Source organism: Physcomitrium patens, chromosome 12 (genome assembly GCF_059467195.1).
Source record: "Physcomitrium patens ecotype Gransden chromosome 12, ASM5946719v1, whole genome shotgun sequence".
Taxonomy (NCBI): domain Eukaryota; kingdom Viridiplantae; phylum Streptophyta; class Bryopsida; order Funariales; family Funariaceae; genus Physcomitrium; species Physcomitrium patens.
In genome coordinates, this window is record NC_143421.1 from 4,562,966 (window position 1) to 4,634,132 (window position 71,167).

Genomic DNA, 71,167 nt, shown 5'->3' on the forward strand with positions numbered 1-71,167 from the left:
TTTTTAGATTGTAAGTACAACTTCAAGATAAAATAAAATTATTTCACAATTAAATGTCTACTACAAAACTTGTCATGTTATGTGAAAATTAGCTTATTAAATGTCTACTATAAAACTTTATATATAGAAGCTAAGATATTTATATAAGCCATATAATATAAGATTTATTTTTTATTTATACAATATCAAGTATTAATTCAAATTAAGGTTGTAATAGAATTCTAAATCAATTTAATAAATATTAAAATATATTAAAAAAAAAATGGTAACATATTGCCAAAATACTAGCCATATGACTACATAATTGACCTTTAATAAGAAGCACAACTACCTTTTGGACCAATTTACAACTTATTAAAGTATAAACTTGTTAATTTAAAAGATTATATTTAAAAAATAATTACAAAGAAACTCATTCTAAATTAAGAAATTTCTATGAATGCATAAATCTTCTCTATGAAGAAAAAAATAGATTCTTACAAATGTGTGTAGATTATTATAGAGTCAACAAATTGACCATCAAAAATTATAATTTCCTGCATTTGAAAGTTTTTTTTTTTAATTTTAATAAATCTTATTTAGATCTTAAGACCAATGTAGAAAATGGTCTTCTATTCATATATATTACTCATTATAAACTTATAATTATTAATTAGTATGCAAAAGAAGTTTAAAAAAGATTATGAGTTTTTATTAATTTATATAGAAAATAGGATTTTCATAGAAATTTACTTTTATTATTTATTTTTATTATTTATTAAGTAAAAATCTAATAAATATATTATTTTTAGTTTTATATTGTGAATTTCAAAAAAAACTTCTTTTTATTTTTTAATTTTTATTTTTTTCTTTTTATTTTATCTTTTATTTTATACCATCAATCAAAAAAAATTATCTTAAGATTTCATATCGCAACATGCAATACTAAGAGTTTTATAGTAATTATTATTATAGATATTTTTGGCAATGGTGGTTATATGTTTCAATGGCAAATGGTGGTTATAAGTCTCAATTCTTATTTATTTTACTTTTTAATCATATATCATCTTATTCTTTAGTTGTAATATTATCTTTTATAATAAAATAAATAATTAAATAATTAAATAATACTTAACTTCTTATTTTTTAACAATTCAATTCTTATTGCTCTAATAAGATAAATCTTTAATCTCTTGATTTAATACCAAGTCCACTAAGACATATATTAAAGATTCTTTATAGACAAAAAATTATGGTATTGGTCATATTCAACTTCTATCTTAGAGATAGAAGCCAATCTTTTGTAGTGATATATTACTTGCTTATCTTTCATGTTTATAAGGTAATATCAAATACTACAAGTTTAGATAATGTTGATATTTATGTAATTTTTTTAATAAGAAGTATGTCTTTGATTAACTATTGGTACCTTCTACTTATCCTATGAAGATTGATATTAATCTCTCTAAGAAAAAAATATCTTTCTTTAAGGATGTTAGATTCTACTTATAGCAAGGAAAGACTTTTCTACCATATCATCTTTTTATGACATTTTTCTAATCTTTTCAATCTATAGTTATAATTTTAAATTGTATCCTATATCAAAATTCAAGCCTCGATCCACTATTCTAAAAATGTCTATTACAATCTAAATGCACTAATTTTAGTGCTTAAAAATATGTAAAAGAGTGTTATACTTAAAATAGCTATTATATTATTATAATCACAATAACTTTATATTTGATTTCTATCAATGTGTTATTTAAAATTCTTGGAAAGAAGAGATGGTAGGTGTGTTGCTGACACATCAACTATATACTCAAATACTTTTGCAAAGTGAACTATGCAATGATTATGATCATTCATGCATCCAACTGCAATTATAACAAGGTTATTCATATTTTTGAATTAGCTAGTATTATACAGTCAAAGATTTTGTTTGACAAAATTCTTAACAAGTTTAAGACTTTTGCTCATATCATAGGTAAATACTAAACAAGGTGCAATTATAATTGTTACACACTCTCTTAATCCTTCCACTATATGAACATATCTAGCTTTAATCCTAGACTTTTCTATACTTGAACATGACTGTTTTACTACAGGAACTGCCTAATGTCAACAAGGCAAAGCCAAGGCCGCTGAGTGCATCGCGGGAGCAGCCGCCATGGTGACAGTAGGAAGAGATCGGAAAGGACCTTTCAGCGGCATGCGGATCCAGCCGTCGTCGACAGTCATCGCGAGAGTTGCATGGACTACACGGCATTATTCGAAAACCGTTCTAACCTAACTTCTACGAGAGGTCTTGCGCTGAGCAACACGTTCCCAGCCCAGACTGAAGACCATTCACAGTTTATGCAAACGACAAATCGTGGTTGCATGCTGGGTGCGAGTGCAGGAAGGCAAAGCATGTCACCTTCACTGTCGTGCGGTAGAGAATTGCAATGAAATCCTTGCATTTACACGAAAGCTATTCCATTTTCGATTTATGTTGATAAAACGGATTTCGTTGTGCAGGATTGTTTGTATGCTCTCTGTCGAACAGTTAATTATCATGGCAATATGGCAGTGGAAACTGGTTGGAGTTGACACAGTTCTATTGCTATGTTTGGGATCGCGGGAATCTACTCTTTCAGCCAAGGGGTCATGTGTTGGTCCCATTGGATTAGCTCATCGTCGTCAAACCATAGCCCTGCAGTGCCCACGCAGCTTTTTACTGAAACCATTAAACTATCATACAAGGGAATATGAGATTTTCAAAGAAATTGCTTAAAGGAACTAGCCGTGGATTGAATGAGGACATAATTATTTCACAGCGAGAATAGATTCAATGCAAGGAGTCATTCGAGTTATCGCAGTTGATATGAAACTTACCAAGTTCGCGGAGGCCATTCTCAGGACTATCACTACCGTGGACAACATTCCTCCCCACGTCGATACCCAAGTCACCACGGATGGTGCCTGGCTCAGCGTTTAATGGATTGGTTGCCCCGATCAACTTCCTTGCAGATGCTACAATCCCAGGTCCTTCCAAAGCCTGCAATTTCCTTGCAGGACATCATATGAGCTGATTCCAGGGGTACAAAGTAAAGCAAGTTTCACGATGAGAACTCTTAAGCTGCTGAGAGGGTATGCTTAGAGCCCACACTATACAATTGAACCTTTATTCACCACCCGAGTGAGCATTAAGATCAAGTGTTTGCCAATCAAAGCTCAACAAGTGGGGAAAGATATTGATTTAATGAAAGACGGGATCGTACAATGCACACGACAGGGCCTGATATGATGTAGGCAACGAGCTTTCCGTAAAATGGTTTCTCCTTTAATTCCCCGTAGTGCTCCTGCAAAGTGTTTGAGAAACTTAAGTAAGGTTTCTCCTCACTTCAACCGAAGGACATGCCTATCAATCTCCATCAAGACCAGCACGCATCCACGAAACTACCAGTTGCACCAGCGGTAATGTGATAAAACGCTCACCTCTGCAAGCTCTTTAGGGGTTTTGAACAGCTTCAATCCTATGAGCTGAAAGCCTTTCCGCTCAAACCTAGAGATTATCTCACCTACCTGCGAAAGACAATATCCAAAGCAAATCAGCAGATTCCTGGCACATTGTTAGCATTTGAGAAAGTTTCTAACGTACGCTTATCTTAACAACCATACGTGGACAATTCTCCACGTTTGGTTGCAAAGAGTATACAAAATTTCCAACATTCCTTACCAGCTTTCCCACTCCTCAGGCACTATTCGTCGTAAAGAGAAGCCAGTAACCCTACTCACAACACTAATTCCCGGGTAGTTTCATCGTGATTGACTCCAATGAAAACCCTTTCACATACAATCTAATTTATTGGATTACTTTGCAACATTATAAAACGACGACAGCGACACAGTAAGGGGAAATTACAAGGCCACGCTGAACGCCGTCTGGTTTCACCATCACGTAGCTCCTCTCGCTTTCACCCTGAATCATTGGCGAGTAACAACAACGAGCTATCTGAAAGACGCCCTTCCCACTGTATTCCAAATCCAACTCAAAACTAGAGCTGTAGCAATAGATTGTAAGACAAAAAAAGACAGAGTCTATGTAAAATGCAAGCAATGCCATAGAATTGAGGTAGATCTCACTGTGCACACCCTCCAAGGAGCAACCAGATTACGTCACATTACAAGCGTCAACAAACACCGTGGGAATCCACACCCGAAACGAACCTGCGCAGCGTAGACGCGGAGAGACGGAGCCACGGGTCGACGAAATGAAAGGGCTGCAGTGCGAGTCACGGAAAGCTGGCACCGGCCGGCGTTCAGAAAACTGGACCCCCGCAGAGATGAGACCTTGCAGCATTGCGTAAAAGAGTGAGTGGGAACAACCCCAACAGTGGACGCGGCGGCCATAGCGGTTGACATGATAGATAGATTCTCCCCCCTAACCTGCCCCTCCTCGATCACTCCCTCCTCTCAAGCTGCAAGCTGGGTTGTGGTGCCGACTGAGGATTACGAAAGAAGAACAAAAACAAGACCGCTAATGGTGATGGCGCAAGCACTGATCCGGCACCCACGTCGAGATTCCTCCTCCTCCTCCTCGCAAAGCTTCTGTGAGCACACTCTCGCTCTATTTCACAACACACACAAACTGGGCTGGCTCATCCTTCTCATTCCCGCTCCTTCCGTTGCCATGTCAGATTCTTCTCGGGTGTTCTTCAATGGGTGCGTGCCACGTGGTGTTTGATTTTGTGCATCCCTGTTCTCGGTGATTTTGTCAAAGTCGATTCACTCTTCAGAGAGTGGGATTTCAAAGTGAAGGGGAAAAAGCAAATCTTGTCGTGCTTTTACATGGCCTTTTTTATATGTTAGCACCCCAAGATTTTCTCTTTAGTGCATCTGAAAGGAGAAAACAAAAAAAACAAAAAAAAACCAGTGTTAATCTTGTAGCTACTTTTATTTGTTTCTCAATTTTGGTTTAAGAATCTTGAAGTTTTTTGTATTTGGGAATGTATTTTTTTTCTTTATTTATTTTAAGGGTATGCTATATAGATCCAGGTTTTTACTAAATTAACCTACCCATGATGAAGAATATAGTAATCATTATGAATGTGATTGGTTTTCATTGATTTTTGGATCCAATAGTGGAGAAATGATTTAGATGTTATTCTGTTTTTTTCATGTTGGTTAGGATGGGTGGGTCAATTTAGTAAAAGCTTGAGTCTATTTAACATTCCCCTATATTTTTTCTTGATTTTTTTTTTTTTTTGATTTTTTTGATTTTTTTGTTTGTTGTTGTTGTTGTTGTTGTTGTTTTTTATTTTATTTTATTTTTTTTTCCTGTTCTTGATTACAAGTGTATTAATTCGTTTTTGACAAGTTTGTATAGAATTACATATTGTATGCAATACAAAAGCAAAATTAACTATTAATTTATTTTTTCTGAATTTTAAAAAAATTATGATGATTTTATTATCTTTTTATAAAAATTTAATAGAAATACTAAAAAATCAGTCTTAATTGAGAAGTTTTTCTAATAAATGTTTTTAGCTCTTTCATTAGCAAATCTTTTAAAGAAATGTATTCAACATATTATTTAGAATCATAGCCAATAACTTTTGTAAAGAATCTTCTTCAACTAATTTAGATAGCAAGAGTTAGTCTCATCCATTTTGATAGTAGATTTAGTTTTTTCTTGTGGTTTCTTATTCTTCTTGGATATTAACAAAAACCAGTTGTGTAATATACTATTCTTAATTAAAAATAAAATTAAGAAATCTTATATATTTTGATCTTCGTTGCAAGAAGTTGTTTTTTAAAATTTAAATCTTTAATTTTTTTTCCTTTAAATTTTCAAAAATTATGACCAAAACTATAGTAAAGAGGTAAAAACAATAAAACCATAAAAAAGTGTAAAACAATAGAAGCATCATAATATAGCCAGAAGCTTTTCAAAACAAAATATAAAAATCACGTAGAAAATACTCCTCAAAGTCTTTTAAGGGAACCAAAATTTTATTTTCATTTTTATTTTTAATTACTAAAAAAAGATACTTAATATGTCATCTTTCTAAATTATCTTATATATCATCAATTTGATGTAGAAGTTTTAAATTATTAGATTTAATGTAGAAATTCTTTAAAAAAAGATTGATACAAATTTAAGACAATTTTGTTTCTTTTGTTTTGTTTCCCAAGCCATGATGAAAAATAATAACTGTATATTATCTTACAAGAAAAAAAAAACAAAACAAAAATAAGTAAAAATCAATAATCAATCATTTTAAAAATCATGTATATATATATATATATATATATACACACATATACATATGTAATACTTAGAAAAATCAACATATTCTAGATCCATCTTCCCTTTCTTCTTTGGACAACTCAAATCTTAAACCTCTTCCCTCTCTTTTTTGTCTCGATGCAAATCCCAATTCTCTCCTCCCCTTCTTCTTTGGCCGTGAATGGGTCCCAAAACTCTCCCATCTCTTCCTTATCCTAGAGTGAGTCTTGGACCTCCTTCCTCACTTGTCTTGATTCGGATCCTAGTTCTATCATTCGATGACACAAGGAAGAAGGAGAAAAGAGAATGGGAACTTACGTTGGGCCAAAAAAGAAGCGGAATTCGTAGTCAGTTCTAATAGAGGGCCTGCAGGTGGCGCATGATAACATAAGAAAGAAGAGGATGTTTTGAGGTACTGGATAACTTGCTGCATGTGGTCATAGGAATATTTCTTTTGAACATGTTTTGTAGAAAGTGATCGCACCACATTTTAACACACTTATTAAAAACTTGTTGGATTGTTAAACCAACTCTTTTCACCAAAAGCAGAGTGTATTAGTCCCTTACTTAGCAAGAAGAGGTTTTGATGTGGGGTTCTTGTACAGTTCTGTGCAGCACAAAAGAACCCCTGAGGAGCACAAAAAATAATGCTCAAAATTGACGTCAAATACGCATGAAGTTGGGTTGTAATAACTACATCACTGGAGAGAATGTAAATCACCTCTCTTAATCAGGCGAAGATGGATCACTGCCACTCAGAAATGTTAACAGCGGTCTGTGGGCATAAATCTGAAGGGAACTACCGCGCGATAAACAGATTTGATGGAGTCAAAGTGCTGGAAGATCTCTATTCTGAATAATTTCACCTGCTGGTTTAGCTTCTAGATGCCGCACAAATATGCTCGATTCAGAGAGCACCAAACAATTACATGAATTGTACCACGTATCAAGGTAATACGCTCTAGGATACTGTGCAGATCTCACTTGAAAAGTGGCCTTATTGAACACTAGCGACGCAGGTAAATCAGGTTGGTTTTTTCTGTTGAACATCATGGACATGGAAGATAGTTCGAGATTGTCTACAAAATAGCTAACCACGATGACACAGGAAACTCAGTCAGTCCTGCAACGTAACCTAGAGCACTCTCTCGCTAAAAGCTGTGGATAGATGTTGTACCCTGAACAAAGTTCGTGCCCTGCTAAAATCAAGGGCCCCGTTTTTATAGTGAGAAGTCGAATCGCAAGGTGGGTGATTTTAGCAGGGCACGAAGTTTGTTTGTTCGATTTTGGTGGATTAGATCGGCAAAGATTGCATTAAACCCTTCATAAATCTAAATTCATTCGCAACGATGATTTCAGTGAATCACAACGGGATCATGATTTGAAATTAGAAAGACGTCGTCCGACTCAATCTTAATGAGCCACGCCACGACTATAAACATATATATATATATATATATATACATTACATAGCAATCAAATTACAGTTTATTCTGAGGAATGGCGCTCCGTAACACTTGGTTGATGATTAACAAGACTTGTCAGGGAGCTAACAAGCGGTTGAAATATACAAATTCTGCTGTAAGAATCCCCCTCTAAGCTACCTCCTCAACGTCCGAATCTGGTGCATGAGGAAGAGATGGATGGTTTATTGCTCGTCACATTACATCATCGAAACGTCAAGCAGTTCCTAATTTTAAACTTGAACATGATTCGTAGTGTTGAAGTTCAATCGCTTGAACAAATGAAGAAATGTGTCGGAAAACTCCAGGTCTATATTCTACAGCATCGCAAGTACTATACAGATGAAAGTTGGAAATATGATCTCATCTTCCGGGCGCGAGCGGCGGAGTAGCAGTAGTACAAAGGCAGAATATTATGCCCAGCTCTACGGCTTCAAATGGAACATGAAATCGCCAAGCTGATGATGTACCCTCCTCTAGAATCACATTTCAGATCATTATGCATGGACGACTGTTAGCAGAAAATGAGGACTGTCTGTGACCTCCGATGAGCAGGAAGGTTTCATACCGTAGCGCAAATTGAAGTAGATTCCTGGGCTGAAAACTGAATCATTTCCTGAGGACAATGTGTCTCCTTACTTTCCAGCCACCTCAGAAAATGCTCAAAAACATCAGGATGGCATGCAATACGCAACCCGCCTTCGCAACTCAAACCATACTCTTCCTCAGACTTGGACAACAGCAATTGGAAGATGTCGTTCCTAAGGTGCGATGTTTGAATAAGAAAGCGTCTCCGCTCGAGGCCCACGTAAACGGGGAAACAGCCTTCAGGAACACCTGACGGCGGACCCCAACAGCAGCTGTCCTCGCAGTCGCAACTAGCGACAGTTTTGACCCAATTGCGAGAACGGCGGCGAGATCCAGAGGATAAGTTGGGGCAAGAAATTTCGCAACTGTCCAAAGCCTCCGAAGATGAGAAACTCGTCTGTCTGGAACTCGACAAAGATCTAGCATAGAAGCGAAAATTCGGATGAAACAATGTCCTCAAGAAATTACTGAGTTTCTTAGATATCGCCATAACCAATTCAGAAAATGAGTAGAAATATCTTCTGCCGAATTCTAATGCAAACTTCAAGGAGCCAGTCTCCAGATTGCAGTCCCGAGTGATGACCAGAGTCTCTGATCTAGTTCAAAACAGATGCACAGCCAGGTGAACACTGTAGTCATGCACAAGCAAGGTGATGCCAACACCACGGTCCAAGAAGCTTCAGTGGGAAGGTTGTGTGACATCTGACTGCAACGATGCACACAGGTTCCTTGCACAAGTCGCAAGAAGAAGAAGAAGAAGACTCAACTTAGATCACTCTCGGATCATGCATGCAATCTTCGGCAATTTCGCGGCTCAGAACATATATATATCTGCTGGAGGCCACAAGAAATACCTTCTGAGTCGGCAATGTTCAGACTCTCTTCTCGGATCCGACCGAACGACGGTCTAGTGTGACCGTAACTGTTTCCACAGTTGCCGAATGCGCAGATGACACTTGTCATTAGAATCTCCAAGAACATTTTGTTTCGCAAATTTCGGCAGTTTCACCCACCGTTCACAGAGATTTCGCCAATGTTCTGTTCAGTCAAAATTCGGTTCAACTTCTACTACTACGGTCTCAATCAATATCAATTCCCACCGCGCCAAACGGAATCTGAACTTCACAAATGTCCAGGAAATAAATCCTCAAAGCTTTCACCCAAATGGATGATGAAAACGTTAGAATTCTCTCTGCATAAATCTCTGTGGCTGCTCAACAGAAAAAAGGTCTAAAGTGCATGTTCGACCCTTTTCCGGCTGCAGATCGGCGGGTGCAGACGCTGCAGAACAACAACACCAACTTCTCATAAATCCAAGTAGATAGCAGTGACGACGACGACGACGGTGACCCCGTTAAACCAACCCCCTAAGAACCAAATCAATACAGCACTTCCAACACAGTTTGCAACTTCTCTCGAAAGGGACTTTTAGTCTTGAAAGCCGTTCATGGCCATTGTTGGCTGCATTTCGAGCTAGGAACCAGAAGAAACTGCGACACAACCACACAATCTCCTTCACTGTCCACAACCAACCGCCAGTCTGCTGCTTCGTTCAGGTCATGCTCACTAGTCTAATTGCTCGTGTAGCTCAACTGGTTTAGCGGGAGATGGGGGTGCAGCCAGGCGAGGGGCTGTAGCTCAGATGGTAGAGCGAGTTGGTGAAGCGAGAGCGGAGAGAGCAAGCTATGGCGGCGTCCTGTTTTCGAATAGGTTTAGCGACGTTGTTACAGAATGCTTAGCTTCGAGGATCTCACTTGCACCATCAGTATATGCAGTCGGTTATGGAAGCACAGTTTTTAGGACTAGTACTTGTCTAACACACAGGGTAACACATCGGGTACAGTATCTTCTGGAGCCATGACCCTCACATCGTTCTAAATATTGGCTCATATTCAGTTTCTAAGTCAAAGTTATTTGAGAATCATAGCCAATATCTCCGTCACAAAAGTTATTTGAGAATCATAGCCTCTCGCATAGGCAATGTCTTGTTAGTGGAGGAAACATTGTCCTCCGCAAGTAAGACAGCAAGATCCATGGACAAACTCCAAGTCCAAGATGCTACCAAGATCCCAGAGAAAATCAGCCTCTTTAATCCAACTCCGGATATCCCACTAGTACATAAGATCATAGTTTTTGGTCACCCAAGCCGATACTCTATATGCGAAGGTTTTGGACATGCCAACAACGAATGCAAGCAGTGGACTCAAAACCAATACACATCTCAGAGTACACTCTACAAGGGCCTGAATGCGAGACACCGGATCCGCACCAAACAGACTAGAAGCAACATCAAGGAACAATCTCGCCTACAACAGTCTCTGGGGATCTTGGGAGACAGGCCAAAACCCTCCCAATTGACGTCAACTAGAGAACACACGTAACTTGCTGCCTCCGCCTCCCCTCTTCCACTATCATGTTGTAACACAACTATATAGTGAAACATAAAAAGATGGATTGTATTATAGAAGAGCATAGTGGAAAAATATAGTAGCAAAATAAAGATAAAAGATAAAGAGGTAATAAAAACATTTAGTATTAATGCTATTTTTTTTGTAAAAAAAGTTTCTACTTACTTTGGAAGACCATAAATAAGGCAAAATAAAATAGATTAAAAACATAAATGATATAGACATCTTAAAGAAGGAGATAAGAATATTTTGTAGAAAAAATTACCTAAAGATATTACTAATTGATATCCAAGTTTTTTTTGTTGATTAAAAAGTTGAATCTTAAAAAAAAAACTTTTAAAAAGTTGTTTTAGAATTTATTTTGAGAGATTTGGATGCATATTAAGTTTTTGAGAGCTTATCAAAGTAAGAGATGTATTCAAAGGTTTTGAATTTTGAAAAATAAAATGAGGTTTATATATTTGAAATACTTGTAGGTATTGTATCAAATTTATAGATAAATATTTGTGAGATTATTATTTGTTTGTCTTTATTGTATTTTGTAAATTTGAAGTTAATTAAATAATTCCATCAAAGGATATGGGAGTTTTATTGGATTAGTATCTTGGATATTTGAATTTTAGGATCAATAATTATTTTTGTGATCTTGAAAAATATGCTAGTTCAATTGAAGCAAAATTTGTGAAAGTATTTTTGGACTTAAGTATCTATATTCTTGCCATTATATAAAGCAATTGAAAAATTCAACAAAGAAAAATTATTGCTGTCACATTATATATATTTTTTCTTGAGAATGCATCAAGCACTTAGTTATGGAAGGTAAATAAAAATGCAACAATAATTCTACCAAGTCTAATAGAGCCTTAAATAAACTTCAAGTAATCTTTAATAAATCCAATCAAACTTTAATCCATTGAAATAAATTTAAAAGAAGTCACAAAAAAAAAAAAAAAAAAAAAAAAAAAAAAAAATCCTTCAAAAATATTTAAAATAGAAATTCTAATATAACCTTAATTGAAATTCTAATTGAATATTAACCAAATTCTAAGTCAAATCCTAATTAAAGTCCTAATTAAATCTTAATCAAATCCTAGATTAAATCCTATAGAAACCTTAATGAAATTCTAAACCCTAAAAAAATCCTAGATAAGTTCTAAATAAAACCTTAAGCAAATCGTAATTCTAATTAAATCCTAATCAAATCCTAGATCTTAAACAAATTCTTAATAAATCCTATAGCAAAATAGAATTTTTAACAACTAATAATCAAATTGTTGATATCAACTCAAAATTTGTATGCTTTTTAATGTTTGAGTTAGAAACAAGTACAAGAAAGATGAAATTGATTATACTTACTAATTGAGAGAAATGCAAGATAATCCAATCAAGTGTTAGGCAACCTTCTACTCCAATCTAAATGCTGAACTTCCAATGCCAATATCTCCTTTTTGAATTATTGAATTTCTTTTAAATTTTACCCAAACATTGGGAATCAAGTCTAGTATTCATATAAAATTTTTTCACTTCAATCCAATTGAAAAATAGTTGAAGATCTTAAAAACATTGACTGGTCCTCAAATTCCAGTTTTTGAGATCTCAACCCACAAAAATCTTTATATACTTCAATCTAACTATTTTTTTGACTACAAAATTTATAAACATATTCACAACTAGCACACCAATACATTACTTAAATTTTACTCGTATACTCTTCACAAAATTCAAGATACCATCAAATTTGTAAACATATTTTTATTTGTCAAATCCTAATTCTACTAAGAACATTACTAACTTTGAAAATCTCTCAAAATCTAAATATTGATTTAAATGAAATGAAATCAATGCTTAAAAATCTCTCTTTAAGTTTTCTCTTAAACTTTATTCTTCAATCTACCAAAGCACTTAGGAGTCACAATAGGTATGTAATTTTGTGCCTTAGGATATGATTTCGACCTAAGTTGACAACTAGTCCTCTCCAAGTATCAATTCTTAGCTTCTTAAGATAAAATTTATTAAAACTTATTCTCAACTCTTTCCTATATATATCTATATCATTTAATTTCCTACTTTACTTAATTTTGCTTTATTTATGGTCCTGCAAAATAAGTAGAAGCCTATTTTATAAAAAGGAAGCATTAGCTTTTTTTTTAATTTTACTATCTTTTGACTATTATCTTTATTTTTAAGATAATTTTTTATAATATTTTAAAATAAGATCTTCTATAATATAATATTTTCTTCTCTCTTTTTCTTATTAGCTATGTTACATCATGATATCCCTAAAAGATTAATATTTAAATTAAAGAAGAAAAATGATTGACCTCTAAGAATTTTAAGAGCTTTTTTTTTTCAATTTGTAATCTTGGTTTTCTTCAAAACATTTATACTTATTAGTTGCTTAAAAGTTGATATATAAGTAATTTTTTCGTTAAAATAAATGATTTAATTAATAGCTAAAAGAATTTTTAAATAATTATAAGAATTAATCAGGATTTATTTATGAAAAAAAAACAAGAATAATCTCAAATCAAAGATTATATCAATTACACTACAAAGATATCAGCTTGACAAAGGAATTTTTGACTTACAAATTTTTATATCATGTCCCTTCTCCCTCCTTCTTTCCTTCCTTCTCTCCTATAACTATAGAAACCTAAGTCATAGCCTTCTTGAATATCAAATCTTTTGGCCAAGGCATCAAAAATATATATAAAAAAATAAAATACAAAATATATTTTATAAAAAAAATCTAAATTTGGAAGTAATTTTTATCCAAAAATACCACTATAGCTACAAAGATTGCTTCAAATATATTAGTCAATTCTAATTCAAAGACAAAAAAAAATAAAAAATAAATAAATAAATCTTTGGCATTATCATAGATGCAAGAATACAGTTTGTGAGCTTAGAGATTAATAATAACCTCATGGATATCCTCAGCATTTATACTTTGAACATCATAGATCAATAAGCTTAACTTTGGAATATCTTTCTTTAATATTCTTTCTACATGACCCTCTGAATTGCCACAAGAGACTTAAATATGATAAAAGTTTATAATAACAAAAGCTTTGGATTTAACATTCTAAGTATAAGGTATGTTGAATAAAAAATGTGGTTAAATTTCTCCCTTTAGCTTGACATCATAGAAACCTTCTATATGGATTTCTATTAACAAATTGGTTAAAAGAAGTTCACTTGGCTTTGTCAAATTTCCACATCCAACTAGTCACAAATTGATTGATTTACATTAGCAAAGTGTTCCACTACTTTGAAGAAAAACAAGTCATTTGGCCACAAGTGTTATATTTATTCAACCACTTAGCTACTTTTTTTATAATATGATTTGAAATCCTATGCTACAAGAAACAACCACAATTTGACAAAAGACTTGTATGTAATCTACAAGCCAAAGCTCAATTCAATTGTGCTTGACAAGATGTACTCTCTAATATAGCACTCAAATCTCAAGGCAAAAAAATTGTAATAGTATTCAAATAAGTCTATTAATAAAATAATTTGATTGATAAAGAATAAAAAAATAATAAAAAATTACTAGAAAGATTTTAGAAAAATCAAAGACCTCAAGAAGGCAACTTAGGTCAACTTTTTGGATCTCCAAGCTTGAACAAGATTCAACTAGGTACAACAAATTTGGAAGGAGATTTGCATTACAAAATTGGAAGCTACTAAGAATGCCATACTAGTGATAAAAATAGAAATATATTATGCAACAAAAGACTTATCAAAATATAAAGTAATGTCAAAATAGTAAGCGTCCTCAAGAGAATACAAAGTCTTTGATTGCAAGTGAGTTATAAGAAGCACTATGTTGTCTAAATGAACTCAAATATAAAAGGGTAGCTCAAACGTCCAGTATAAATTTTAGATGAATTTCTTTCTTGTGCTAAGATGCATCCAATTTCTAATTTTAATTTCAAATCTAAATTCTTTTTATTAAAATATCTATAATTTATTTTATTATTAATATAATCTATATAAATTTGAGTTCATTGAGCTTAAATTAAGCTAAAAAATTCAAATTATTAAATTCAACAACCAAAGTTTTGAAAAAATGAAAGCCAAATTAAAAAATAAAAATAAAAAATAAAAATAAAAAAAAATGGCCACCTTGTATAGTTGCTATCTTCAAAATCTCCATCTACAAATCAACTTAAATCTCTATCATTATAGTTTTTCTTTTTTCATACTAAATCTTATTGGAAAGCTAACAACAAGATGTAGTTTTATTTTAAATTTCAATACAAAAAGATGAAAATTCAATTGGTAGCATTGAAAATTCTAAATTAGTCTTGAAACTTGCTACCTCAAAATTCTAGTGATTCTCCTCCTACATACACATATCTAAGCAAAAAGAGAAAAAATTCCTATTTTTTGTCAAAACTCTTATCATAATCTTCTCTTAATATCTATCTTAAACCACTATAGAGTTGGATATCTATTCTAAAAGATAGTACCTTCAAAGCTTGAATAATCAATTCAAGTCAAGAATATCCTATTCTAAATTCTATTCTAATTTATAAACATATTATCATTATATTCCTTCCTTTCTACAAGTAAAATTAATTATCTTTCAAATATGTTTGATGCAGTTAAATTAAATGCATAACAACAACTGTGAAAGAAGATATTGTGTCAATAGAATTCTTCTCAGAAATGTAAAATACAATTGGATAAGACCTCATCAATAGTCTCAATAAGGCCTTTTAAAATGGATTTCTCTGCAATACCTTCAATTAAGCTCTTATAATCTTGATTTTCAAAAGAATCATACTAACAAAAATTCAAAACTATTATTTTATTATGATGCTTTCAATAAAATATAAATTAATAATAAAAATATTTATCAATTGATTTGAGCATGCTTTGTTGAGTTGTATCCATCCCATCCAAATAAGCTTTATCAAAGATAGATACATCATCAACAATATACTCTTAGCCCATGAATTAATACATTAGGCTAGAGAAAGCAACTAAGATTTGGTGATATTCTTCTTCGACTTTGATAAAGCATACGACAAGATTAATTGAATATTTCTATAACAAATCATATAGAAGTTAGGATTTTTTGAAGAATAGATAAAATAGACCATAATACTACATCAAAATGCATAATCTATAATTTTGATTAATAGACACAATAGTAGCAAGTTCATCGTCAAACATTTTGTAAAACATAGATGCTTTCTTATATCTACTTATTCTACTTATTCTACTTATTCTACTTATATCTATTCATCTGAAATGTTTTATCTAATATGATTCATAATTAAAGGTATGATATAGAAGACTTATAATTCTCAAATGGCACCATGGTATAAGATCAATGCTTTGCAAATAATATTGTATTATATCTCCATAGCATCTAAAGAATTTTTAGTATACCTTAGAGGTCTTAGAACCTTTTTCCTCTATCTGGAACATCCTTATCAATTAGAACAAAATAAGGGCCCTATACATCAATATCAACTGAAGACCTTGGCAATGGGCCAAAGACAAATATTTAATCTAGCTACTTATAAGCTGTTAGGGACATGAATCTCAAAGAAAGATAATCTTCAATATACTCTTGTGTCATTGAAGAGAATTAAAAATCACATGTATGGGCCACATAGTTAGCTTGCTCTACAAGCTACCAACACGTGGTTAACTTGTTGGTCAAGTTTCCAACCTACAAACACATCTAAAGTCAAAACCGCATCTATGAAGCTTCTAAGCACCTTCATTAAAAGACTTTATGAAATAATCTATATTTATTTACTTCTACCTAATCATATAAGTAAATATTGAGATAAATATATATGTTCATGACACAAGCACATTAACAAAATACTTGTATTTTATACTTAGAAATACACTTTTTCAATAAGCCAAAGATAAACCACTCATACGACAAATCAAGAAAAAACTTATTAAATAGACAAATCTTAATTTTTTTTATCTACCAATGTATTTATTTTCAACCAAGTAATCATTAAAAGTATATAATATCTAGCATCATGCATTAGCATCTAACAAAGAGTATTCTTTCAAATTAGAACCTTTATCCTCAATTTTGCATATAAAGGGAATTCAAACAAATAATCTTGTATTCAAGTAATGTAAGACATAAAAATTATCTCAAACATCAAAAGTAAATTGAATATTTTTTATCCTATAGACCAAATTTTGGTCTTATTTTTCAAGATAATTCTTTGTGCATTAGTATCATGGTTATAACCATAGAAGATCTTTATCTTACATCAAATCCACAATCTACAACTATAAGAAAATAAAGTTTAAAATAAAGATATAGGTTAGATTTTTATAACATCCAAAATCAAACTACAAGAATTTGGCTTATGGAAAGCCATATCGATGGTATGGATGGTGGTACAAGATGGCCTCATAAAAACTCTAGCTTCATTTTTAGTAAAAAAACTCTACCAATCTTTGTATTTAAAGAATAAAATTTAGAACATAGACTATCAAAGTCTTGGTATCAAAAACAATTCAAGGTACAAAAACTAGTCAATCAAAGGCATCACCAAAGTTGGTGATCTAAGAAAAAAAATGTAACATTAATTTGTCTTTTATCACAAACTTTGGCACAAGAATAAATCTAGGCCAATTGAGCCTCTATCCACTTAAATCTAATAAACCATTTAGTAGACCCTTGTTAACTACACCAACTAAATATTGGTAAATAAACTACAATAGAGATGAATATCTTAGTTTTTCAACTCTCTTAATATTCTCCTAATATAAAGACATGTATACAATATCAACCTATATAGAAATCTTACCTCATCACCGAAATAGCTCTCTATATAAACATTTTTTCATGAATATTATAGAAAGTCTAAGTGATAACAAAGTACTTAAAAAAAAACGTAGTCAAATTTAATTCTATAGAAGCCTTGTAGCATCTTAACACTATTTAGACATAAATAAAAAGAAATACCTAAATATTAAAAAATTGTCAAAAGAAATGTAATTAAAAATAATATGGTTTGATGGCACACACTATTATTTACAATTACACTACCAAAAGAGGATACCCAATCATCCAATAATATCAATGCCAACAATTGTACTTCAAAAAAATCCTACAAGCTTGAAGGTTCTTACACATCTAGCATAAACAATTCTTTGCATGTCTTTGATACCTTTGGTTCCCTCAAAAGATATCAGCCGTGATATAGCTTTTGATAGTGGAAGGCCTCTCCATGTAGATATGGAGGAAAAAAGGCAACTATACAAGACATTGCAATTTATGCCTAAGCTAGTAATTAAAAACAATAAAGTACACATTTTTCAGTTGCTTTGAAGTCATTATCACATGGAACAAATATGTAACAATGAAAAAATTGATAGAACCTGCAATGACCATATTTACCTTAAATAAGATCTTATATAAAAAAAACTTCCAATATCAAATGCTACTAAGACAATTTTATATTATAATATGCATAAAGATTATATTTAATATTCAAAAACACACCATGAGACATCTTTCACTAAGTTATTATGTAATATATATGATATCAAAATTGCAAGCATGATCTAAGAAAATGCCATTTTTACATTAAAATGGCCTTTATACAAAACATGACAAACTACCATATATGTAGACATTGAAAGGTGGAAAATTTTATAGAAATTCAAAAACTAGTAAGTACCAAAGAACCATGCTACAATAAAAAATAAAAAATAAATAAATATAATAAAAAATAAATAAATAAAATAAAAAATTATAATCTAGACATAAATAAATATATTCTACATGGGATACTCACATCTCAATTAGTAGCCTCTTCTTTATCAATGTTAGTGGAATACCCTTCTATCTAGGTTTTTTACTTGTCACATTAGATATGCACTTATAGGTTGGATATCAATCAACCTTCAGCAATCTCATTTTATATAAGAAACTTGGTCTCTTATCTCTTGTAATAATAAAATAAAGTCTCCTTTATTTGAAGTGTTAAGTTATTGTAGAATACATATTATTTTCTCTTTGATCTTCTTGTGTCACCATGGAGTCTTGTTGTGTTATGATTCTTATATTATTCAATATGCTTAATATCATATCAAAGCAAACAACACAATAGAAAGAGCATCACAACATCATTAACTTCTACAAATAGAAATAGAAACAATGGATCTTATGATAGCACAATCAAAAATGTTAGCTAGATTAAAGAATTACAAATTATAGAGGAACATAATTCAAAGTATATTAGATAGAAAAGACTTGTAGAAAGCAGTAGCTCTAATTGATACAACATCACAAGGACAAAGCACATAGAGAATTAGTTTTGACAATCAAATTTCATTAAGCACAACAAAAATTGAGTAAGAAATAGAAAAAATGGACATACTCAAAGGTATCAACAATAATACCACATGATAGGCACCTCAAGAATAAGAGCATCTCAAAAGAAGAAAAAAAAAATGATAGATTTCCTCAAGCTATCGCTAATTGACTATTAAGAACATAAATCTTACACAAATAAAAATTCAATACACTCTTATTTTACTTAAAAGAATATATATTCATTCAAAATTAATTTAATATTAAAATTATAATGACTATTGTTAAAGAAAAAAGATTAAAAAGTCTTGAAATAAGACCAAAGACTAAACAACATTGATAAGAATGAAAAAAACTTTACTCTTACTTCCATATATACTATCTAACTAAGAGCTATGTAGCAATGTTTTATAGGACCTCTAATACATGTTTAAGTTATAAGACAAGTTTTCTATTTGTATGCTATATAATTAGCTTGTCTTACAAGCTATTAACTTGTACAACATGTGACTAACTTGTTAGCGAAGTTTTTAACCTAGTAATCATCTAAAAATAGTTCTAAAGCCAAATATGTGTCTATAAAGCTTCTAAAAAGCTTTATCACAAGATAATATCAAATCTACCTACATTTATCTTCTATCTAATAATTCTTATTTATATATATATATCTGCAACATTGACATAGTAAAGCCATACATCATAATTACAACTAATCTTGTAATTGTATCAAAAATTCTTTCTAATATTTAGTCAATGTAGACCATTGTGGATGTTATGAAAATTCTTGATAAATGAAAAAACCTTAGAATGATAAATAAAATGACAATATTTATTTTTATGCAATAAGTATACATCTTCTTGAACAATTTAAGACAGATTAATGAACTTTTATTGGATGTAGTGGTAGTTCACAAAGTATTAAAAAATCTACTTACAAAGCTTTTATAAGAGTATTATGATCCGAGAATGATACATCGACATTAGCAAATTTGGCAAGCCGATTATATATAGAAGAAATAGTAATAGACTTAGGCAAAGAATAGAATGAAGAAATATTTATATTAAAATTTAAAAATAATATTGGTGAAAAGTATCAAACAATATTTGGAGATAAAACTTTGAGCATATCTAACAATACATTTTGTAAGATAGTATCATAGAATTAATCATAATACAAGCATTTTGTAGAGCAACAAGAATTACAGTTGTGCCATTGGTGTGGCAAATTGGAGCATATAGCTTGGTTTTGTAGAGCATAAGAACCAAATTAGTATCAATTTGGAATAAACAATACAAAGAAAATATCAAGTAGTAACTTTCCAATGCCTGTAGAAATCCAAAAGGCCTTACAAGTACTTTCTATAGTATCATTGCATAACAAATATTAGATTATTAATAATGGCACATCAAGGCATGTTTTGAAAATCAAAATGTCATCTCAAATTTAAAAATATTCTTTCAATATAATATAGTGACTACTATGGATGACAAATTACACAATATAAGAGGACAAATAAATGTAGATAATATTATTCAAAATAAAGAATAAATTGTCTATGAAATATCTTTACATAATGGATTTAAAATAGAATCTATTGTCAATAAGAAAATATATGCAAAACACAAACTAGTTGCTCATATTTAAAAAAGAACAATGTCTAGTACTTCTTCAATCAAATATACCAAAAGTAATGATATTAGACTACTAAGATAAGAGATTCCAATTATATAAGCTTAATATCAATAAGAATCTAGAATCAGCAACAATAAGATAAGAGATTCCAATTATATAAGCTTAATATCAACAAGAATCTAGAATCAATAACAATAAGACAAGAGATTTCAATTATATAAGCTTAATATCAACAAGAATCTAGAATTAGCAACAATGGCAAACATTATGAATCCAATGAGCATAGAAAATCCAACACCAAATCCAAAGCAGTTCAAGCATCATATCTTGTATGCATTATAGACTTCAGATCAACTCACTTACCTATGGTATTATTGCCTCGACTACATGGAACAATCAACATTAATGATAATTAATTTAAAATAAGTACTAGCATTTACAATAATATCAATTGTATCTGACTATTATCTTGAAGAAAAACAATATTCAAATATAAAGCCATTAAATCAAAAAAAATCTTAGAATTAATATATGCAAATTTATATGGCCCACTGCCAATTGCATCATTATTAAGTACAAAATATTTTCAACTCATTGTTGATGATTATTTTAAGAAAATATAGATTTACTTTTTTAAAAGTAAAAATTAGACTCTTAATAAATTAATAGAATTCAAAACCATTATTAAAAAGTAAATAGAAAAACAAACCAAGCAGATAAAGATGGATAACAAAGAAGAATTTACCTCACAAGAATTCTTGGATTATTATTTGAAATATCATATTACACAATAATATATGCAGCTATACACATCCCAACAAAATGAAGTAGTAGAAAGAAGAAATTGCACTATTGTAGAAAAGATTCAATACAAGCTATTATATGGAAAAATACCCACTTATTTATGGCTTAAAGTAGCAATCAAAAAAAATTATTAGAGGAGATTTTTTCAAGTAACAAACTTCATCTCAATCATTTGAAGGTTTTTGGCTACTTATCTCACATACATATAAGTTGTCAATTTAGAAATAAACCACAACCACAATCAATATTTGGTAGTTTTGTGGACTATGAAAAATAAATAAAGATATATAAGATGTATTTGCATCATTTACAAAAAATTTATATTATTTAAAGATGTTATTTTTGAAGAATCAAATTTTTTGAATTTTGAAAGAACCAAGTCGAGCAATGAGCTAAGATACCCTTCACTAAAGCACCTCAAATCTAAAAACCACAATAACGCAATATCAAAAATTGATATTGTATTAGACTTATCAAAAAATTCATCTTGTGATTATATCATTGTTGAACATATAGAGGACAACCAATGCATTGTCACGTCATCAACCTCTGTGTTGCGTTGATCCTGCACTACTAATGACAATAAAAACAAATTCCATAGTTTACAAGATCTAGCAAAGAAAAAGACCTCAACATCTCAAGATGAACAGTTTATTGTAGAAAATTAACTATACCTCAACCTTCAAATCTACACATTGAAATAAAAAATTCTAAAAAAATTAACTATATCTTGAGCCAAGAGATTGATGAATGGCTAATTTCTAAAATAAGCAATGATATGTCATCCTCCAAAGAATTTGAAGTGCCCAATTTTAACAAAATTTTGCTAATCCTAGCATGGATAGCACCAACTATGACAAGGATTGACCAATTAACTTGCCACTTAAGTTGTTATGCAATCATTTTACTAGATTTATGTAGATACTAAATTAAGAACCAATATCATATTACAAAGCATCAATACATCAAAGTTAGATGCAAGCAATGATAGAAGAAACGAATTCAATATATATGAATGAAACGTGGTATCTTACAAATCTTCTACTAGGTATATCTTATCTCTATTAAATGGATTTATAAAGCAAAACTAAATACAAATGAATCATTACAAAACACAAAGCCAAATTAATAGCCCAGAGCTTTGAACAAAAGGAAGGGATTGATTATAAAGAAACATTTGCACTTATAGTAAAATGAACAACAATTGGAACCATGATCTCAATTGTAGCTCAAATAAATTAGAAACTATGTCATATAGATATCATAGCTATATTTCTTTATTATGAATTAAAAGAAGTTTATATTACTCAATCTTAAGGTTTTGAAATATCAAGAAAGGAATAAATGGTTTGTATATTATAAAAGGCACTATGTGGATTAACACCAGCACATTGAGCATGATATGAAAAAATAGATCCTTATCTAAAAAAAAGTAGGCTTTTAACAAGGTATTTTATAATTATAAATAATATCTTTTTTAGTATATATATATATATATATATATATATATATTATGATTATTATTTTTTAATTCTAAAATAATTTATATCTTTTAGTTATGATTTAGTATTTTTAAGATACCAAAATAATATTTACATTAATATTTTAAAGAATATTACATGATTTTAAATCATCTAATCTATACTATTTTCCATAAATATATATAATTCTTTTATACATAACAACTTTTATAATTTTAATAAGTAAATATGACAACAAAATCTGTAATTTTTTAAAAATATGACTATGTTTTCTATTTATTTAAGCATAATAGTTTAATCATCTTTTGATGGAAAATATATTAAAAATAAATAGTAATAATAATAATAAAATAATGAAGTATAAAGTTAGTTGGAATCTTATAAAAGCCACTTCAAGGATGATAATAAATAAAATCTATCATTCTTTAAACCATATAGCTAATGCTTATATTTCTAAAAAAATTGAAAATAGTTATTACAAATAAAACTAATTTTTATACAAAATTATATATATATATATATATATATATATCATTGTGCATCAATTAGACCTCAAAACAACAAAGTTTATTATTAGAATTTATATAATTTAAGAAATTTTCTTTTCTTTTTTAAAAAAAAATTCCATCTTCCTCCCACTTTTCTTCATTACCAAGTCCAAATCTAATTTATCTATAAAAGAAAACAAGTAAAATAAATAAATAAATAAATAAATTGGCTAAGCTCCAAGTCAACCATTACAACCCCACCACACCATAGAATGAACCATCCTAGGCTTCATGCCACACAAACCCAAGAGCACACACACCCATTCCTCTCAACATCACAAATTGAACTATTCAAAAGCACAATTTCTAACAAAGACCAAAAGTCCAAAAGAGAGAGAGAGAAAAAGCAACAACAGCAACAGCAGTAACAACATTCACACCCCAATTTCTAAACCCGTACTCACAACAACAAATCCAACAAAACCAATACCTTCACACTCCCATCCCCCCCCCCCCTCCCAGAAACAAAAAACACAAAAACAATCAAACACTCCCCCACCGACAAACCCCGCCCTATTCATCTGCATGAGAAAATTGCAATCTTGGATACAAAGCCCGATCACCGAAGTAGAAGTAGAAGGGGTAATCAAGCGGGACAGTGTGTTACGGATTCACGGTAGTGGTTGCGTCGACGGGGGGGGGGGGGGGGGGGGGGGGGGGGGGGGGGTTGTTGCAGGGCTCGCGTGGCCATATCCATGCATGCGAGCTCCGGCGAGGGGAGGGAAGTGGCAGGGAAGCGTCTTCGTCTTATGGAGTGACGAACTGACTGACTGCCTGCCTGTGTGTGGACACCGTATCGGCGAACGAGTGGCAACTGAGTCCGGCAAATTCTTAGCTTAGCTAGCTACATCCTCTCTCCCGCACACACTGGGTCCCGATCTGGAATCCCCCTTCCACGCGTTGCGTCCACGCGTTCTCCATCCCTCACTTTCCCATGCTTGGCTCCTCTTTGGGTCCTTGTGCTCATGAGGAATGGCTCTCTCAGGTGTGTTGAGCTTTCCATCGTTTTGCGGTTTCGGGGATTGATGGGACCTGCATTGCTGCGTTCGTGGTGAGATTGAATGGTTTTTGAATTAGGTTTAGGACACGGGTGTGACAATTTGCAGGCTCATGGGTGTGTGTGTATATATATAATATATATATGGCTTGATGGGTGGTGTGGTAAGTAATGTTTCTTTACTGGGGAGGTTAATTGAGTTTTTAGTAACTCGTGTCGTTGTCGAAGGGGATGAAATTTAGCACGTTGGATTGTTGGCCTACGCGAAGGTCCATGCAATGGTTGAAGAGGGGGTGTTGGTTTAGTTGGTGAGTAGCAGGAAGGATTGCAGTAATGGCAGCGAGTTCTTTCAGTTTGGGCCAATGGTTTCAATAGCTGGGGTTTTCCGTCAGCATGATTGGAGTGTAGCTTTTGAAACATATCTAAGCCTGCTTTTTAACGCATGAAAAAAGTTTTAACATGTCTAGGACAAGTGAGTCCACAAACTTGAATTGATCTCACCGCCTGAGGTTGGTGATCTGTGAAAAGCGTCACGAAAATAGTATATTAACTCAAGAGTAACTCAAATTGCTGAAGTGTTTATCGTTACGATGTCGGTATTGTATTACGGTGCAATTCATGGGACCATCGATTTCGATTTCCTTCGGCGCTGTTGTTCATTGATAATAGTTTATGTTAGTTCCCAGTCTTTCCGAGAGCCTTAGTGTTGTTTGAGCAGGAGGGTTACAATAATTAGCTTGCGGAAAACTTATTTGAAGGCATTGAAGCTCTTGAAACTTCAAATCAACAGGTTTGCAGGTGGTCCGGAGTTTTGCCTTCAAAGAATCTCCTTTGTTTAGATCCACTTGCTGCCCCGCTCGCACGCATTCGTCATATTTCTGCAGTGTCCATCGTGATTCCTTCCAGATGTAATATACATGTAGCTGTAGGTTCACAAGGTTGATGATGACCATATGTCAAGTATACATTTTGGGGAGAAGATAGGAAAACTGCAGCAAGTTTCAACCACTAGGTGTAGCTGGAGAATGCACGTCGAGCCTACAAGATCTGTTTGGTTCAAATTTTAGCTGTGATACCTTTGTAAACCCCCTGTTACAGTCGACTTTTGGCACATGACCCGATGAAAAACCAGATGGGCACGACCTCATCTTTACTTCTGAATTTTGTTGGCTATATTGAGTTGCACCGCTAAAGTTATGAAACCTACTTGTTTTGAAAAGCTACTGCGGGGGTATTGATGAAGCTGATGAAGTATCGATTTTTGCAGCTACACAAGCAGAGAAAACATACAGCCGAAGCGAGCATTTTGGCTTGGAGAAACGCAATCTTGTCATTAGGGGGCCATGACAGCAAGTCATCAATCATGATGGTATCTTCTATTCTCATAGTCTGCGTCACAGGTCCCAAATTTTGATATGAACATGGCAATTGGCGATATGTTAGCTAAAGACGCAAACTAAAACATTGTGTCCGAATCAGACGCTATATGATTTTTTGTACATTGAGTAGCGACTCTCAAGGCTTAATCTTCTTTTATCGCCAATGGCACCACATCCTCTTGGTTTTGTTAAATATCTCAAGCAAGTTAGAATATTGGATTGCAATGATAATATCTCCATTCAAAATAATTTTGGAATTTTCTTTGTAAGAATTTAGCTCCAACAATCTCTGCTTTTTCTTTTTAGTATATCCTGTTTGTGTGACACTCCCCAACATTTGTCTTAGGAATGGTTCTTCTGTTATGCTAATATATGAATGCTGTAGATTTGCCATTGAAATTTTTACTTTTCTTTAGGTTTCTTTTTTCAACTTCACATCATGTGTTGGCCTATGCCTCTTGTCTTTCAGCCATTGTTCTCAAGTCATTGGATGAATTGTAATCCGGAATTTATTGACCATTGGCATTCTGTAGACTTAAACTGCTACGGTCGTTGTACTGCTTGGTTGTAAGGAGCTAGTTCCGGGCATTGAGATGTATCAGCATGACGGATGTGACGAATTAATCATATTTGAGTAATCATCTGGACATGGGATTTAGTGTAGTCTTCATCATGTGCTTAGATACTGCCTTGGGTAATTCTTGCTGAATCACGTGCTGTCGCTGACCAGCAGTGTTCCCATTTCTACTCTTTCTTAAAATATGAAAATTTGATATGCTTTAGGCAAGCATGCTTACTAATTGGCTCTAGATATGTGGAGGTGACGTCGGAGTGGTCCATATCATGTTTCTGTCGTTTCATTCAAACAGTGATTGGTTTTATTCTAATTTGTTCGTCCATGACCAGGTGATGGGCGAGCTTTGGCCATGTTGACATGATAAGGTACCATGCGATTAGGTTACCACCTTTGGTGCAAGTCTTGCTCAAGCTTGTAAAGAGATAGTTTTTACTCGGACTATCTACTTCTGGGAGAGTGAGGACTCTCATGGTGTAACATAGATTTTGTATACGGGTTTGTTGATGGAACGTGGCTGGCTGTAGCGTTTTACATCTGTATACCTCGCTTCAGTTGTGATTTTTAGCCAAAATGCTGCACTCACTGCAAAATAGACCGGCAGTGCAAAAGATCACTTACGATCGGGTAAAAGTTCAGTCTCCGGATGGGGGAAACCTAATTATTCCTAATCCTATGGTGAAGAGTAGGAAGGTGGGTATCAGAACATGGATGAGATTTGATGCAACTGGAAATTCTGAGATTTTCGAATGTGACAAGAACGATCTTTTAAAACGTGTTACCGTGCCTGCGAGGGATCTTCGCATTATGGGACCAATATTCTCACAATCCTCCCATATTCTAGGTAAATATTCATCTATTTCAGGTGCTTTCACACGTGAATTCCATCCGTCTATGAGTTCAGATGCAAGTGCTTTGGATAGAGGTGGCACAATACTGATTACTTCCAGCAGTCTGCATCCTGATAGCAGCCATTGGTCCTTTTTTCTCATGAGCTTCGTCGTTTCTTTTTGCCATTATGTCCGATAATGTGGCATGCCTCAAAAGCATGATGAAAAGTATCTAGACTCTCTTTTGTTGTTGAAGGTGTTCTTGATGCTTAAACCCTCGACATCTTACTATCAAGAAAGATCTACAAGTCATTGTTAGGTTTAGAGCCAGAATAGTTTAAGTTCACAAATCTCTCATTCTGGATCTTAGGCATTGCTACAGAGAAGCTCTATTGCTCGGTATTTCTAGTGTGTTTTTTGTGAACTGCGGGCTCCTTGATGTTCATGCTTAATCTTTTGTGGCAGCAAGGGAGAACGCGATGGTGGTAAATTTGGAATTCGTGAAAGCTATAATTACAGCGGAAGAGGTTTATATTCTCGACCCCTCCAACCGGGACGTTAAACCATTTATAGAGCAGCTTAGTATGAAACTTCTTCCTCAGAACGCGTTACTGATCGATTCAGGGGTCTTAAACACGTACTCTACAGAACAGTTGTGTACAACAGAGGATGAACTACCTGAACAGCTTCCTTTTGAATTTCAAGTTTTGGAAATTGCCCTTGATGTGGTTTGCAACCATCTTGAAGCAAACGTGCATGACTTGGAAAGGACGGCGCGTCCAGCTTTAGACATGTTAACCAGAGGGATTAGTACGAGGAGTCTTGAGCTCGTCCGAATGGTCAAGACTCGGCTCACTCATTTAAGTGCTCGAGTTCAGAAGGTGTGTGCTCTATTTCTGCGATGAATACTTACATTTGTGCAATGTATTGTTATAAAGGTGCGAAAACATTCGACCACTATTAGACATTGTGGACCTCCCAGACTCCCTCCACATCTTCGAACACATTGTTGGCTGAGTTGGGATTTTTCTTCCAGAAGAAATTCGGGAAGTGTTCTTAATTTCCATTGTTGTAATTGTCCAAGACAGGTCAGGGACGAACTTATGCAACTCTTGGACGATGATGAGGATATGTCAGACCTGTATCTGACTCGGAAGCTACTACAAGCACAACATCCAGATTCTCCGCTCTTAACCATCAATTCAGACGCCATGGTCACGATGAGCTCAACAGCACCACGCACATTAGCTCGACTGAGTTCGATGAGGAGTCACGGTCATACTAGCCGCCTTAGCTCGACTTTACATAGCTCGGGCAGAGTCTATGAAGTTGAGGAGCTGGAGATGTTACTAGAGGCCTACTTCATGCAGGTTGATGCTGGCCTTAACAAGCTCTCGCTGGTGAGTTTCTAAAATCCGAGCAATCAGATAACTTGTATTCAAACAGTCTGGATGTCCAGAGTTCAAGTCATCGATTCTATCTGATTCCCATTGAGAAACCTTTAGCACTGAAAATCTTTTGTGGATAAAGAATGAACTTTACTACAGAAAATCACGGACACGAAAAATGCACGAACAACGGTCCAAAATTCTCTGCTTATTTGTTCATCATAAGTCAACAAGATTCGTGACATGTTGGCAGTTGTCAATTTCAGGTACGAGAGTACATTGATGATACGGAGGACTACGTCAACGTTCGGCTTGACCACCAAAGGAACCAGCTTTTTCAGTTTCAGATCACTTTGGGTGCAACGGCCTTGTCTGTCGCAGCTGCCATGAGCATAGTTGGAGTCTTCGGCATGAATATCCACAACACAGATCCATTTCATAACCCTGACTGGTTGGCGCCAACCTTATGCAGCAGTATGTTCACTGCATTCTCTATTTTTGTGAGCATAGTGGGTTATGTGCACTGGAAGGGACTCTTCGAGAAGTAACCAACAACTAGTATCTATCCAGTTGAGCAGGCCAAGATGTGATATATTTGTAAGTAGATTGACGTGACTGTGGTGACCGAGGATCATTGTGCAGTAGCTTCGCAGATAATATTAATCTTTCAGTTTTGCCACTGATTAAAAGCGCTACAATATGTTACTGTTACAACTTTTTGGAGGTTTGTTTTCAAAGAAAAATAGACCGGAGGCTTCATGTTGGGCTTCGTGGATTTAAATTAATTGAACTTTTAAATGTTAAATATTTATTGCCTATTTATAACTTTTGATTCATTAGTTTTAGCACTGAAAATCCATCAAAATTCTCTTTCTTTTTTATGTTTTAAAGAATCCAAATGTACAATTTTCGGAAACCTTATTTAGATCTTTATTTATTTATTTACTTACTTACATTGGCTATCATTGTTTGATTGTTTCATCTGAGTATGGATAAATTCTATTTAGATGTTAGCTTCAGCCTTTTTTACCCTCTCATGGAATACATCAACGTTTGGCATGACCTCTAAGGGACTTAGGTACAATTGATCCACCATACACACATATACCTACTTGGTGTAAAAATTTGACGTATGTCATTGAAATTCCCTCAATGGTCGAGTTTCAATTGATAAAAGAGTGACTATTTGCTTCAATCAATTCCCGAATTGACTGAATTCCAACTGACATTTGATAGGTTGAATTTCTTGAAATACTTCTATTCAAGAATTTTTGAAATATTTGCAAAGCGATCCAATATTTTATTTTTTAAATTTGTTCGGAATTTTTGGCAACAATCGTAAACAAGAATATTTCAAAAAAATTAGTCAATCGCACATCAATTTTTTTACATCTGTGATGAAATTGAGATATTTTCGTCTATTTATGATAAAGATTTCTACTGCCTAATTTAACTCTTTTAGAACTCAAGCTAAATTGGTCTCCTTTCTAGTATATATGTACACACGTCTGTGAGTGTCTGTGTGAGAGAATATTACATGAAAAAACATTTGAAAGCATAATAGAAAAATAATAGCAAACATTTCATGAGAAATTGTAGGACCCGAGTCTACTCTTTTACACTATTATTCTCAGAAAATGGTTTCATTCCTTGGAATGTACATTCAGCAAGAGTATTGGAAATTCTCACCTGCAAAATAAAAATCTGATCTTCGGAGCCGTAAGCTTTTGCTTTAACAGCTTGTTTTTAAAATGATCAATCTCATAGTTGTGTTCTCTTCTGCAGCAGCCATCTTGAAACTTCTCCATACGTCTGGATTCATAAGTGGAATATACTCGTCATAGTGTGATCCTCAAAAGAACATAGCCAGAAAAACAACCCTCCTGCGTACCAAAGTGAAGTCCAACGGCACGCAAAACTCTTCATCGATTTGAGAAAAAACGAAGATATAAAAGAATACAGACGTATTTTCACATAATATTTGAAGCCGGTTTTTCACTCTCCACGTGACATCTCCCTGTCATAAATGACAATGCAGGCTCTTTAAAGTCCCCCTTCAAGTGTGACGGGCATCCATATTTCAGATGCAAAAATCAAACTACAAATGAGACTCACAATGCTAAAGGAAAGCCTTGTATTCTGCTTAAGGTGTTCTCATTTGAAAACTTCATTTGAATCAAATCAACCAACACTTTCAACATTACGTACACTTGTATCTTGGAGATTTACAAACGAACTCTTGTAGAGAATATGAAACAGAGATAACTATCCGACATATAGTCCTACATCGGCCAATGCTCTGAAACTACTGGCAACATAAACTGTGCCAAGGGGAGTAATGGTACTGTGCAGAGCCACTGCTTGTTGACTGTGCCAGATGCTAAGAAAATGGAAACCACTCATCCATGCATCAAAATAAATAAGTTGAACCTGAGCTCTTAGTATCACCAAAAATATCATCAGATAGACAGACCGAACAATGCACTACAGAAAGATTACACAGAAAGACAGAGGGGTAATGATTCCTGAAGACAAATTGGCCGTTATATATCTCGAATTGAAGAGCTATCAAATACATGCATCACTTCTTGAAATCTAAGATCTGTCTGAAAATCCTAACCGGACACGAAGAGGCTAATGAATTTTTACTGTAACGTCTCAAAATGTGAAGCCGTCTAAAAACAATTCGTCTTGCAGAAGGGGATCATCATTCCCTTCTGGTTCTCTAGGGTTAAGCACTCTGTAAAAGTATTGCACAAAGACAAACCGTAATCTCAAGTACAATCAATCATTCTTTCTTCTCGCGTGCAACGCGGGCTTTGTGCTTAAGCTCAGCTCGCTTCCATTTTATCAACATCCGCGTCAGCGTCACCATGCTGTTCACGAGTATCAAAGTAGAAATTAGCAGCATCGGCCCAGACCACACAGTCGACATAAAGACGCCATGAGAGTCAAAATAAGGCTGCCCCGCAAAACTCTTCCAGTGCCGGCGCAGGAGCGTGTTCAGCCGTTCGGCGAAGAACACGGACAAGAGCATTGCCATAAACAACACTGCTTGTACGTTACTACGCTTCCTAGTTGCAACCACCACAGCAACAAGTATCAAATGGAACACCATCAAGCCAACCAGCCAAGGCTCTGTCCAGTCCACCGCATGCACGAAGCGTAGAATAGGATCCCAAAACCCTCCTTGTTGTTTGAACTCGCCCCATTGTTTTCGTAACGACTCGCTTACGCCTTCCACAATGGACGCCATCTGATCCATGTGTGCCGAAGCCGCTGAACCTAGATCCATGCTGACGATCAAAAACCACTCCAATCCTCAGCAGAAAAGGTAAGACTCGAACCCTAACCACGTCCTCGCGACCTAAGCCATTAAATCCAACACAAGTCAAGGAATCTCAGTGATTGATTCAGCTCAGTTTACTGCTCACTACATCAGCGTGACGGCATAATCGCAGCTCTGCTCGCCACACAGCCCCGATCTCTCAAAACCTAAACCGTAGCAATACCAAAGTGATCGAAACCACGTCAAAAACAAATCTGGACGCGGGGCCGAGTATGGAAGAAATCTTCGAGGACACACTAACAAACAGAAAAATCAAGGCAGTCAATTCTTCTTCGCAATCTCGCAGCGAGTCTGATCCTTCCTCACCGTATGATCCTGGCTCCGAACGATCCAGAATGTAACACAATAACAACACAAACAACAACAACAAAAACAACAAAAGGAGAAGCAGAACCCGAAATCACCGAAGAGCTTCGGAATCCGACGTGGTCTACGTGGATGGTCCTTCAATCTGACGTGGCACGCTTTACGTGGTTGAGAACCCTGATTGGTCATAAAAACGAAAGACTGACGTGGATTGCGCCACGTCATTTTAGGTTAAGAGCTGAATGAGATTTTCATGTGTACGTGATTTCTAGTTGGATTTTATACATTTGGAGTTTGGATAATTATTTTTATTGGATTTAAGCATCAATGAAACACATGAAAACGCTCAATGTGTTTTGATTTCGATGTTTCAACAAGTAAAATTGTTTCCGCATTCAATAAGAAAAAATTTCGATAGGAAAGATTTATATATATTTTTTAAATTTTTTTCTAAGTAAATAAGTTAATAATTTATTTATGAATGCAAGGATCCAAAGCTTTTAAAATGTAGTAGAGCTAGAACCTACAATTATTTTATTTTTTCAATCACGTTTTTATTGGATTTTTTTTTATTATCATGTTTGTTTTGTTAATTGGTATACAATTCTCACATATATTTTTGTATGGATGTATATACATATATATATATATAAGTATTGGAGCCCCTGGTATTCCTGCAAGAGTAACAATTGGATAGTTTATTGAGGTGTAATAAAAAGAAAAACAATTTGGATTGACATATGAATGAATGTTTGGTTGGATGAACACACAGAGACACACACCGATTTACAAAATGCTACAAATGAAACCCTGTAGTTCTATTTTTTTGTGCATAGAACGTGATGAGGATAACAATACAAGGGTGCGAAACGAGGGTGGATATTAAGAAAAATGAATGATCAAATAGATGCATGAATAGATGTCTAGCTCTTGGGTTATATATATGGTTGTGAACAGGTTTCATTGTTCTCTGCTGTACTTTATTTTATTTTAAACTTTTACATATCTTTATTTTTGAAACAAAATCTGACCTATGAGTAAGTTGTTGGTTCACAGCATGAAATAAAGTTCTTAAATAGTACACGTTTTTTTTTTTTTTTTTTCGTAATAATGATAAGAATTATAATCATAATAACTAACACACTAGCATGTAAAACAAATGCATTCATGTTTCAAATTTGTAAGCACATGAACCCACAACCCCACTCAACATCCACCCATCCCAACTTTAAAGTTTCCAATTATAATGATCTCTCTCTCCTGGACGCTTCTCTTTAACTTTTGAGTTTCTCTTCAACATTCACTTTTTTGTTGCCCCGTTGGAGAAGTCCCGTGGAAGCCTATCCATATCGTTGCTTTGTCTTCTGGACGTAACCCTAGTTTTTTTAGAGTCTTGGTCGGTGCAGCGTTGAGAGGTTGGACGGAGGGAGGTCACGGGGTATGGGGCCGGTGCTTGTCTAGGAAGGTTACTCTTGGAGTTATTGACGGAGTTAGGGTTTGTGTCTGCGTTGCTTGGATGGTTGTGTGAGCGACTTTTTTATAATACTAAGCGTCGCGTTTGTCGGAGTTGCGTTATTTGGATTTCGCAGACATGGCGTCTGGGATGTTGCTGAATCGGTTGCCGGCGCCCAAGAACGCACCGGCGCCCTCTTACGATGCAGAGTCCGATCCGTGGTTTAAGACGCATTTGGAAGTGGAGAAGCCGCAGGCCGTGGCGCATTTCACACCACCGCCGTATGGCCGGAGAGGGGGTTTCATGCCGCGAAGGAAAGAACATTTTGGAGATGGAGGAGCGTTTCCTGAGATTCATGTGGCGCAGTATCCGTTGGATATGGGTAAGGAAACTGAGAAAGCTGATAGTAAGATCATTCCCGTTAGTGTTGATGCTGAGGGGAGTATTGCCTTCGATGCCGTCGTCAAGCAGGCCGAAAATGCAAGGAAGACTGTGTTTTCGCAGCATCGCGACCTTGTACCAAAGGTACCCACCGAGGTGGACACAGAGAAGCCTTCAGAAGAGGAAGCTGAGGCAACCACAGAGAGGACGAAGGCAGCCTTAGAGAAGATCATTGAAGGAAGATTGAGTGCTGCGCAGCCAAAGAGTGTGCCATCTCAGTCTTCAGCCCCTTCGTTTATAAAGTACACTCCCTCTCAGCAATCTGCGGCGTACAATTCCGGTGCCAATCAGCGCGTGATCCGAATGGTGGAGATGCCCAAGGACCCTCTGGAACCCCCGAAGTTTAAGCACAAGAGAGTTCCAAAGGCATCTGGTTCGCCTCCTGTTCCTGTCATGCATTCACCCCCTCGACCAGTCACTGTCAAGGATCAACAAGATTGGAAAATTCCTCCCTGCATATCAAATTGGAAGAACCCTAAGGGTTACACCATTCCTTTAGACAAACGGCTGGCTGCCGATGGAAGAGGACTTCAGGAGGTGCAAATTAATGACAACTTTGCCAAGCTTTCAGAGGCGTTGTATGTTGCAGAGCAGAAGGCTCGAGAGGCTGTGGAAGCACGATCCAAAATTCAACGAGAGATTATGATGAAAGAAAAAGAGAAGAAGGAGAATGAGCTTCGTATTTTGGCGCAGAGGGCTAGGATGGAAAGGGCTGGAGTTGGTGCACCTCCTGCGGCTACTGGTGCTAACGCTACTGCTGTAGCAGATAGAGGAGGTGCAGCAGCATACGAAAGGAGGGCTGATGATGCAGGTGTAAGCAGGGAAGAAATGGTAAAGGAGACTAAAGAAGAGAGACAAGAGCGGTTGGAACGTGAAGCGCTTCGTGGGGATCGTCGCAGGGAAAGAGAGAGAGAAAGAAGACTGGAAGCCAAAGAAGGGCCTGTTGGTAAGAAGAGCAAGATTACAAGAGACAGGGACAGAGACATTAGTGAGAAGATGGCTTTGGGAATGGCCAACACAGGTGCCGGTGGTGGAGAACTCACTTACGACCAGCGTCTGTTCAACCAGGAGAAAGGCATGGAATCAGGGTTTGCAGCTGATGATACCTACAATGTGTACGACAAAGGATTGTTCACCTCCCAATCTGGGCTTAGTGGGCTCTATCGTCCTCGGAAAGATACTGATGCCGAAGTTTATGGAGGTGATGCCAATGAGCAGTTGGACAAGGTTCTTAGCACGGATAGATTTAGACCTGGCAAGGGCTTTGCTGGTGCAACTGAGCGATCTAGACCCCAGGATCGTCCTGTAGAATTTGAGAAAGATGAAGTTGGAGAAGATCCATTTGGGCTTGACATGTTTCTTACAGAGGTTAAGAAAGGAAAGAAAGCTATGGACAGGGTGGGAGAAGGGGGAACCATGCGTGCAAGTGCAGGATCTGGTACTAAGGATAGCTATGCTGGTGGCTCTAGGAACCGAGTGGATTTTGAACGTGAAGGTGGTGGTCGTCGATGATTGTATCTATCAGAGTCATACTTCTCTATACCTTTGACGGTGGACGTGACTATTTCCATCTTAGCACTCTGCTGCGTTGAGGTTACAGTTAGGTTACAGTTCACGAAACATAGAATATTTTTAAGTGATTGAAGGGTGCATAGAAAAAGGAGTGTAGTGGATGAAGAGGAGGATGGGTGTACAATTTTTTGTTTAGAGCCACGGCAGAGTTTGTAGATCCTGTGACTCTGACCTAGGTTTTGTTATGTTCTGTGACTCTGGCCTATGTTTTGTTATGAATCTTTTTCAAACTTATTTGCATTTTTATTGCAACTGTTGCGTTTTATTTTATTTTGTTTTAAAGAGACAATTCTTTTGGTCCCATGTATGTTAAATCCAATTCAGGCATATAGAATGAAAAGATAAATTCAACACGTATTCTTAGCTTTACATTTTTTAAAATAATACATGAGTATGTATACATTGCTCAATATAACATTCTCTGATATGTGAATATGTAAATCCTCTGGAAGTAAGACGGATGTGGTAATTGCAGGTGAACACAATTCATGTTTCAAAATGTTTGATGAATTTAGGTAGATGTAGGTACTTCACAAGTACATCCCAAGTTAACCAGTCAAATAATATACACGCCAAAAAAACAGAGATCAAACTTTGATAGTTCGTCAAAAACTATATTTCAGTCACTTTTATGAATTTAATATATTCGAAAGTACGTTTAAAAAGCATATACTAATAAAAAATTATAATTTCTAGAATTATAAATATTTACATGTATAGAATAACAACTGAAGTGAATTTTATCATGAATGAAACAAAAAAAATATCAATTATACATATATAGATATATATATATATATATATATGTATAATTGATATGTATATATATATGTATATATATATGTATAATTGATATGTATATATATATCTATATATATGTTTAGATATATATATATCTATATATATATCTATAGATTTCTTTTTATATCAGTCTTTGTATAGCTGAATCTTATGTTCGAAAGGAACACTTTCGGGGTGGGATGGATGGATGTATAGATGTATGGATGAGTGTATACATGAATGGGTAGATGGATGAGTATAAGGATGAATGGATGGATGGGCGAGTACATGGAATGGATGTATGGATGGATGTATGAGTGTATGGATGAATGGGTCGATGTATGAGAGAACGAGAATGAGATGTTTGGATGAGAGTATCGGATGAATGATGGATGGGTGGATGAATGAGAGTCGGAGCATTATATATATATATATATATATATCTGGCAAGGGCGGTGTGAGTGGGAACGCATATTTAGCAGGCTTTCGAAGAAGCGTGCCAGAGATCTATATATCTATCTATCTATCTATCTATCTAGCCATCCATAATATAGCCAGGACCCTGTGAATAAAGTGAACACACACTTGGCCGCCCCCTAACTTTAGTGCTTTAATGCAACTGGATTGCTGGATCTCAGAAAGATAGAGAGATCGAGACAGAGAGCTTATCCGCCTCCTCCTTTGCGCTCAGGACTCGGAGTGTCAGTGTCAGAAAGAACCAAGCTGACAGCCATGTCATCTTCCTCAGCGGGTAACGGCGGGTATGGAGGGGCGGTGCAGGCCAGAAGAAGAAACTATGTAGACGACGATGACGACGACTGGTTTTGGATTTCGAGTTCCGTCAGGGAACAAGTCGCTTTTCCATTATTTTTTTATTATTTTGGATTTAATTCGGTGGAGTGTTTTTGTTTTTTTGTTTGTTTCGTTTGGGATCGAGTTTTGTTGAGTGCGCGGTGGAAGAGGGTGTGGGCACAGTGTGGTGTGGAGAACATGTGGAGCGAGCGGACAAGTTGGTTGCTGAAGTGGCCACGATCATGAAAGACGTCGCCGAAAATTTGGCAGAATGTCTCGTGCTGACTCTGCGTGGAAGGCTTTGAAAACTAGCTTCGCGAAGAGGAAGCATTGATGAGCTAGTGAGTGAGCGAGTGTGAATTTGAGTGAGTGTGTTTCTTTGCGTGTCGAGTCTTGTGGTGTGGAGCATGAGAGGAATATGTTCTGAATTGCCAGAATCTGGTGGAGGATTCGTCCTGCGCGCCCTGAGTTGAAGGCTGTTGATGGCGCGCGCGCATGGCCTGGTGATAGAGTGCTTCTGGGAGTGGCGTTGGCTACGGGTTCGTAGGTAAGTCGTCAGACGATTTCAGTTTGAGTTTGGTGAGGGAAATTGCATTGCTGTTGTGGATGTTTTTGAGATGATAGTTTCCTGAGTGTTAAGAACGTTGCAGGTTGGTTCCAGGAGAAATTTACAGAGTGTTCGTGGATTCTGATAGTTACGATGGTGAATGACTTGTCTCCTTTCCCGTTTGGTCGATTTCCCACAGTCTTCCATCATTCTGTGAGAGTATGTGCTCATTTTCATAGATCCAGGGACTAGTGCTAATAATTAATGTCACATGACGACATCTTTAGTGTCATGTCTATTAGCACCCTGTCCCTCAGTTAGTTGATATACACCAATAGATGCAGAAAAGGATGCAAGACCTTGAAATCTAGGTCAATGTCCATAAGAGTAGGATATCAGTTTAGCTTTCTTGGACCAAAGATGCACAATCTATCAACCGTAAACTCTCAAGAATAGATGTCACTCATAGCGGTGATTCTTCTGTTTACCTCACTACCGATTCCATGTGTTTATACCTCCAGATCTCTCTCAAGTACATAAACTAGATACTTTTATCCTCACGTAGCAATAGAACTCCGTAATATCTTGAATTCCTTTCATCTTTGATACTAAATCTGCATAGTTTTGCCAATGATGATGATGATGATGATTTCTTTTTTTTTTTCGGAAGAATCTGATACATTTAATACGACTCAGTTGTACAAGCTCTAAGCACATGCTTCCAGTGGATGGAACAGTGCGTCTAAAAATGTTGAAATGAACATGTATTTCTAGGTCTGCGGGCTTTCTTTTATATCAAAATTAATAATATTCTGTTTCTACATGCAGGAGTTTAGCAGGAGTTATTCACGGAGGCATTATCTCTTCTGCTTGACGAGGTATGCAATTATTTTGAATATTTTTGCGTATAATACTTGAAATTTTATATGCACATCATCTGAGAATATATGTGACCATTAGCTGATAATGATCTGGGACAACCAATTTTAGTGGATTTGCAGAGTTTTCGCTGCGAATTGACAATCCACAATTACTCAGTCAATTACCGATCACGATCGTCCGAAAGGTTAACGCCCTTCGCATAATGTCTTATAGTTTACTACTCATTTGTAGCTGTATCTGCTGAAGTTTCAAGCTGGCTTTTCTTTTCAGTTTGTAAAGAACTTTTTCTTTCGCTTTTGGATTTATTCTTCTTTCGTTACATATCCTTCTCATTTCGATGAAGAGCTCTTTGGCTCTGCCATTTTCTTCCAATCAAGTTATAGATTGCGTAATAATTGAATCTGCCCGTTTGCTTTTCATATTCTACTATGTTTTTATGTTAATTTATTTTACTTCAATTTTGTTACTTTTTTCCATGAACGTGGACTCACATCATTGAAGTGGCCTGTGTGCAGATACAGGGTTTCAGAGTTCGATGGCTACTTCTGCAGTAACTTCCGTACAACCGGTGTTTAAGGAACCACGGCCTGTAAATCCGAACTCTCTACCTTTCTTCAACCGGATCGTTGATGACATTATTGTCAACATCTTTGGACGGCTTGAGGATGATCCTAGAGATTTCGCACGTCTTGCATGTGTGGGCCGACGGTTCCATAATGTGATAAAAACCTCATGCTACAAGCGGCAGTGCATGCGTGTAGTACCTAGCATGGTTTCCGAGCTGATGCAATCGAGCAGTCGGCAAGGTGTATTAGTAGAGCCTCCAGGTGGGTGGGAAGTTCTTCAGAAGCTCCTTGTGTGCTGTCCAGGACTTCGTCACGCTGGGGTGCTGTTAAATTGCTGGGACTACGGATTAGAGAGAGAAATTGGTCGCTCTGACGACTTTGAATTAGTGCTCAGAAAGGATTTACCAAAACTGGGGGTACAAGCAGAACTGGAAGTCGAGAAAGGCACTGTAAATACTTCAAATGTAACAGAGAAACAGGAGGTAATTGGCAACGATCACATGGATATCGAGAGAAGATCGTGCGGAATGGAGAATAGTGACGAAAATGATGTAGCGGGGTCAGTGGTAGAACACAAAGGCGAGCATTCTGAGTATGGGACAAGTGAACAAAGGGGTAAAGGTACTGCTTGTGCGAACGAGGCATTTGGTGAGGTTGATGCTGGAAGGTGTACGTCTGGGAAGATGAAGAATAAGGAAGTGTTGAATGGTGACGGTCCTATAAAGCAAATGAAGAAAGTTGATTCACACTATCATGGTAAGGTTATGAAAGAGCTAAAGTTTTATGGGAGTTACAGAAGGCTAGATGGGGAGGAAGAGCATGGAGTCTCCCGGTCCCGATCCCGGTCCCGATCCCGGTCCCCACGAAATTCGAGTGGCGGGTGGAATAATGAGGCGGAGCGTTGCATCAATCACGAGGAAGAACTCCACCTTGCAAAGGGCAACTGGACTTTAACTAGGGAACAAGGAAACAAACTCCTCGCTAGCAGGTTATTGATCCAAGCACTGTCAGAAATTTTAATGAGTTCTTATCGGATGTGTCCTGTTTAGGATCTTCCATCACGAAGTGGTGGAGTTTGTTGGCTTCATTAGGTGTGATTTGACAGCGTATAATGACAGTAGCATGCTATGGAATTTCCAGATTCAGGTCGGACAGCCTCTACTTATGCGATTGGCCAGGTTGCATGCACCAAGGTGAGAGGCGCGTGTATAAGCTTTTTCGAGGGATTTTTAAGAACTTTAAACACTCTCACGTACATCGGAACTTGAAGGATTTGAAGGCCAAGCGGACGGAAATACGATGTGCTTTCTGCTCCGAAGATACTTATGATATGGTGACTAGTTTTTGCCTCCGTCGCTCATTCGAATATCACGAAGATGGAGAGCCTGTCATTCGCGCCTACGTCTGCGAAAGTGGTCACGTCGCTGGAGCTTGGACAGACAGGCCTTTGTATAACCTTTGAAGGTAAGGGTTGGTAAGCGCTGGCAGCGTGAAAAACTCTTAGTCGCTGGTGAAAGAAATCATCTGGCGAATGACAGAAATCTCCTAGAGGTTTCTCATCAATTAAGGATGGCTGTAAAAGCAGGCCAGATTTTCTTCGTCCTTGTCCGTGATACCAGTTAATTGGTTGGACTTGTTGCCTTATTTTTGTAGTGAACGCAGGTAGGCATCGCGAGAATTATGTACAGGGTTACAGAGTTTTGTTACTAGGGATTGGTTCTATAGTGCTTTGAGCTTATTTCCATTAAGTTGGGCGTTCATCTTCCAGTTTCAGACGAATTTTGTAACGGTTGCCATGAGACGTTCGTCTAAAGCAGTGTAGCTTTTCAGAAGTGTGAAATCTCTACCTTGAAACTGAGCAGTATGGTTGCAAATTATTTTCCCCCTTCAAGTACATTTTGCTAACAATGTTTCTCAGTACAAGTATTATTTTTTTATTACTCGTATGCTACGAATTTGGTACTTACCCGCATGTTTTAAGGGTTGTAAATTGGCCTGATTGTTTTTATGATTGGCGCTTTGGAGAGAGGATGCACAAGCATACGCTAAAGCAGAACAAGCCAGCAACGCCACAGCCCCGAGGCTGCACATCTAATTATATGTTTGAATCTCCAATACCATATGTGGTATCTTGGTTTGCGATTACCATTTAACAGACATGCACCACTACATCGATGTGCAGCAGTTTGGAATAGCTTTAAATCTCGGTGCTTCATTCTTTAAACCACAACTTTCGAAACTCCTCCGCGAAAATAGCAAAAAATAGTAATGAATTATCTGATTATTCTAGAACGTCTTGTGACTTTCTTCTTCGGAATTTACAGTGCATAACTTAGCAATGTGAATGCTCGGTACTGTGCAGTAATGTTTGAAATTGACAGCGAGGGCTTACGCGCATGTGACCGTTTCTCTAACAGTTGGAGATTGCAAACTTCGACTTTCAGTGGCAACATGAGATGTGCGGCACCACTCTCCTAACAAGTTTTGCATAGTTTGATGTGCCGTTTTATCAAATGGATGGACAGTGGATAGTCCCTGGCGGTTTCGATTCTCTCAGAATCAATCTACCTATATCATCTCGCGAAAGCTCCAAAGGACATGCCAACAATGCAGCAAGTGTGACTGAATCCACTGTTCCCACTTTTTCGCACTTCGTTATTCATTACATTAATCTATATGACTGAGATTACTGGATTCTCCCTTCTTTAGAGGGTTAATGTAATTAGAACATATGCCTCCTTGATTTCTGAACGAGGTGCCATAACCAGAGGATTGTGAAAAGAAATTATTCAAATTATTCTTTGGACAAAATTCATTAGAAAGGTGTATTGCTTATCCTTTTGGAGGTAAGGTAGCCATTATTCTCAGAGGAATTGGGGTAATGGCTTATTGGTGCTAGGTGTCAAATTTTTTGCCCATGTATTGTTACATATTACTTTTTTTTGGATTTGTTTTTTTTATTGCAATGTAGTTGAAGATTAAATTGAGTGTAATGATAGTTGGAAAATATCAGATTTATATTAGGAATTTGGATGCAAGTGAGAGATTTAGAAAATTAACACCAACACTTTTTACTTTGTTTTTACTGTTTCAACCATTTATTAAATAATGGAACAAATAAAGTAATGTGAGAAATACGATATTGAGATACTTGAATAATATAAAGTCTTGTAGTTATTTTTTTTGGTAAGGTTTGATATTAAATAATGTGATATATTTTTATGACATTTACAGAAAATACTATAGTGATTTTTTTATCATAAATAGTATTTTATATTGCATTATAATATTACATTAAATTTTCTACTCTTATAAAATTTTATGAGTATGATTTGAAGGAGCTATAATTACTAATATTGTCTTCTAAAAATTATATGTACATGGTAATTAATTATTTTCATTGAAATCAATATTGATCATTTATTACCATCTAATTGTTAAAATTTACCAGTTTGTTTTTTTTTAGTTATTATCTATTAAAATTAACATTGACTGGATTACCACTGATATTTATGTAGTTTGGATATTCTCTTTATTATAATTTTATTTTAAATCAATGTATTTTTAGCATGTGTTATTTGGTAATAGAATTAAAAAATCTAAAAATTATATTTTATTTTTTTAATCATGTATAGGAATAAAATTATAATTTTTTTCTTCTCTTTAATGCATTTTTAAATTTTATTTTTTTATTTTCTATACATTAAATGACTAATACATCATCTATAAAAAGTAAAAATCACAAATTTCTATTTGTAAATATTTTTAATCTCATTTACATAATATCTTTATGGTATACATCAATGACAAACATAAATAGATTATACTTATTGATTTTATAAAGAAATTTATAAAGTATTAGATAAATATAAGGATATATTGGTTAATATAAGGATTTTTTAAATATAAAATAGGAAAAAAGAAAAGAAAAAAGTCTACTTTTTGATGTTTTTAGTTGAAAACATTATTTAAGAAGTCTCAAAAAATGTAACATTTGCAATTTATGTGACACTATTTGATTGTTCATCTATGAAGAATAACAAATAACACCTATTTTATATAATGACTTTAAAGATTTATTACTTTACAGTGTATAACATAGACAACTTTTCCTACTGAATACATCTTAAACAATTTACACAACCTTCATCAAAGCTTTCATGCAATCAAAAATACTTTTTGCAAGCATGTTTGTGAAATTAGAGTGATACAAATTACTTCTCAATTGTTCTAAACGGTCTAATTTCACTCTGTTGTTCATAAAATCCATCTTGATTCTTATAAAATTCCTCTCTCAAACTCATTTCAACGACCACAAGTAATACAAAACCTTTCCCTCTTTTTGTACAGATTCCACGTCTATCAACAATTCACAAACATCATAATCATTTTCGTTTATTTATTTATTTATTTTTTAACACAATGGAGAATCAATCAATAGAATTTGTAAAGAAACACTTCAGCTCATATTGCCTCCTCGGGTTAGAAGTAGAGATTCAACCAGGTTTCGACGCTTCCGAGAAGCATAAAACTCCGACCGGCTATCGACATACTGAGCGACACTTAAGCCTAATCAGTTCGAGTTATAGAGTTCGACAATTTGTTGATATGTTTAGTTTCGTATGGCTGTGTTTATTTGTTTACTTGTAGTATATCATAAGTCTCATGAAGACCGACCGACAGGAGATGGACCCGATCTCACACGCACTGAAGTGCCACGAGAAACTGCACATATTAACATAGAAAATGTCAAGCGAAGGTTGTGAAGCAATTGTTCGGTGACTTGGGACACGGAAAGTTTCGTAGGACTTCGCCGGGATGGTGGAGGTGTAGATCTAGATGGAGATGAATGATCCACGCCATCGATGCTGTTGCTTGCCGAAAGGAGCACATGAAGCACGGGTACTGTGTTTGCTTGCAATCCAGTAGGTGGGTCCCCATTTGCTTGACATTGACAGAATCATAACTGCTGTCCTGACTCCCCCCGCTTTCCAGCCTCTCTGTCGCTGCGCGCTGCCCTCTCACGCTACTCCAGAGAAGCTCTGTAACTTCCCTTCTGCTTCGGTTTCATGTAATCGGGTTTCGGGAACTTTAGGAAAGATGCACAGAAACTTCAGAAAAACGGTTGGGAAAATTGGAGGAGAAGTCACAGCACGCCACAAGTGACTTCGACAAGCTTGCTTCAAGCCCTTTTTGTTTTTATTTTATTTTTATTGTTGGTCGGAGCCGTCTTGCTTTACTTTTCAAAACGACGTGCAGTTTGTTTAGTGTCTTCAGGAGTTGAAGTGGGAGGGGTATAAGGATTTCGACTTCTCAGCTTTGGTGGTGATTTGATTGAGATGATTTGTATTGTTTAGGAAGGAGTACAAATTTTTCAGTTTACGGAGTTTTGTTATATGTGAAATTTGATGGGTAGAATGGCTTTGTCGAAAGCGAATCGGCCTGAAATTGAGGAGATTGGTAGTGGGAGGAGACCACAGACTAGTGAGAGCAGTCTGCCGCCTCAGCTTGTGAAAGATTTAGAGGAGGCATTCAAGTTGTTCGATCTGAATGGTGATGGGAAGATTTCGAAAGCCGAGTTGGGCACAGTACTTCGTTCTATTGGAGATGAAATGAGCGATGCAGATTTGGAGCAGATGATAAGGGATGCGGACACTGATGGTGATGGTGAAGTCGACCTTCAGGAGTTCATCAATCTGAACTCCGATTCCGTTCATATCGGGAAAATCACATTAGGTGTGGATTTGGGAGGAGAACTCCCCACTTCTTCATCCTTGACAGAGGCTCTTCAGTCGGCGTTCAACGTGTTCGATTCTGACAAAGATGGTTTCATTTCAGCTGGTGAGCTTCAGAGGGTGTTGTCAAGTCTGGGCGACGACAAAATTTCTCATGATGATTGTCTTTATATGATCAGCTGCGTGGACATAGATGGCGACGGGCTGGTCAATTTTAAAGAGTTTGAAGTTTTAATGACGGGTCATCTCGCTCAATGATAATTGTAATCAATAAAAGACTCCATGCCTCTGGTTTTGGGGTGTTCATTAAACGCACGAGATGAATTTTAAGATCAAACTGCCTTGTGGTGCTCCACTCGCGAACTTGTATAATTACCATGTCTTAGAAAAATGGTCAAGAAACTAGTTGGTTTTATTTTCGAGTCACTAGTGCGTCTGTAGCCACCAACAGCAACTTACTTCAATCCCACAACGATGGCAAATGGGCTCAGATTGTTATTCACGACATTGAGAAGCGTTTTCCGAAGCGGCAGACATCTGAATAAGAGAATTATCACATTTGAGTTATTCAAGAGTTGCTCTTAAGCTGCAGAGAGGCGATTCCGGATGCAGTTTGGCGTAGACAGTGAGTCGAGGAACACGAGCAGCGTTCAAGGAGCACACACTCTCATACCATCTCGTCGAAATTAAATTTAGTAAGACGTTGGCACAAGTTTAAGTTCAATTTCATACTTCGAGTGACGTGGGGACTGTTCCTACGGATTACCTGGCAACGACTAGACCAAGTCTGCGCTTGTGCGGTTGCTAATAGATCGTTTGTGGGGTGATAGCTGTATTAGGAAGAATACGAGGCCCCTCGAACCTTACATTTGGAGGGTAAGTCGAAATTTGACCTCTATAATCAGGTTAGTTACAGTTTCTTCTTAACTTGATTAAAATCAGGAAACCCCGGCAGCCTGGGTACAAGCAATCAACATGATGGAGCTGTAAATTGGCAACTAGTTCATTTCCTTCTCTATTATAGAGTGTGGCGACTGGAACGTCCTGAATGCTGTAGCGGCAGGTGCTTTATTGAAGGGATATACTAATCTCTGACAAGTCAGTTCCTCCACAGATTCCTCGATGCTTTCGGTTACCTGAAGAACCTGTGTAAAACTGGGGTTGCGGGCATCTTGTTCAAGAACACTTTTTTGCTCGACGCTTTGCAACGTGATTTTTATCGAAGTAACTGTCACTGACGCGTTGTTTCTGTTGCCTCCGTTCATGTGGGGAGTCTCTTTTGAAGGACTTTTGAAACAAAACTTAGACATATTGAAGGGACTTTCCCGAGCCCGGAACCGCCTGCTTTTACTTATGTGTACCCCATATATTCAGATAAGACGATGTGTAGACAGTTGACCAATGTTGATTTAGCTGTTTGGTAGTAGATTAGTTTAACTGCTGTCAGTCCGTATGATGTTGAGATCTGGACCCGCAATGGGTGCTTCAGAAGGATTTTCAGCAACAGTACTGTACGTTTGCACAGTGCAAGACGAGACCCCTGAGTTTGAAATTCATTGTCAGTGAGATGAGACAAGGTGGTGATGTGGCTGTGAGTGAAAGATATGAGAGGAAGCGATACCAAATTCCAGGAGCAATAATTATCCCTGGTGACCGCCTGATTTTGCTACATTGATACTAATCTACCTATGTGTACATTGCACGAGTCTTTGAATCATATTTCTACATTGCCTTGAAGAAGTTACTTCGGCATTTTGGAATGTACAGTCGTATCGATACTACCTTGCAGTATCGCCGATTGAAAGAGAAGTGATGTGAATCTTCAGGAATCTTCACCAAATGTGACGTGCTCCAACTCAATGACGGCCCTCCCCTTGCTCTTCATATCTAGATTTGACCTATTTCGTATACATGCTTTACAATTCTTCCAGGGAAAACCTTACAAAGAGGATAGAACCTGGGCAGTTTGAGACATAAGCTAAGGCATCAATAAACCCTAAAATCCAGCGAATTTCCTTCGCTTTGATTTTAAAGGCAGCGCCGAAGCGCCTGACATAAAGCATCGGAACTCACTGAAATCTACCATCTGGTTGCCGTCTTTGTCCACGCAACTAATCATATGTCGGCATTCGTCCAGTGAGGCATGCTTTCCCCCTAGAGTTTGCGTAACTCTTTGCAATTCTTTGGCGGAAATGAAGCCGACCTTGTCGACGTCAGAAACATCGAAAGCAGATTTCAACACTTCCAAGTCAGGATCACAGCTTTCGTCCGCGTCACTTACCGACGAGCTCGACGTGCTGTAGGTGCTTTCCTCATTGAAGCTGATGAATTGTTGAAGGGTGATGCAACCATTACTTCCGCCTATCCTCTCGTTCACTTCATCAACCTTGAAGTCTTTTGGGTCAGTTCCCAGGGAACGAAGGACAGCTCCAATCTCAGATCTGGATATCATCCCATTCCCATCCGCATCGATAGCACTAAACATGGCTGTGAGCTCCTTCAGAAGGAAAGAAGGATCGTCCATCCGCTGAAAACAACCACGTTGAGAACTGCTCCGAGAAATTCGACTTCCCAGTTTGAGCTTCATCTAGAAACGAAACGCAACGACTTTGTTTATGAAACTAGACCGAGTCCCGAAATTCAAGAAACGTAAGAAGCCGATCTGCTCCTTAGAAGCGGAAAACCGAAACTGCTTGCACGGAAAAAGGTTCCACACTGTCATCACCAACGAGCTTTCACGAAGTCTCACAAATTCACATGTAAACCACAAGACTAAAAGGCCAACAGATACTCCAACTTCAAAACAACCTCACGAGAATTGCTTCACAGAGTAGTGTCGACTTTACTTTCTTAAGGAAGAAGGAACTCTCGGTGGATTGATTGCCGAATGGACAAGTAAGCTTCAGACTTTTCTTAACAAATCGGTCAACAGTCTCTCGAGGAGTCCTGGGTCGGCGCAAAACGTCTCACCGACCATTTCCTGGAAGAGTCGCATGCGTTACGAAGACAGACGGTTTCGATCTGCCGACACTACCGACAATTGTATTGGCCGTAAATTGGTGCTCCTCTGTAGAACGAGCGGTGCACCTTCGTCCGGTTGACTTAGCCGCTAGGGAACTTGACGTCCCCGTCGTGGGAACGGCACGGATGGATGTGTGACGCTTCGATGTAATCGTCTACTAGCTTTTCATTCATTTCACCTGACGTGTTTTGGAAAAAAATAGTTTTAGAGATTTTTGAGGTTTTAGGGGTTTCATAATTGTGGGAATTAAAATATGAGACTATATTCAAAATAGTGGAACGTGGATTTTCATGAAACAAATAAATAAAGTTTGTAAAGAAGAATGTTTAGTTGATGGATTACAATATAAAAATTAAAAAATCTTTGTACTATTGGTTGGATTAGAATGCAAGTTTTGTAACTTAACTTTTGGATTATGTGAGGCTCTAAGATTATTTTTTTATTATTTTATTATTTTTTTATTTTTTTTAAAAAAATATTTGTAGAATTTTTATTTTATTTTGGTTTTTATTTTTATACTTTTGGAATTTTGAAACTTTAGACTCATTTAGATTGCATTTTTTTTTAATATCAAATAAGATAAGAGCATGTATATATGTATGTATGTATGTATGTATATAGAAAATAATTTGTCCATAAAAATATTCAAGTTTAGAAATAAAATGGTCAATTCTTGTCATAGTCAACCTCATAGTACTGAAGAAATTATTGATTATATAATATAGCACACTATATAATGTTGATTATGCAGTGTAGTGTAATTTAGTCAAAATGGGTTGGCTATAATTCAAAATTAACTTTAATGAGATTGGCTAAAATGAGGGCTGATTGTATTATCAAATTTATGAGATAATTTTTTTGTAGACGTGGTTGATAGTATTGAATTGCTTAGTATTAATAAAATTTTAATATGTAAAATGTAATTTCAACATACAATGTAACATTTGATCTTCTAAATTCTAATTATATTTTTAATCAAAAAATAATATGATATGGCCTTGATATTAATAACAGTAGATTGTTCTTAAAACTTTCAAGTGGAGATTTGATTTAAAATCAGAGTGCAAAAGTTTGAAGATTTTATTGAAAATCATCTTAAATTGTCTTATGATTATCAACTACTTTAACTTTTTATTTAGTAAATTTTACAATTAATCAGTTGATTGGATTTTTAATATTAATGGTACCTTATCTATACTATTGGCCAATTGGAATGCTAACCATCTAATTCCTCTTTTCACCTACTTCAAATAATATTTTGTTGGATAATATTTGAATGAACACTTTAAATAGAATAAAATTATAAATTATATTATAACTTACTCTTCTTAATTGATTTGTATGTACATAGAAACAACTAAAATAGGACGAGCAATAGCTAGTCTAATCTTTATAAGAAGGAATGTGTATAAATTTTGTATAGGTTGTAGCACCTTGGATATAGGTAGAAGGATAAAACTAAGGTTCAAGGCCTTTTTAGGAATTTATATATACTAATTGTGAACCTTAGTGATGCTCAAATTCTTAATTTCTAAAACAAATTATCTTTGAAATAAAATTTATTTATTTAATTTATTATTATTTATATTTTATATTTAAAATATCATAATTGAATTAGAATAACTTACATTTAAATGTATTTTATATTATTGAAAAGATAAAAATTTATTTGTCTAAAAATATTTTTTTATTTTTTATATTTTTATTTTTTATTTGATTGAAAATATAATGAACAAATAGTGGTTAGTTTTGTGATGTGCAAATGCTTGATTGCACTCATATTACTTGTTTTGTGTTGTTCTTCTTTTGTTCTTGTTTATTTCTTCTTCAAATTCATACCATCAATTACAAGCAACTCTTAATTGAGGCCAACTTGTAATTTGGAATAAAGGACAAATTTTACCCTCACATCATATGCTTCTAGATTCACCTCTTGAAATACATGTCACTACTATATTCTTACTTGATATTTTAAAAGAGCTATATTTTTTTTATTAATTTAATATAATTCATATATATATATATATATATATATATATATTTACTATGACTATATAAATATAAAAAAAATGTGGTTGTATTCAAATTGCACCAATTTTTTGAGTATAGAATTTAATATATAAGGATTTTGTTGCATTATATTATTATGAGGGTATTGCTAATACTACCACAATTTTTTTTAGTGCCACCACAATCTTCTATATAACACATGCTACCTTTCTTTAATATCTTCAAACCATTTGATTGGACACAATTTTTACATTAGCAATACCTTATTTAAATAGGACATGTTCATCTTCTTACTTATACTCTAAAGAGATGTGATATTAAGAATATAATAATATCAAAACATTATATCTCTCTATTAAGAACTAGAAATGTTAAGCATAAAAATATTATGTATATTTAAGAATAAAATACTATACATTCTATTCTAGTTTGATGCTTTATTAAAATGTTTTGAATCTAAAATTTTAGATTTTATGAAATAAATAAGATATAAATATACTTATTTATTATAATATTAGACATAAAATTACTTAGATTAGAATAATAACTAAGCAGATAAAATAAGTATATTAAAAATTAAGCAATGAAAATAATCATGAAAATCTTATTAGATTTAGTGATAGAAATGAAACAAAATAGTAATAATGCTAAATTTGTTTATGTAAGAAATTCTTAGTATTTTATTCATTTTTAATATTGTAATTTTTGCTTAGAATTTGAATGATTTTTTAATCTATTCACTATTTTTGAAAATATATATATATATATATATATATATATATATAAAACTCGATAAAATATATAATTAAAAAAATTAGAAATTAAAATATTGAATAAAATCATATATTATTCTGTCATAATAAAATATTTTATAACATAAATTATTATTTAATAAAATATGTTATAAATTTTATGATTCTGTGAATTTTATTTTAAATTAAGCATCAAAATATAAATTGTGAAGATTTTATATATATATATATATATATTTGTGTTTTTTTATAAATACATTATTTAAAGATAAAATAATACCTTATTTCTTATAGATTTTAAAAATTGCATCAATAATTATTGTAGAAGTTATTAAAGCTTAGAACTTATATGTAATCTACTAATACTAAAACTTTAATCACAATATTATGGTTGAATTAAGCACCAAAGTTTTATTAATTACAATAAACATGTTTTAGTTTTTATTAATTATATTAATCGATTTATAAAATTATTTAATAGTAAATATAAATCAACATGAAATTTATTTTAATTATCCGTAGATAATCTCTTATATTATTAGTTTTAAAACTAATTACTTTTTAACCTAATATGTTATGAATAATCTAATAATAATAATAAAATATTTTATAATTTCTTTGCAAAAAAAAATTTTAGTGTCTAATTTTTTTAATGGCATAATATATAAATACAAAATATTATTAAAATAAATATTTGAAAATTAAATTACACTAATCATTCCAAAAAAAAAAATCAATATAATTTTAAGAAATGAATGTTGCACTTTAAATGATATGTGATATTTTAAGTTTTAACAATACATGAAGGTATTTAGAATTAAAAAAAATCAAGAAAAATTATATATTTAATGGTATCTATTAGTATGTTGAAGGTTGCTTAGAACTATACTATAATGAATATATGTATCTATAATATGTTTTGGTTTTGCCAGAACACTCTAATATCAATAAAAAGAAAAATTTGTTCTTTTCATGCTTTCTTGATTTTAGTTGTAGTTTTGTACATATGTTTAAGAATAAAATTGTATTAAACTCAATTAACTATAAAACATTTTATGAACATTTTAAATTTATATATATATATGTATATATATATATATATATATATATATATATATATATATATATTTCTATTAATTTCTGATGTTTTATTTTATATCAATAAATTTTATGCATTTTTTATTAATTTGATAGATAAAAATTCGTAGATTTTTTTGCTTCATTCAAAAAAAAGATTGTAAAACTATAAGAGCAATGTGCAAGGAAGATACTTGAGAAGTTGTAAGAATAATTTTAACTCTGTATTATTTTAGAGGCATGACCAGTATGAATTCGACTATGAATATAAATATTGTGTGCAGAATTAAAATATTTATTCTTTTAATAATTTTTAAAAAGTAATTGTTTATATTTTAAAAATAAATTCATTAAAAAAATATATATTTTTACTAAAAATATTAACACAATTTTATGCTTAGAAGTTTTAAATAAAAATTAATAGTTTTTTACACATCTGAAATAAAATTTATTATTTTATTGAATTACTAAATTTAATAAATACAATAATTATTATAATAAGATGAATTCTCTTTATCATATTGTTATGTTCTTCTAAAAAAAGTTTAGTTGATATTTGCATCATTATGCTAATTAGTGTCCATCTAACAATGTTATAAAACAAACTTAATAATAAATAAGTAATTAATTAATAATTTAAATGATTCATTAATTATATTTTGTAGTTTATTATATTTAAAATAGTGTTAAAATACATCTAAACCATAGAAATATTAGATTCTATGATTTAAAAAAATTAAACATTACACTTGTGTAGATTTAATAATATCATTTTATTATTAATAAGTTGATATGTTTAATCTAATAATTATGTAATTAAAATTTAATAAATTGAGTGTCTATAACAACATGGACTTTATTTTTTTGAATTTTATACTTGTTGCTGTATATAATTTTGATTAAAAAGAATATATAATTTTTTTTGATTTTTCATAACCACCTTGATATAAACTTGTAGAAAAGGAAACATAAGATCTTAATTAATATTATCTAAATTGGACAAATATCCCAAATTAACAACTCAATTTGACTAACTTGATAGCTAATGGCAACTTTAATAATATCAAAATCAGACAAAGCTTCCAATTCAACAAGGCAATTCTACTAATATGATAATAGTTGATATCAACACTGAAAGCGCTATTCAAACTGCTATGTTAGGCACCATTTATAGTTTTCGTGCATGCTTAATATCAATACAACACAATTAAAATGTATTATAATTTTACCAATAAACCTGTCTACAAATCTTTGACGATTCCAAACATTGTAACGCCTTTCAATGCGATAATTTGTTGTGTGTAGGTTGCCAGAGTCTTCGTTCCTTCTCCTTTCGATGTTAAGAATCGTAAAGATCTCTGTATGTTGACTAGGCTTCCGCAGGATCGTCCAGTCAAAACATCAAATCGACTATTTGCTGCTTGACATCCGTGCACAATGTGGAAGCAAGAACATAATGTTGGTCTGTTACCTTGCAAGGTGATGCTTCAGCAGCAGGTAAAATTGAAACCACACAAGTTCAGACTACCATTTCAAGTCACATTTCTGTTTCCAATTGCATTCCAGCCATAACCTCGCTGTTTGTATTGAACCGAAGGCTGTTGAAGCGAAGAACAGGGCATGTGGAAATAGGAGGTGATTCTCCCATCACTGCAAATTTAGATGCTTGGTGCGCATGCAAAGAGTGAAACGCACTTCTATCAAGGGACTTGGTTTTCTGATCGTGGTGGTAAAAGTCGGATTTCAGTTGTTGAAATAAGGAAGTGCGTACAAGTCCAACCGCTTTGACTCAGTTGCTGCTTGATCGATACCACTTGATAAAAAGGTTTGTCAAACGCTTGCAAGTGAAAGGTTTGGAGACGTTTTGAAGAGTAGTTTGATTCAACTGTCGCCAAGGGTTCGTTGTGATTGCTTCATTGAGCAACTTGTAAGGCTTGACAGCGTTCGCACAATGGCTACGGCGGGCACCATCATGATGCAGGCTGTGGGTATGGCCTCGATGTTCACATTCCAGAATGTAGTGCAAGGATTGATCGTAGCAATGGTTGTGTGGATCTTTGTTATCAAGCTGAAGTCTCCCAAATATAAGCTGCCCCCAGGTCCTGTCGCAACTGGCTCGAGGTCCGATTCTTCTTCTCATGTTCATATGTTAATGTTGAATGAAACCGAATTCTTCGTCTAGTTGGATAAACAAGTCATTCTCGTCACGAATCTGACCTCGGATTGCTGGGTTATGTTCAGGTTGGAGACGATCTGAACCACAGATACTTGGCCGAGTTGACAAAGAAATACGGAGATATATTCTTGCTGAAAATGGGACAACGAAATGTGGTGGTGATCTCGTCCCCTGAGATTGCCAAGGATGCTCTACAGACACAAGGGATTGCCTTCGGATCGCGACCCCGGAACGTGGTCTTCGATATTTTCTCCGGAAAGGGGCAGGACATGGTGTTCACCCCCTACGGAGAGCACTGGCGCCTCATGCGTCGTATCACCACCGCCCCACTCTTCACCAACAAGGTGGTCCAGCAGTCACGGTATGCGTGGGAGGAGGAAATTGACTAAGTTAGCAAAGATTTGAAAACTCTCCCTGAATTTGAAAACATCCGGCGTAATAATTCGTACGAGGCTGCAGCTCATGATGTACAACATCATATACAGGATGATGTTCACCTCCAGGTTTAAAGACGAGAAAGATCCTCTGTACTTGAAGCTGAAGGTATTGAACGGGGAGCGAAGCCGATTGGGACAAAGCTTCGATTACAACTACGGCGATTTTATCCCAATCCTTCGACCATTTCTGAGAGGCTACCTAAAGGTGTGTCAGGACGTTAAAGACCGGCGAATCGCACTCTTCAAGGAGTACTTCGTCGATGAGCGCAGGTATGCACTTCCTGAAAACCCCATGTGACGAATTTTCAAGAATTGAAAGCCATTTGCAATGCTTGTCTTTCTTATTTTGGAGCATGAACGTCCTCCAAAGTTAACTCACATTTTCGCTTTTTCTGACCTGCAGAAAGTTGACGAGTGTAAATCCCCCCAAGTCCGAAGAGCAAAAGTGTGCCATTGACTACATCTTTGAGGCAGAGAAGTTGGGAGAGATCAACGAAGACAACGTTCTGTACATTGTGGAGAACATCAACGTTGCAGCAATTGATACAACTCTGTGGTCGATTGAGTAGGGGATTGCGGAGCTTGTGAACAATCCGGAGCTAGACGGAATCCGAGAGGAGCTAGACGCCGTTCTTGGAAAGGGCAATATGGTGATCGAGCCCGACACATACAACAACAAGCTGCCCCTCCTAACAGCGTTTGTGAAGGAGGTGATGCGCCTCCATATGTCAATCCCCCATGTCGTTCACATGAACCTCAAACACGAGAAGCTTGCGGGTTACGACATCCCCGCCGAGAGCAAGATCCTAGTGAACGTATGGTGGATTGGCAACAACCCCAAGTACTAGGACCAGCCCGAGAAGTTCATGCCCGAGCGCTTCCTGGATGGCAACATCGAAACCTCAGGAAACGACTTCCGGTACTTACCCTTCGGCGTCGGGCGGCGAAGGTGCCCCGGAATTTTCATCGCCATGCCTTTGTTGTCCATCGTGCTTGGACGCCTCATACAATCATTCGAGCTTCTTCCTCCTCCTGGCGTGAAGGAGGTCGACGTTACTGAGTTTTGCGGTCAGTTCAGCCTTCGCATCGCGAATCATTCGACTGTGGTTGTCAGACCTCTTCTGTAAGCTCTTCAACCTCGCAGCAAAACTCTTGTGTCAGCTCTAGATTCTTCTCAGATGCACACTGAAATCCGAATTCAGTTACATGATTTCTCATAGCAATCCCTGGGCAATAGCGACTTGCGGCTACTTTCCTGTGGAGACTTGAATTTGGGCACACGCTGCACGGCATCCGAGTCTCATGCATGGCATGGGAACAATACACGGCTCCTATCAACTCACATACCAGTTTTAGGGTGTAGGATTTTCGTTGCATTATATTAGTTTAGGAGGACATGTTCATTTTCTTACTTATACTCCTCCAATGAAAGGCAATGAATAGGTGTGACTTTAGGTACATTACATGCCAATACATTATTGTGCTATAGATTGTACATAATGTATAGGAAGAATATCATATATACCCCTGAAATATTTTGAAATATCAAGAATATTCCTACATTCTTGATAATAGCCAACATACCTCTGAAAGTTTTGATAATGGAAAATGTATCCTTAAGTATGATAAGGTATCTCCGATTTGACAAAAGTGCAACCATTCTTAGGGATTTTATTATATATATTTTTTCATTTCATACAAGGCACAAAGTTCATATCTTTATGATGTCTTTAAGATTTTGTTTGTTTTTCATTCTTAAGCAATTGAAGCTCTCTTAATCATAGCTCCTTATCACCCATCTTCCATCTCTACAATGCTTGCACCCTCACCAATTTCATGCCAATGAAATGTTTACTAGAATTATATTACAAAAGTGCCAAGTAGCAAGCCAAATCCCCACATTAGTGACAACTCTATGTGAATGTAATGTAAGCAAGGTGAAGCAAAGTTTTAAGGCTTCATTTTGGTTGAGGCACATCCAACCTCCATCATTTGTTTCATCATGGCAATGCTTTATTTTTTTATTAGACAGAGAAGAAAAAAAAGATGTTGGCATAAAAGAGAGAGTCTATGAATCTATATGATGGATTACAAATATGTTTTTTTTTTTTTTTTTTTTTGTATCTGTGTATAAATGAGTGAGTGAGTATGTAAATAATAGACATTAGGTTTTTCTAGTGTGGCCTTAGTATCAGATTTGGTAGTGACCAAGCACCTACAATGACTATTATATATACAAAAAGCTTCACTTTTATGATGAGTAAGAATAAAGATTGATATATAAAGTTTCTAAGTTTTTAAACTTTCATTGGAAATGATCTTCTTTAATATATATTGAAGGAATTCTGGTTGTTGTACACTCACCACCTTGAAATTTGATTTTTTTACTAGTTTTTGGCAAATTTTGTTTATGAATGTGGTATTGAGGTGGCTGTATAGTAAGACAAAATGAAACTTAGGTCATACATGTAGTGTGCAACTTTATAAGTTATTGTTCAATACTAGTGATGGTGTAGGCATTCCAAGGATGAATAATAAGAGAGTTGCAAGGATAGATGACAAGAGAGCTAAAAGAACTGCAAGGATAAGGAATGGATAATGAAGAGATTGTAGGTAAGATAACCTCAATTACTTAAGAGTGCAAAACAAACAAAATATTAAAGGCACATTATAAAGGCATAAGCTTTGTGCTCTATATAAAATAAAATAAAATTATAGAATTCCTAAGAATAATTGCACTTTTATCAAATTTAAAATATCTTTTTATATTCAAGGATATATTTACTATTATCAAAATATTTAAGAATATATTTACTATTATTAAGAATATAGAGGTATTCTTAATATTTCAACATATTTCAAAGATATATTTGATATTTTTTTTAATATACATAGAAAGTTGTTAAAGCTAAATTCTAATGTTATTAAAGCCATACTCTTTTTTATCATCTCATAATTGATTATGTCCATCTTCATCTCCATTCTTTATTTTCTATTCCTTGTTCTCAGTTCCTTTGTCTTTCATTTCTTATTTTTCAAGGATACCAATCTCGAAGAAAGAAAAACTTCAATACACTCTTGTGTCAGTGAAAAGAACTAGAAAGTCACTCAAAGATGATATAATATTGAATTAGAATAGCTATTTCCAAAAACAAAAAGACTAGAAAGTCTTGAAATAAGATTAAGGACTAGAAAGGCATTAAGAAGACTAAAGAAGGCTTTGCTCTTGCCTCCATATATACTCTTATTTAGGAGTTATGTGATGATGTCCTATAGAACCTCTAAAACGTGTTGACTTTGCAAGACACATATCTTAATTTGTAAGGCAAGTTTTCTACCTGAATGCTACATAGTTAGCTTATTTTGCAAGCTATCAATATATGGTTAATTTATTGATTAAGTTTCTAACCTACTAATTAATTACAAACACATATAAAGTCAAAGTATCATCTATGAAGCTTCTCGCAAGCTTCTCTAGAAGGTATTATGAAATTAATCTACTTTTATTTATTTTTATCTACTTCTACCTAATTATATAGATATTTACTAGAATACCTATATATATTTGTGATATTATCCTCTCTTCTAGGGATGAGTTCCATGAAGAGCGATCTTCATATATTAAAGAAATCTAAGATGTGATGAATTATATTTGCTACATATTTTGATCTTTGTTCTCTTTGAAGATGGTTAATAGGTCCTCTTAGCTATTGATAATATTTCATACTAGGGCAAGAAGACCACCTTGTTATTTCATCATTATTGAGGTCTTTGTAGCTTCCTTCAAAAAAAATATTTGGAACACTGTCAGGAATTGTTTCTACCTCTATTAAAATTATCAAATATCTAGAGTCTCTTTGAAGGTTGTGATACCAAAAAAATTATATTTTTCCATCTATTTGAGGAAGGACATGTCGTTCTTGAGGATCTTCATCTTGATTTCATTGTCTTGAAGGTTGTAACAATTAGAATGTCTCGTCTAATAAGTCAGCAAATGAAAGCTCTTGAGTTGAATCTACTGATTGTTGGTTTTCTATTTTTCTAGTATTATAAATATATAAAAGCTATAAAGACAAATAGAAGATAGAGTGTTATCTTATTTTAATCTTATTTCTTTTATAACAAAGATTTGTTATTCTTTATCTTGATTTTGAAGGATGTCGTCGATGAAAAGCTTCAATTCTTTTTATTGTATTTACAAGATTCTTTGTTGGCTTTCATGTCGATTTACTAATATCATATCCATGCTAATGAATACGATATTCTAACCTATTTTTGTCTTACCTTAAATCTAAGACTTCATCCACCTCATATTCTTGATTATTATCCACTTCTATAGAAGGAGGTGGCATTTGTCTTCTTCTTGAGATATTCATTGTCTTATATGGCTTAAGAAGGGATATATGAAATATGGAGTAGATCTTTATAAACTTAGGTGCCATACTATAGTTGCTTATAGTTTGTAAAAATTAATTAAAACATATATTATGTTTGTAAATCTTAATGTGGATTAGAGTGGTTAGCAAGTAAATTTAAAGAGAGTTGATACAAGAAAATTTATTTAGAGGTTTATTTATTTTGATTATGGTATTTATATTATGTAGGATTTAGATATTTTGTATAAAGCTTAAGAAAAGATTGGAGTCTAAAGATGACAGTCTAAACTATTAAGAGGCTTATTTGAAAGGACAAAAGTAAGGTATGGTTGGATGAAGGCAAGATGTGAAGATCTTCATCCCTATTGGTCAAATGCCATACCCAATGGGCTTCAAGGAGGCTGTCCGAGGCCTTATTAGGGATTAGGATTTCTCTTCTAAGGTCATTTAAACTTTAGAGGCTAATATTAGTAAATTTATATTTTTAGATATGGTTTAGGTACAAATTTTGTGTGATTTGTAGTTTTTATGAAGGAGTTATTGACACTCAAAGTTAAGGTGTCAATTTCATATTTACTATCACTCTTTGGGGCATAACATATGCTCACAAAGAAAAACAAAGGATTGGTAATTAGGGTTGAAGAAAGTACTTTTTTGGCTATAATTTTTATATATTATTTGATGAATTTTAAATTTGGATGAAAGAATTATATAGCATTGAAGACAATACATGTAATTCAAAGACAATAAGTGAGTCATTTTGTTGATAGTAATGGTTGGAGCCATATCTTAAGTTTCTAAATGAAAATTTGGCTAAACATTTCTACAAATTTGTATTATTAGGATAAAAAGCTATATATCAATTTTTCATGGTATTTGAATACTTAATTTGTGAAATATGAAGAAAATTACTTGTGGATGTATGTAAGTAAGAGTTTGAAGCTATTGTTAAGATTTTCGTGATATCTCAAGATTCATAATGAATTTTTAGTTGAAATTTTTTTGGTAGTTATTGAAAGTAGATTATTACTTCATGTAAAATTTTAGTTTGTTTGGATAGTCCAATCATGAGATATGAATTATTTAAGTTTAGAAAAAAAATTCTGTAAGGATATATAAGGTTTTAAGATATTTTATCATATATTTGGATGTCTTTTTTTTTATACTTAGGTTTATTTATTGATGTAATTTTTCTAAAAGAAAAAATATTATATATATAAACTTAAAACTTTAATATCTTAAACTTGATTAAGCATTTAGTCGCAATCAAAAGTCGAATGCTTTCTTGAGGCAAACTCTCTCTATCTCAACATTGGTAGATATAATCGATAAGCAACAAGATTGATTTGTTCAATAATAAAAGAAGGTCCAAGCCTACAATAGTCCAACTTGTTACAAAGACAAGTAGTCTTAATATTATAAAAAATTAATCATATTTTATCACCTATGTTGAATTAAGGTTGTTCCTTACAATAGGTATTTGTATTAATTTTTTTATTATTCTTGAGCTTCTTTTAAGTGCACCTTCAATGTTGCATGAAGCTTTTACAAATAATTTGGCAAATCTTCTGCCGTAGGATTATTAACTTTTGAAAAGTCAAAAATATCAAGTTATAGATGATAACTATAGCTGGCAAAGAAAGGTGCATGTTAAGTTGAAGAATGTACCAAATTATTATATGCAAACTTCTTATTGGAAATTCATGACGAGTTTGAAGGGTACATAATCATGTTCTACTTTTTGAAATGTATAATCATCCCTCAAAATAGAGTAGGTTGTTCTTAAACTCAAATTTAGAAGTATCATAAGACTTAGAAGAAATATTCTTAATATCATGAACAAGAGAATGAGAGGACATACTTGATTGAATTTGCTTGATAAACAATGAATCAATGGTTAATGCTGATCTTTTTGCTCAAAGGTGAAAATATTTTGGCTTCAAGAAAATTGTTCTTTGTTGCTCAAAAGATGAATCTCCTTCTTTTGGTGCAAGATAAGAACATCTAGAAAAGATGTTTAACAAAACTTATTATTTTCAAGATTGATACATGATCTTGAAATTAAATCTTAATAAGAACATATCCTAACAAGCATGGCTATAATTTAAAATACGTACTAAAATGAAATATTTGAGGTTCTTGTGATTTGTACATATGGTGATTAGACTTAAGGCACCTTCTAAATAATGATGCCATTCTTAAAATGAATCCATAATTACAAAGAGCTCTTTGTTGTGGATCTTATAATTAATTTCAGCTGCTAAAATATTTTTGGAATAGAAAGCTATTAGATGGAATTTGTCATTTTTTCCTATTTGTGATAATACTACACCTAAGGCAAAGACTAATGCATCTGTTTCCATAAGAAATGCCTTCAAAAAGTCAATACAATATAAGATTGGTGCAAAATTAAGCTCCTTTTTTAAAACATCAAATCATGCTTTGGCCTATTTACTCTAGTCAAGTTTGTCTTTACAAGTCAAATGTATAAGTGGAACTACAACTTGAAAAAAATTCTTGATGAAGATCCAATAATAATTGGCAAAGCTTAAAAAGAATTACACATTTCTTACTATTTTTAGAATCTTCTAATTTATACTGTTTTAGACTTTTTTTTGATCCATCATTAATCCTTCATTGGAAATGATGTATCTTAAGAAGTCAACTTGACTAGTATAGAATACACACTTTTTTAACTTGACATATAATCCTGTATCTCTAAGTTTTTATAATATATGATGAATATGAACTTTATGTTCTTCTATATTCTTGGAATTGATTAAGATGTCGTCCAAATAAAAGATGACAAAATCATCAAGAAACTCACAAAAGACATCATTTATTAGATTTTGAATAATAACTAATACATTTGTTAGTCCAAAAGACATGACATTATATTCAAATTGTCCATATCTAATGTCACAGATATACAATTGAAGAAGGTTTGAGAAGATTCTAAGATGTTTTAGAAGGTTCTAAGAAGATTCTTATAGATCTTAGAAGATTTCAGAAGGTTCTAAAAAATTCTAGTAGGTTCTAAAAAGATTCTATAAGATTCTAGTATATTCTAAGAAAGTTCTAGAAGATCATAAGAGATCCTAGAAGGTTATAGGAGGCTTTAGATGATTTAGGAAGTTGCAGAAGAAGGATCTTAAGCTTGCTTTGTTTTCAAGCCTCATGGAAACTTCTTAAGAAGCTTCTTAGGACCTAGTATATATTAGAATTGAGATTGAAGAGATCCTCACTCTCGACAATTCACTTCTTATAGTTTAGTCAAGACCTTCTTACCTTGTATCTAATTATTTTTCTAATATCAATCTTATTCCATTTCTTGGTCTTGAATCTTTATCTTATATACGATCCATAATAGTTTCTTGAGACTGTTCTAAAATAATATTAAAAGCTTGGTTTTTTTTTTTTTGACAAAGAATAGAATAACTCTATTTTTAAAAGCACCATAGCATTTTATAGGTTACAAATTACCCTCTTCTAGACTAATATTGTTCTTTTTTTTAATATTCTTTTGGTTTTTTTTTTTATACTATAGACTAAGTTTTTTTCTTTTGAATGCATGTATTTCTTTGATTTTCTATAGTAGAAGGTGGAAAAGTCAATATAATAGATTTTAAAGAGATCAAATTAGATTCTATTATTATTGCTCTTGAAGTATTGAAGATCAAGACAGAGACTTTGTTGAAGCAGAATGGAGAACTATATATGACCATATATAATGGTCAAGGAGCCGGAGTGCCTCAACCACCACATCAAATGGCAATAGAGGTTTGAAATTCTCAAATGACTATATCTGCTTCAACAAACATGGAAGGTGCATCCACTTAAGGCAATGATCTGACAACAATAAGAACAAAAGAAGCAAGAATCAACCTTTCAAATAAGTTCAATATTACTCGCTTAAAATTTTGTGGCTTTATAAAACAAGTATGACTAATTACCTTCCTTCAATCTTAATGATATTTCATTGAAGCATCTTGTATTGATTTGGTTAGAATCTTGATTTCAAGTCAAGCTTTATCTTGATTTACTCCATTATTTGAAAATAATTCCTCTATATTCCATAATTTTGAAGCATTTTTGGTAGCATGTATAGAAGTATTTGGTAAACATGATAAGATTCGTTCTTCAACTACTAAAATTCAAAGCCTTTGACGAGGGACACATTCTGCATCAACGTATGCCTCTGATTTTTGACAATTAATATGTGACATAAATTAGAGAGAAGATGCGTTGATGAGCTAATTTTATTAGAGATTAAAAAAAAATATTAAAGACTTATTGTTCTCTATGCCAGATCTTCAACCACTTAATGAAGCCATTAATGAAGTTGTGAAGTTAACTGTTTATTTTAACAACAACAAGATAAAAGTTCTTCAATTATGCCACATATATATACTAATTATTCTGCAACTTCTTCACCATCCAATTCTAATCAATATTTGAAAATAAAAGATGTATAGATTGATGTAATTTACTTCAAATTTCTTTTTAAGTAAAAAAAATAAATAAAAAATAAATAAAAAAATATCAAAGAAAACTTGGCCTATGCTTACATTGTAGAAAACCTGACCACAAGGTTGATAATTGTTCAGAGAAATACTTGTGTACATATGAAATGAGGAGTGTAGCTATATCATCAAAAGCTTTGCAGGAAAACAAGGGCATACAACCACAATAGGAACAATGCAGCTGAATTCTTCACTATTACAAACCAAAAAGTTCTTGTACTCTCTACCACTCTTTCCCGTTGTTTTACTATACCTGTACAATTAGGAGTCTTAAAACTAAAGTATCATACATTACTTGAATTGGAAGCCTCTGTATGACTTATTGACAATGAATTTTTTAGATCATAAAAAATTTGTATAATCAAAAAATCAAAAGCCGTACATATAGAAGTAATAGATGGTCGACCTTTATTCTCTAGAGATGTCACTCATGAGATGATTTCATTAGAAATAACCTTTAACAACCATAGTAGCCAAGTAGTATTCAACATCATTAGATCACCATCAAGTTTAGTTATTTTAAGACTTTCATGGCTTGAAAAATACAATCCACAAATAAATTGGATATCCCAAAAGTTAAAATTTCTTCTAGTAGATCATAGAACCTCTAGATCTATGAAGAAGCTTGTAATACTAGATAAGCCAAAACTTAAATAATATTTATTTATTGCAGCCAGAGCATTTCTGAGGGCGGTCAAACAAGACACTACATTTGCTATCTATACAAATCTACTATCAGAACTTGTGGTTGCTACAATAACAATTTTAGAGGCATATAAGAATTTTATAGATATATTTGAAAAAAAAAAATGCAAACATCATGTTAAAGCATCACCCTTACGATTGTGCGATTAACCTTCAAGAAAGTGTTCAACCACTATTTGGATCCATCTATAATTTATTCCAAAACGAGCTTACAACTTTAAAAGAATATATTGATGAAAATCTAACTAAGAATTTTATTCAACATTCCAAGTCACCAACTAGTGCTCCAATATTATTTATAAAGAAGAAAGATGGATCTTTATGGATGTATATTGATTATTGCAATCTTAATAAAATCATGATAAAGAATCAATATTCATTGCTGTTGAAATGTAGATTTTTTGATTAATTTAGCTAAGCAAAGATCTTTATGAAGATTGATCTATAAGGCACGTATAACTTGGTACACATTAAAGAGGGAGATGAATGGAAGACAATATTTCACACCAAGTATGGACATATTGAATATAAATTCATATTTTTTGGACTTACCAATATACCAGTCATATTCCAATAATTAATGAATGACATATTTTGTGAGCATCTCAATGAATTTATTGTGATCTATTTACATGATATTCTAATCTTTTCTAAGAATCCAGAAGATGACCAAAAACATGTCTGCCTTATGTTGAAAAAACTATGAAGTGCTAGGCTATATGCAAAACTAGAAAAGTGTATTTCATACACCTCAAGTCAAATTTGTTAGATATATTATTTCCAACAAAGGCCTTTTCATGGATCCAAGGAAAGTACAAGCAATCATCAATTAGGCAAAGCCAAAAAATATATGTGATGTATAATGCTTTCTTGGATTTGCAAACTTTTGTAAGGTTTTTATCAAAAATTATTCCAAAATCTCTACTCTACTTACGCAGTTGACATGTAAGGAAAAACTGAACTGGGGCTCTAAAGCAGAGAAAACATTTTAAATCTTAAAAGATGTTTTCATAATAGTTCCAATTTTGATACATTTAGATTTTAACAAGCCTTATTTTATAGAGATCCATGCCTCAGACTTTGTATTGGAAGCAATCTTATCCTAATATAGAGAAGATGGCAAATTTCATCCAATTATATTTTATTCTACAAAATTCTCAGTGACAGAAATCAACTACAAAATCCACAATAAAGAAGTGCTTGCGATTGTAGATTCTTTTTAAGAATGGTGCTACTTTCTTAAAGGTGCCTCTTATTAGGTGACTGTATATATAAATCACAAGAATCTTAAATATTTCATATCGGCCCTGATCTTGAACCGTTGCCAAGCAAGTTAAAGTATATCTTTATCACAATTTGACTTTTGTATCACGTATCAACATGAGAGCCAACAAAGTTTATCAGATGCATTATCAAGACATTCCTACCTTAAACTAAAAGAAGGTGAGGCAACATATGATCAATAATAGGCAATCTTATTAAAGCTTGAGTAATTTCATCTTTGAATAATCAATGTATCAATGCCTCTAGATTTATCATTTCTCAATCAAGTTTGTAAAGTCTAAATTACAAATCTTCTTATTTTTAATATCAAGTATTTTGCTAATAACCTTTTTGAAGAGTCTTCTAAATTCAAGATTGGAGACAACCTCTTATTCTTTGAAGAACGTTTGTTCATTCCTAAAAGGCCAACTCACTTGCATGTTCTTGAAACATGCCATGACTTCCATGCTACCGGACATATTGGATTCAACAAGACCTTGGAACTTCTATCTAAAGACTTTTGGTGGCTTAAAATGTGAAAAGACATTAAAAAATTCATACTATTATGTGATACTTGTTTAAGTTCAAAAAACCTTCAACATTGGCTGTACGGACTTCTTTAATCCTTTCTTATTTCGAGACAACCATGGTCACCTATCTGCAAAGCTTTCATTACAGATCCTCTAGCATCAAGCTTATTTGATACTATCTTCATAATTATTGATTGATTGACCAAGATGGTATATTTTATACCTTACAAGAAGTTAATTACTGATGAAGAGACATCAAGACTCTTTATTGACAATGTCTAATGTTACCACAGGTTGTCAAAAGACATTGTGTCTGATCATTGGCTACAATTTATATCAAGGTTTTGGAAGGCACTCTTTAAGATTTTTAAGGTTGACATCAACCTTTCATCTACCTTCTACCCTCAAATTGATAGCCAAACAAAGTAGGTCAATTAAATTCTCGAGCAATATTTGAGGTGCACCATCAGTTATCAACAAGACGACTAGACTTCCTACTTGTCATTGGTGGAGTTTATATATAACAACACAATCTATGCATCTATGAAACAAATGCCATTCTACTCAAACTACGATCATCATTCAAACTTAAATATGATAGAGCTTTCAAAGTTGACAAATCCAGCAGCAAAGGAGTTTGCTACAAAGATGGCTAAACTTCAAGAAACCATAAAGACTCAACTAAAAAAGACTCAAGAATGTTATAAGCGAGTGGCAGATGAATTGAGAAAGGAACATTTTCTATTCCAAGTTAGTGATAAAATTTGGTTTTTTTGGTGCAATATAAAAACCAACAAGCTATGTAATAAGTTAAACTATTAAAGGTTAGAACCATTTGTGATTCAAAAACAAATCAATATCATAACATATCGCTTAGAATTACCTTCATCTATGAAGATTCATCTAGTCTTTCATGTTTCACTTTTAGAAAGGTATAAAGAATCGAATATATTAAGTATTACGGACATACATATTTATTGTGATAATTATCTATATAATAAGAATAGATAGAAGTAAGTCAAAGTAGATAAATATGATAATATCTTATAGAAAGCTTTCTAAAAGCTTCATAGATGCTACTTTGCCTTTATACATGTCTATAAGTAATTGATATGTTGAAAGCTTGGCCAACAAAGAGGCCACATGCTGACATGTTGACCACTTGTAGTACAAGTTGGACATATAGTTTACATCTAGGAAACTTGCCTTCTAAATTAGACATGTGTTTTGTAAGTTGGACATATATTAGAGGTTCTATAGCATGACACCACATAGTTCTTAGTTAAGTAGTATATATAGAGGCAAAAATGAGGTCTTCTTCACTCTTATCAACTCCTTTCTTGTTTTTAGTCTAATTTCAAGAGTCTTATGTTTTCTAGTCTTTGGCAATAGTCATTCCAATTCTTCCTTGAATATACATACTTTCTTCTATTTTGTCACTTTTCTTTTAACACAAATTCTACAAATTTATATATTTTCTTCTAGTTATGTCCTTAACAGATTGATAAGAGTACACATACAATATCAGAGCTTTGTGCTTTCTTGATTAAGTGTGGATTATCTCTTTGTCTTGATAAGACATAAGCATATTAGTAGTTGCAGATTATCCTCTTTTAAATTGATATTGTTTCTAAAAATTTATTTTTCTTGATTTTTGAATATTATATTTTGTGAAAATAGACACCTTTCTTTTTATTATGCTAGTATGGTAGAGCTTGCTGAAATGAAGAGTGCAATGGCTCAAATGTAAGAATAAATGAAAGAATTAATACTTGCAATGCATCAACTCAATCTACCACCACAAAGAGCAATAAGATTATTAAGCAATGAAGATATAGAGATGATTGGAGTTGCTTCAATATCTACACCAAGCCATATTACTGCTCCTAAAATGGAACATTGTTCAAGTTTTAAAGAACCAAAAATTGGATTGCTTGAAAAGTTTGATGGCAAAAGATCTAAGTTTCAAGAATTCATCAATTAGGTACAATTGGTGATTGAACTACAACCTCAAAGTTATCCAACTCAAAGGTTTCACAAGTTAGGTTTATTAGAACAGTACTTTCAAGTTTTGCTTTATTATGGTTTTCATCATTTCTTGAAAAACGTTGTTGTAATACATGAAGTCTTGCTTAAAAATGCTCCGAGCACATAGTTGTGGAAGATAGAATAGAAATTGCAACAACAAAATCCTAATTCTAATAGAACACTAACAATGCTAAACAAGCTTTAATCAAATTCAGAGAAACCTCAAAGGAATTCCAAAGAAACAATAAGAAATCTTAAAGAAATATTAGAATGATTACAAACATATCTCAAATACATCTCAATTCAATCTTAATTTAATCCTAGTTGAAATCTTACTTCTTTCAAACTTTAAGCCAAAAACTAACTAAATCTTAAATCTTAAACAAATTCAAATAAAATCCTAAATACTAAATCAAATCATGATCAAACCCTAACCAAACTCTAAATCCTAAATCAAATCCTAATCCTAAATCAAATTCTAACCAAATATTGATCCTAAATCAAACCCTAATCAAATTCTAAATCCTAAATCAAACTCTAATTTTAAATCAAATCCTAATCCTAAATCAAATCCTAACAAAATCCTAATCCTAATCTTAAATCCTAAACCAAATCCTAATCCTATATCAAAACCTAACCAAACCTTAATCCTGTATCAAAATCTAACCAAACCTTAATCATAAATTAAATCCTAACTAAATCCTAAATCCTAAACCAAACCCTAATTCTAAATCAAATCCTAACCAAATCCTAAATCTTAAACCAAATCCTAATTCTAAATCAAATCCTAACCAAATCCTAAATCCTAATCCTAAATCAAATCCTAACCAAATCCTAATTCTAATCTTAAATCCTAAACCAAATCCTAATTCTAATCTTAAATCTTAAACCAAACCCTAACCAAACCCTAATCCTAAATCAAACCTTAACCAAATCTTAATCAAATCTTAACCAAACTTTAACCCTAAATCAAATCCTAATGAAATCCTAAACTCTAAACCAAACCCTAACCCTAAATCAAATCCTAACCAAATCCTAATCCTAAAACAAATCCTAATTAAATCCTAATAATTTCTATAATAGAATTAAATCTCAATAACTAATGAATGAACTATTGATTTTAACTCAAATTTTGCATATTTTTTAAAAACTAAGTTGAAAACAAGTTCTATTGTTTTGAAAAGGATCAGAATTACCAAATAGACGATAACCTCAAAAACATGCTTGGGTATTGGGTGGCATCCTTCTCTAACATTAATGCCAATCTCCCAAAGTCAATATCTCTCTTTTTCACCATTCGATTGATCTCAAAATTCTCATACACATAGAAAAATAAGTCTAATATCCTCTCACATAAGTTTCTTTCCAATCCATTTAGTAGATTGCAAGAAATCTTAAAAACCCTCCTTAGACTTAAATTCTACTTTCTAAAACCTTGACTCACTTAAACCTCAATAATCCTCAATTCAACCATTAGATTGAGCTAAGATTCATAAAACATATTAAGCACAACTATAACCATTAATCTAAAAAATTTCAAATATAGATCTGTTACAAAACTCTTGAAATCACTAGAAATATCAACCCTATTTTATTTCACAAATCCCAAGTCATCCAAAAACAAACTTGACTTTGTAAACCTCTTACAAAGTCATAAAAACTCCAAATTATCCAAATCTAATATTCATAGAAATCTTACCCAATCTGCTACCAAACTTCATTCTTCAATTTGGAAAAGAATCCTAGAGCCATTGTCGAGACTCAGTTTTGTGCCTCAGGGTGTGATTTCGACCCTGATTCATAACTAGTCCTCTTTGGATATCAATATCTAGTTTTTCTAAATAAATTTTACTAGAATTTACTCTTAACTTCTTCTTAAAGATGCTTATATCATTTATTTTTCCAATCTACTTTGTTTTGCCTTATTTATGGTCCTAAAAAGTAAGTAGAAGTTACCTTTCTAAAAGGTAGCATTGATACCTTTTAGTTTTACTACTCTTTTGACTATTAACTATATTTCTAAGATAATTTGCTTTAATATTTTGAAGTAAGATCTCGTACACTATAATAATTTCCACATTCTTTTACATATTAGTCATGTTACATTATAATAACATGATCCAATATTGGATAATTTGGAAGCATTGTTAGCGAAGTTTTGATCTATATATGGAGAACATGATGCAATCCATGTTGCAACTAACAAAATTCATATCAATCAATTAGTGATATTATATGCTTCACAATTTTGATAATTAGTAATAGATATCAAATGGAAAGATGAAGCACTCATCAACCAATTTCTCTATGGATTACAATATAAAGTAAAGAAATTCATGCTCAATTTATTTGATCCTCAAACATTGAGTCAAACAATTGGCTTTGCTATGAAATATGATAATTGATTTTTTGAATTTTGATCTGAGAATCGCACAAAAAAACCTCAACGTTATTACGATTCAATGACAACACCAACGCCTTCTTAATCTAAACATTTGTAAGTAAAAGATATGTAAATTCATGCAATATATTTTAAACCTCATACCAAACAAAAAAAGACTTATCATTGTCAAGAAGGACTACGTTTATACTAAGGAGAAGCTAAGTACACTACTCGATATTATCCAAAAAAATGACACAACTACAAAATGAAGGATATTGTTGTTAAAGATGCAAACATGTCAAAAGATAAATTTGTCTAGCTACAATAGGAACCGTTGTCATGTTGTAACACGAATATATGGTAAAAATATAAATGAAAAAGATATTATTAATATTTAGTCATCTTGGATGTTAGAAACACTGGCCAATTCCAACGCTAATATTCAAGGTCAGTTAATGTCACTCCACCGACGTCATCGAACCAAGTACCCTCCGTACCAATAGAACAACCAGGATCATTTTTCAACCCTACATGGAACAAGTCTAGTAGGTATATACCAATGGAGACACCCAATATGCATGATGGGAGTGCAGGAAGACCACTTCGTCATTTTTGTTGCAAACAGGTTAGTCATTATGCCAGTGAATGTTCCAATCCCAAAGCCAGTGATGATTATCTGCCAATATGAAGGAATTGCAAGCAGTCGAGGCATACTTATCAACAATGTAATGCTCCATCCAATTTCAATAAACGAAATCAGCAGATCTAAAGCCAAGGAAAAATTAAGGAGATAAATCAAGGT

The 71,167-nt window shown here is 33.8% G+C and overlaps 8 protein-coding genes and 1 pseudogene across 21 annotated transcripts; 5 read left to right on the top strand and 4 right to left on the bottom strand.

Moving 5' to 3' along the window:
* Positions 1 to 2,437: 2,437 nt before the first annotated feature.
* Positions 2,438 to 4,554, bottom strand: LOC112289340 (uncharacterized). The gene is made up of 6 exons (XM_024534489.3): positions 4,189 to 4,554; positions 3,884 to 3,940; positions 3,457 to 3,543; positions 3,240 to 3,320; positions 2,854 to 3,016; positions 2,438 to 2,671 (listed from the first exon to the last, which is right to left on the bottom strand). The coding sequence occupies exons 1-6, from the start codon at positions 4,381 to 4,383 to the stop codon at positions 2,604 to 2,606; spliced, it is 651 nt and encodes a 216-aa protein (XP_024390257.1). The 5' UTR covers positions 4,384 to 4,554; the 3' UTR covers positions 2,438 to 2,603.
* A 3,173-nt stretch (positions 4,555 to 7,727) lies between these two features.
* Positions 7,728 to 9,197, bottom strand: LOC112289341 (auxin-responsive protein SAUR40). The gene has a single exon (XM_024534490.3). It carries the CDS (start codon positions 8,789 to 8,791, stop codon positions 8,276 to 8,278), a length of 516 nt encoding a protein of 171 aa, XP_024390258.1. The 5' UTR covers positions 8,792 to 9,197; the 3' UTR covers positions 7,728 to 8,275.
* A 14,933-nt stretch (positions 9,198 to 24,130) lies between these two features.
* Positions 24,131 to 29,465, top strand: LOC112289715 (magnesium transporter MRS2-4). 5 transcript variants are annotated; one of them, XM_024535191.3, is made up of 7 exons: positions 24,131 to 24,543; positions 25,757 to 25,858; positions 26,775 to 26,810; positions 27,132 to 27,286; positions 27,738 to 28,153; positions 28,361 to 28,672; positions 28,927 to 29,465. In XM_024535191.3, exons 3-7 carry the CDS (start codon positions 26,803 to 26,805, stop codon positions 29,206 to 29,208), a joined length of 1,173 nt encoding a protein of 390 aa, XP_024390959.1. In that variant the 5' UTR covers positions 24,131 to 24,543; positions 25,757 to 25,858; positions 26,775 to 26,802; the 3' UTR covers positions 29,209 to 29,465. The 5 variants fall into 5 exon arrangements, with proteins under 5 accessions (XP_024390959.1, XP_073393899.1, XP_090110769.1 ...); XM_073537798.2 differs by having other exon boundaries at positions 24,131 to 24,477; XM_090254643.1 differs by having other exon boundaries at positions 26,775 to 27,286.
* Positions 29,466 to 31,179: 1,714 nt separating this feature from the next.
* On the bottom strand, positions 31,180 to 32,397 carry LOC112289716 (uncharacterized). Its single transcript, XM_024535192.3, has 2 exons — positions 32,316 to 32,397; positions 31,180 to 32,027 (listed from the first exon to the last, which is right to left on the bottom strand). Exon 2 carries the CDS (start codon positions 31,953 to 31,955, stop codon positions 31,449 to 31,451), a length of 507 nt encoding a protein of 168 aa, XP_024390960.1. The 5' UTR covers positions 31,956 to 32,027; positions 32,316 to 32,397; the 3' UTR covers positions 31,180 to 31,448.
* Positions 32,398 to 33,553: 1,156 nt separating this feature from the next.
* On the top strand, positions 33,554 to 36,033 carry LOC112289756 (SNW/SKI-interacting protein A). Its single transcript, XM_024535279.3, has one exon. It carries the CDS (start codon positions 33,907 to 33,909, stop codon positions 35,719 to 35,721), a length of 1,815 nt encoding a protein of 604 aa, XP_024391047.1. The 5' UTR covers positions 33,554 to 33,906; the 3' UTR covers positions 35,722 to 36,033.
* Positions 36,034 to 37,205: 1,172 nt separating this feature from the next.
* On the top strand, positions 37,206 to 41,206 carry LOC112289678 (phytochrome A-associated F-box protein). 3 transcript variants are annotated; one of them, XM_024535099.3, is made up of 6 exons: positions 37,206 to 37,694; positions 37,789 to 37,900; positions 38,729 to 38,778; positions 38,891 to 38,966; positions 39,298 to 40,336; positions 40,489 to 41,206. In XM_024535099.3, exons 5-6 carry the CDS (start codon positions 39,318 to 39,320, stop codon positions 40,808 to 40,810), a joined length of 1,341 nt encoding a protein of 446 aa, XP_024390867.1. In that variant the 5' UTR covers positions 37,206 to 37,694; positions 37,789 to 37,900; positions 38,729 to 38,778; positions 38,891 to 38,966; positions 39,298 to 39,317; the 3' UTR covers positions 40,811 to 41,206. The 3 variants fall into 3 exon arrangements, with proteins under 3 accessions (XP_024390867.1, XP_090110772.1, XP_090110771.1); XM_090254646.1 differs by having other exon boundaries at positions 38,902 to 38,966; XM_090254645.1 differs by having other exon boundaries at positions 37,206 to 37,900.
* A 3,129-nt stretch (positions 41,207 to 44,335) lies between these two features.
* LOC112289281 (polcalcin Cup a 4) lies at positions 44,336 to 46,646 on the top strand. Of its 7 annotated transcripts, none has more exons than XR_016505729.1 (4): positions 44,345 to 45,189; positions 45,575 to 45,778; positions 45,914 to 45,988; positions 46,198 to 46,646. XR_016505729.1 is itself a non-coding variant. In XM_024534378.3 (2 exons), exons 1-2 carry the CDS (start codon positions 44,757 to 44,759, stop codon positions 45,592 to 45,594), a joined length of 453 nt encoding a protein of 150 aa, XP_024390146.2. In that variant the 5' UTR covers positions 44,336 to 44,756; the 3' UTR covers positions 45,595 to 46,646. The 7 variants fall into 7 exon arrangements, 2 of the variants coding, with proteins under 2 accessions (XP_024390146.2, XP_073393613.1); XR_016505730.1 differs by having other exon boundaries at positions 45,914 to 45,959; XR_016505727.1 differs by having other exon boundaries at positions 45,575 to 45,988.
* A 62-nt stretch (positions 46,647 to 46,708) lies between these two features.
* LOC112289280 (uncharacterized) lies at positions 46,709 to 48,429 on the bottom strand. The gene has a single exon (XM_024534377.3). The coding sequence runs from the start codon at positions 47,668 to 47,670 to the stop codon at positions 47,080 to 47,082; it is 591 nt and encodes a 196-aa protein (XP_024390145.1). The 5' UTR covers positions 47,671 to 48,429; the 3' UTR covers positions 46,709 to 47,079.
* A 5,323-nt stretch (positions 48,430 to 53,752) lies between these two features.
* Positions 53,753 to 56,253, top strand: LOC112289921 (trans-cinnamate 4-monooxygenase-like; annotated as a pseudogene). Its single transcript, XR_016505652.1, has 3 exons — positions 53,753 to 54,053; positions 54,161 to 54,827; positions 54,961 to 56,253. The product of XR_016505652.1 is annotated as a trans-cinnamate 4-monooxygenase-like (transcript).
* Positions 56,254 to 71,167: the final 14,914 nt, after the last annotated feature.

What these genes read in the sequence shown, in the direction of transcription:
- LOC112289340 (XM_024534489.3), bottom strand. Translation starts at nt 4,383, where the DNA reads ATGTCAACCGCTATGGCCGCCGCGTCCACTGTTGGGGTTGTTCCCACT. An exon ending in TCCGCGTCTACGCTGCGCAG is followed by an intron (nt 3,941 to 4,188) that starts GTTCGTTTCGGG and finishes CCAATGATTCAG; the next exon opens with GGTGAAAGCGAGAGGAGCTA. An exon ending in ACGGCGTTCAGCGTGGCCTT is followed by an intron (nt 3,544 to 3,883) that starts GTAATTTCCCCT and finishes TGTCTTTCGCAG; the next exon opens with GTAGGTGAGATAATCTCTAG.
- LOC112289341 (XM_024534490.3), bottom strand. Translation starts at nt 8,791, where the DNA reads ATGGCGATATCTAAGAAACTCAGTAATTTCTTGAGGACATTGTTTCAT.
- LOC112289715 (XM_090254643.1), top strand. Translation starts at nt 27,016, where the DNA reads ATGCTGCACTCACTGCAAAATAGACCGGCAGTGCAAAAGATCACTTAC. An exon ending in ACAATCCTCCCATATTCTAG is followed by an intron (nt 27,287 to 27,737) that starts GTAAATATTCAT and finishes CTTTTGTGGCAG; the next exon opens with CAAGGGAGAACGCGATGGTG. An exon ending in TAAGTGCTCGAGTTCAGAAG is followed by an intron (nt 28,154 to 28,360) that starts GTGTGTGCTCTA and finishes TGTCCAAGACAG; the next exon opens with GTCAGGGACGAACTTATGCA.
- LOC112289716 (XM_024535192.3), bottom strand. Translation starts at nt 31,955, where the DNA reads ATGGATCTAGGTTCAGCGGCTTCGGCACACATGGATCAGATGGCGTCC.
- LOC112289756 (XM_024535279.3), top strand. Translation starts at nt 33,907, where the DNA reads ATGGCGTCTGGGATGTTGCTGAATCGGTTGCCGGCGCCCAAGAACGCA.
- LOC112289678 (XM_090254645.1), top strand. Translation starts at nt 39,318, where the DNA reads ATGGCTACTTCTGCAGTAACTTCCGTACAACCGGTGTTTAAGGAACCA. An exon ending in AACAAACTCCTCGCTAGCAG is followed by an intron (nt 40,337 to 40,488) that starts GTTATTGATCCA and finishes TGGAATTTCCAG; the next exon opens with ATTCAGGTCGGACAGCCTCT.
- LOC112289281 (XM_073537512.2), top strand. Translation starts at nt 44,757, where the DNA reads ATGGGTAGAATGGCTTTGTCGAAAGCGAATCGGCCTGAAATTGAGGAG. An exon ending in AGATGGTTTCATTTCAGCTG is followed by an intron (nt 45,190 to 46,197) that starts GTGAGCTTCAGA and finishes GTTCCTCCACAG; the next exon opens with ATTCCTCGATGCTTTCGGTT.
- LOC112289280 (XM_024534377.3), bottom strand. Translation starts at nt 47,670, where the DNA reads ATGAAGCTCAAACTGGGAAGTCGAATTTCTCGGAGCAGTTCTCAACGT.